This window comes from Camelina sativa, chromosome 17, assembly GCF_030686135.1.
Source record: "Camelina sativa cultivar CO46 ecotype springtype chromosome 17, ASM3068613v1".
In the NCBI taxonomy this organism is placed as follows: domain Eukaryota; kingdom Viridiplantae; phylum Streptophyta; class Magnoliopsida; order Brassicales; family Brassicaceae; genus Camelina; species Camelina sativa.
In genome coordinates, this window is record NC_141896.1 from 26,832,056 (window position 1) to 26,904,144 (window position 72,089).

At 39.5% G+C, this 72,089-nt stretch overlaps 1 protein-coding gene and 1 non-coding gene across 2 annotated transcripts; one reads left to right on the top strand and one right to left on the bottom strand.

Annotated features, from left to right (window-relative positions):
- Positions 1 to 6,602: 6,602 nt before the first annotated feature.
- On the bottom strand, positions 6,603 to 6,709 carry LOC147924334 (small nucleolar RNA R71). The gene has a single exon (XR_015587839.1). It is a non-coding gene; the product is annotated as a small nucleolar RNA R71 (small nucleolar RNA).
- Positions 6,710 to 24,736: 18,027 nt separating this feature from the next.
- Positions 24,737 to 26,907, top strand: LOC147924335 (uncharacterized). Its single transcript, XM_087494504.1, has 2 exons — positions 24,737 to 26,320; positions 26,617 to 26,907. Exons 1-2 carry the CDS (start codon positions 25,333 to 25,335, stop codon positions 26,622 to 26,624), a joined length of 996 nt encoding a protein of 331 aa, XP_087350630.1. The 5' UTR covers positions 24,737 to 25,332; the 3' UTR covers positions 26,625 to 26,907.
- Positions 26,908 to 72,089: the final 45,182 nt, after the last annotated feature.

Below are 72,089 nucleotides of genomic sequence, written 5' to 3' on the forward strand. Positions count from 1 at the left end.
TAACCGATAGAAGATTAGATGTGAAGGTAGGCATAAAGAAAGCTTTTGTGGTTTTATCAAATAGTTTCAAGTCCCCTATTCCTTTCACTGGTATTTGTTCTCCATTTGCAATTATAACATTTCCTAAAGCCGGTTTTATATTGTCAATTAGACTAGGATTACTAATCATGTGGTGAGAAGCACCCGAGTCTATGACAAGAGATTTACTAGGCTTAGAGGTAAAGAAAGAGATACCAGACTCCTTGAGTGAGGCAATGGAACGGATGAGCGCCTCAAGGTCTGATTTCCTAACCACTTCTCCATAGGCTGCGGTCATGGCTGCCTCATCTCCTTGCTTTGACGGCCCGGCTCCCTTGTCGCTAACCGCTTCCTTTGAAAGGTTTGCTTTGAACTTGGCCGGTTTGAGATGAGGGTGGAGGACCCAGCACTTGTCTTTCAGGTGACCCCGCCTCTTGCAGTGGTCGCATATCCACACCTTCCTCTCCTCTTGCTTGTACACTCCTTTATTAGCCGTAGCAAGCTCCCCCTTACCGCTAAACAAGTCAAGAGAACCTTGCTCTCTTTGGATTTGTGAACAAATGTCTTCAAAGGAGGGAAGTGTCTCTGCCCTGAGGATGTGCTTCAAGAGATCGTTGAAGGATGGGTTTAAAGTAAGAAGGAGACCAAAGATCTTGTCTTGCTCCTTTCTTTCAGTCAACACACTCGGATCGAGTGTACTCGGCCGCAACATGTCAAGCTCGGACCATAAAGCTCGAAACTTGCCAAGATGTTTAGTGAACTCCACATCATCTTGGTTAAGCTCATTTATGGCCTTCTTGACCTCAAAGACCCGAGTCAAGTTGGAGATATTGCCATAGACACCTTTAAGTGTCTCCCACAACTCCTTGGCCGTCTCGCAATATGAGTAGGCCTCAAGGATTGGTGTGTCAAGAGAGTTTTGGAGAACAGATAGGACAACTTGGTCTTCTTGGAACCACTTGGCCTTCCTCTCGCTCTCTTCTTCTACTTCCTCCTCGGAAGCGCCTTCATCTTCTCCTTTTAGGTTTTGTTTTGGAGCATAGTCACTCTCGACATGACTCCAAAGACCACGACCTCCAAGGGCAGTTCTTGTGGTTCTAGTCCACAGCAAGTAGTTTGTTCCTTTGAGAACAACCGGCATGACAATGGGTTTGGCGTTTTCCATGGTTTAACCGCTATGGACCGATGGACAAAGCTTTTACCCGGAGAATAAAGAGAAATAGGACTGAGAATCGAGTGAACAAGAATGAAGAATGGAAGAATAGAAGAGATAGGTTATCAAGAACGACAACCTGGCTCTGATACCATGTTGAAATAAGCGGAAGACTTAGAGATTTGAGAGGTTTAGAATGAAGAAGAAGAGTTGGTGGCGAATAGTATGAGAGAGAGTGATAATAGATTAGAATTAGGTAGAATATCTCAAATACAACACATGACAAGAGTTTAAATAGGGAGGCAGCTAGGGCGACCACATGACCTAAAGTAGACACAAGAGAAATCGACAATTAGGAGAGAGAGAGAGGGGGTAGGTGATCGGTGATAGCGACTTGTCCTAGTCTTCCACTCTTGTCCACTTGCGCTTTCTCCCTAACGGCTACACAAGGGATTCTCGATCCTTCTCATGGGCCGGAGGTGAGCAGGCCTCCTCACTATCCTCACACATAGATGACTCGGCCTTAGTGCTTCACTCGGCCTCATTGCTTGCACGTACGGACGGTACGGACTGTACGGACGCCATAGGCTTATTCTTGATCAATACTAAGCAATGTTTTCTTGGTGTTAGCCTGTTTTGGGACAAAATGGGTATAAGTGGCTTTTAAACTCTCCACATCATTCTCAAAGTCTTATAACTAGTCAGTTGCATTGGATTAAGACACATTTTAACCCCAGAAACACTAACATAGCTGTTTAGTGCTTCTAAGCAATTTTTTCTTGGTTTTAGCCTGTTTTAGGACAGAATGGGTATAAGTGGCTTTTAAACTCTCCACATCTATCTCAAACTCTTATAATTAGTTAGTTGCATTGGATTAAGACACATTTTAGCCCTATAAACACTAGCATTGCTGTTTACAGCTACTAAGCAATGCTTTCTTGCTGTTAGCCTGTTTTGGGACAAAATGGGTATAAGTGGCTTTTAAACTCTCCACAACTATCTAAAAGTCTTATAATTAGTTAGTTGCATTGGATTAAGACACATTTTAACCCTAGAAACACTAACAAAGCTGTTTACTGCTTCTAAGCAATGTTTTCTTGGTGTTAGCCTGTTTTGGGACAAAATGGGTATAAGTGGCTTTTAAACTCTCCACATCTATCTCAAACTCTTATAATTAGTTAGTTGCATTGGATTAAGACACATTTTAACCCCAGAAACACTAACATAGCTGTTTATAGCTTCTAAGCAATGTCTTCTTGGTTTTAGCCTGTTTTGGGACAAAATGGGTATAAGTGGCTTTTAAACACTCCACATCTATCTCAAACTCTTATAATTAGTTAGTTGCATTGGATTAAGACACATTTTAACCCCATAAACACTAACATAACTGTTTACAGCTTCTAAGCAATGTTTTCTTGGTGTTAGCCTGTTTTGGGACAAAATGGGTATCAATGGCTTTTAAACTCTCCACATCTATCTCAAAGTATTATAACTAGTCAGTTGCATTGGATTAAGACAAATTTTAACCCCTGAAACACTAACATAGCTCTTTAGTACTTCTAAGCAATGTTTTCCTTGTTTTAGCCTGTTTTGGGACAGAATGGGTATAAGTGGCTTTTAAACTCTCCACATCTATCTGAAACTCTTATAATTAGTTAGTTGCATTGGATTAAGACACATTTTAACCCCATAAACACTAACATAACAGTTTACAGCTTCTAAGCAATGTTTTTTTGGTGTTAGCCTGTTTTGGGACAAAATGGGTATAAGTGGCTTTTAAACTCTACACATCTATCTCAAAGTCTTATAACTAGTCAGTTGCATTGGATTAAGAAACATTTTAACCCCAGAAACACTAACATAGCTGTTTAGTGCTCATAAGCAATGTTTTCTTGGTTTTAGCCTGTTTTGGGACAGAATGGGTATAAGTGGCTTTTAAACTCTCCACATCTATCTCAAACTCTTATAACTAGTCAGTTGCAAAGGATTAAGACACATTTTAACCCCATAAACACTAACATAGCTGTTTGCAGCTACTAAGCAATGTTTTCTTGCTGTTAGCCTGTTTTGGGACAAAATGGGTATAAGTGGCTTTTAAACTCTCCACATCTATCTCAAAGTCTTATAATTAGTTAGTTGCATTGGATTAAGACACATTTTAACCCTAGAAACACTAACAAAGCTGTTTACTGCTTCTAAGCAATGTTTTCTTGGTTTTAGCCTGTTTTGGGACAAAATGGGTATAAGTGGCTTTTAAACTCTCCACATCTATCTCAAAGTCTTATAATTAGTTAGTTGCGTTGGCTTAAGACACATTTTAACCCCATAAACACTAACATAGCTGTTTACAGCTTCTAAGCAATGTTTTCTTGGTTTTAGCCTGTTTTGGGACAAAATGGGTATAAGTGGCTTTTAAACTCTCCACATCTATCTTAAACTCTTATAATTAGTTAGTTGCATTGGATTAAGACACATTTTAATCCCAGAAACACTAACATAGCTGTTTACAGCTTCTAAGCAATGTCTTCTTGGTTTTAGCCTGTTTTGGGACAAAATGGGTATAAGTGGCTTTTAAACTCTCCACATCTGTCTCAAACTCTTATAGTTAGTTAGTTGCATTGCATTAAGACACATTTTAACCCCATAAACACTAACATAACAGTTTACAGCTTCTAAGCAATGTTTTCTTGGTGTTAGCCTGTTTTGGGACAAAATGGGTATAAGTGGCTTTTAAACTCTCCACATCTATCTCAAAGTCTTATAACTAGTCAGTTGCATTGGATTAAGACACATTTTAACCCCAGAAACACTATCATAGCTGTTTAGTGCTTCTAAGCAATGTTTTCTTGGTTTTAGCCTGTTTTGGGACAAAATGGGTATAAGTGATGTTCATATATTTTACCTTGTTTTCCCTTAGTTTATTCACATCTTTTGCATCTTTTGCTATCCATTTTAACCATTATTGTGTAGCTTTAGCACTAATCATGCATTAGAGTTTAGTTGCATTGCATTTGCATCTTTTCATGCATAAACAGGTGATTTTGGAGCATGGAAGCAATGGAGAAGTGATGTGAAGCAATCATGAGGAGGAAACAAGGGAGTTAAGGCTGAAGAACCAAGGTCCAGAGTCCAACTCGACCGCACACTCGACCAGACACTCGACCGTGTGCTGAGGAGGACTCGACCGAGTGGAGATTGCACGAGAGAAGCCAGCTCGACCAAGCCACTCGACCGAGCACTGGTCGAATTGACCGAGCCGTTGACTACTTTGACTTTTTGTATTTTTAGGGCTTCCACCTCCTCTCCTATATAAAGCCTTGTACCTGCAGCCACCAAAAGAGTCCAGCTTTTTAGATATTCTCTAAAACCTAGTTTTTACCCTTTTGGGAATTATTCTTTTTGCACTTTTATTTTTCTTAGATCTTTTACTTGAAAAAGACTAAATTCCTCAGTATTGTTGGTTTCATAACTTTCTTAATATTGAGAATTTGAGTTTGATCCTTTCATCAATATTGAAGATCTTTGTTTCATCTTTCTAATAATGCAGGTTTCAATATTTTCTGGGTTTTTTACTTTGTGCATCATGTATTGTTGTGAGTAGCTTGCTTAGGATCTTAAGGATGGGTTAGGATGGATTGATCTTGTGGCTTGTGTGATTTGGTCAAGCTTGATTGTTGTAGATCTCTTCTAGGCTAGATGTTCTTAATGCTGATCCTATATCTGAGAGGGTAGGATCTGATCTCAAGCTTCTTAGCATCACACCAATGTTTAAGAAGCATAGATAAGGCTAGATCTAGAGCTTACCATTAGGCTTGCTAAGAGATTAGAGGTCTTGTTTGGTTTGAGATGTATTGCTTAATGCCTGCTTGTGTAGATTCTTTACTGTGTGAGAACAAGTCTAGAATTGCATAGGTTTGATTGTTTCTTGAAAATGAGAATGGGAGAAACTTGTCTTAGATTTATATGTCTAGAGGTTAGCTCAAAGTTTGCTTGAGATTTGTTGACCAAGTTAGATAACCACAATGATTAGTTCATCCCATGAATCCATCCTCAGGACCTTCTTTGTTTATTGATTTTAAAGTCTTAGTCATGTTGCTTGCTTGTTGTTTGATTCGTATTTGCATTGCTCTGTTTTTATTGTGTTGCTCTGTTTTCAGGATTTAACCAACTCGACCTCCCACTCGACCTACACTCGGTCGAGTGCTTGCTCGAGTTCATCCCCAGAACTCTTGTTTATGATTTGTGATTGTCCTGTTTCATTCCTGTCTCATTCTAGTTGCATTCATTTAGTTTTCAGTTCATTAATTGTCTTGCATTAGTTCATTAGTAGTAGTTTCTATTTATGTTCTTGCTTCATTACTGTTGCAATCATTCAGTTTCATTTGCATTTAGTTCTTAGTTCTTATAGTTTACTTTATGCATCTTTACATTTCCATCTTAGGATTGTTAGTGACAAACAATTTTTACATTTGTCTTAACTTAGATTCATATGCATATCCTAATTGTTCACAAACACTCATATAGGATTGATACCTCTTATACTGCAACAGCATAAGGGGAATTGAAACACCCATCCATCATTCCATTCACACCACCATTGCATACATTCATCATCATTCACCACCATATAAACCTTTTTTCAATTTGGCGCCGTTGCCCATTTGAGTGTGTTTTTGTGATATTTAGTGATCCATATTAGTCAAAGATTAAGTTCGTTTATACACTTGACTCTTCTGTTGCTGGGTTGAAGTTCCATTTCAGGTACCACTCGACCAGTCACTCGACCACCACTCGACCGAGCAGTGATCGAGCACTTGATCGAGCCAGAAGCCGTGTACATTTGGACACCACTCCCCAGTCGACTTGACCCCCCAGACGAGCCTGAGCTCAATTGTGAACCTGTTCGAATCTGTACACAAGGTCTAAGGGGAAAGATAATCTTCAAAGGCCTATTGACAACATACATAGGAAGCAAAAGGGTTTGGGAAATCAGAGAAGAAGGGTAGTTCAAGTTCAGCAAGAGGATTCAGTGATCATGGAGCAACAAGCTAACCATGAGCAGAGACCTAGGCACATTTGTGCTGGAGATGCACCCAACACCCACAACCAAAGGGATGGTATTGTGCCTCCAACAGTGCCAAACAACAACTTTGAGATCAAGAGGGGATTGATCTCCATGATTCAAGCTAACAAGTTCCATGGGTTGCCAATGGAGGATCCACTAGATCACCTTGATGAGTTTGATAGAATTTGTGGTCTTACAAAGATCAATGGAGTGAGTGAAGATTGATTCAAGTTGAGGCTATTCCCATTCTCACTTGGAGAAAAGGCACACCTTTAGGAGAAGACTCTTCCTACTGGAGCAATAACCACATGGGATGCTTGCAAGAAGGCTTTCTTAGCCAAATTCTTCTGCAATGCAAGGACTGCTATATTGAGGAATGAGATTTCTGGGTTTGCTCAAAGAAACAATGAAAGCTTTTGTGAAGCATGGGAGAGGTTCAAAGGATTTCAGACTCAATGTCCTCATCATGGCTTCAACAATGAGTCACTCTTGAGTACATTGTATAGAGGAGTGCTTCCCAAGATTAGGATGCTTCTTGACACAGCTTCTAATGGCAATTTCCTCAACAAGAATGTGGAAGAAGGATGGGAATTAATTGAGAATCTTGCTCAGTCAGATGGCAACTATAATGAGGACTATGACAGAACCATAAGGAGTTCCTCAACTGATCAAGAGGACAAGTACAAGAAGGACTTGAAGATGGTCAATGAGAAGCTTGACAAGATCCTTCTTAGCCAACAAAAGTCTATTCACTTCATTGGGGAAGAAGAGGTTCCAGTTCAAGAGGGGGAGACTGAGTTTGCTGAGTTATGCTACATGCAAAATCAAGGAGGATTCAAAGGCTACAACCAAGTGGGTTTCAAGAACAACAATCTCTCTTATAGGAGTACCAATGTGGCTAATCCTCAAGACCAAGTCTATCCACCTCAACAGCCTCAACAGCAACAAAACTATGTCCCCAAACAACAACATCAAGTGTTCAAGCCTCAGTTGTGTCCCCCACCAGGGTTTCAGACTAACCAAGGCCAAGAACAAGACTTAAGAGCAATGATGCAACAATTGTTGATTGGACAAACACAAGGAAAGATTGAGGAAGCCAAGCAGTTTGCTGAGTTGAACCAAAGGTTATCATCACAGTACAATGATCTGAATATGAAGTTTGAGGGTCTTAGTTCCAGAGTGAAGTATATGGAGAGTAAAATAGCCTCTACTTCAGTTCCAAAACCCAACCAACTCCCTAGAAAAGCTGTTCAAAATCCAAGGGAGTTCACAGCCAAAACCATTCAAATTCATGAGGAAGAAGTCACTGAGGATAGTGAAGTCCAAGTTTGGGGGAATACATTAGTCACTGAAACCCCAAGTGACGTTTGTGCAAAGCAACAGGAGCTCGCATACGAACTCGACCAGGAACTCGAGCAGCCACTCGACCGGGTGCATGCTCGAGTGGTCGATCGAGCTGGAGACTCCGAAGCTGTCAAGCCTGCTAAGTACATTCCTCCTGCCTACAAGCCTCCACTACCATTCCCTGGGCGTTTTAAAGCACAGAAGATCAAGGAGTTAAGGGAAATAATTGAAAAAAAGGAGATGTTGGCTAAGCAACTAGAGAAAGAAAAGGTTTTGAAGGAAGAAGCTTTGGTTGAGAAAAAGGAACAAGTGTCAGCCATTCAAGAGATCATCATAGCTTACCAAGAAGAGGAGAGAGGACCTGCCTTGGAACAGTATGAACCATATCCTCTCTATAGAAATTTTTTGCTTGATTTGTCAAAAAAGAAGGCTCAAGCTCAAGATGAGAAGGATCTTGAGAACCTTGGAGGAGTGATCATCCCACTTAAGCTTAAGGATCTAGGGCCATTCTATCGGTCTTGCACCATCAGTTACCTTCACTACAATCAATGTCTTTGTGATTTGGGAGCTTCAACAAGTGTGATGCCATACTCCATAGCTCAAAAGCTTGGGAGAACTGATTTCAAATCCACTAACCTCCATGTGTGCCTAGCTGATGGGACAAATAGAGAGGTAGTTGGAAGGTTGGAGAATGTCCCACTCAAGATAGGGAAGGCAAGGGTTCACACTGATTTTGTGGTCATATAGATGGACAAGGAGCCTGAAGATCCAATCTTACTAGGGAGGCCATTCTTAGCCACTGTTGGAGCAGTTATTGATGTTAAGGAAGGTCTTGTGACCTTGAACATTGCTGAAGATGTAGTTATAAAGTTCAACATCTACAATCCAACCAACCTTCCTACCATTGATGACCAGCCTTTTACTATCAAGGACAAAGGTGGTCAAGGAGGCTTAAATGATAAGGTAACCTCAAAGGCTGAGCTCCCACTTCAAGAGGATTCCGTGGAAAAGCTTAAGAGGTCAGTTCAAGAGCTGTCTAGTATGGTTGAGGATCTCCAAGTTAAGCTGAACAAGAGGTCTTTGAGGAAAGCAAGACCAAGGCTCAAAATCAAGAAGAAGTATGGTTTGAGTGCTAAGGGTGAGGTGATCAAGGATCAACTTCACAGTGACCAAGAGATTCCAGGGAGGATTTCATCACCTCCTTGGTATCTAGATCAAGGCTAAGAAGGAAACCAAAGTCAAGCTTAGTGACTTTAAACAAGCTCACTAGGGAGGAAGTCCCTAAGGTATCCTTTGTAAATATGCTTTAATTTCTTAGTAGTTTTGATGTGTTTTCTTTTATGTTTTTGTTGGACAGGCTTTTTGGTGAAAATATAGTTGGGTAAGGAGAGATGTGGACTTGGAGAAGGAGACTCGCAGGCCCACTCCACCAGGCCACGAGAGGTACTCGGCCGAGCTGGGTAAGATTTGAGGCCCATTCGATTCCCATTATTCTAGAATGATCGAGTGGAGGGAAGAACAAGGAGAAAAATTTTGAAATTTCAAATTTGGTCAAGGTGCTCGACCACGTGCTGGTCGAGTGTGGGGTCGAGTGGCAGCCGAAAAGGCAAGTCAAAGATTCCCAATTCAAATTTGAATGGTATGGACGCTCCACCCTTGTCTCCTTGTCCCCTTAGCTTCTTTATAAGGACCTTGCACAATCCTATACCTCTCACACTCTCTCATTTGCTCAAAACATTTAAATTCAAGCTTTAAAATCTCTTTCAAAGTTCATCTCTTGCTCAAGCTTTGTTCTTTCAAGTTTTTGGGTCACTAACCTATTAACTTTGAGCTTTGAGTCTATTCCCTTCAGTTTCTTTTGAAAATGTCTTCCAAGATAACCAAGAAGTCTCACCAAACCGCTGCAAGCTCCATGGAACGTCGTGATTCTGACCTTGAATCAAGAGGTGAAGCTGGGAGAGCCACTCGACGGACCATTCGATCGACCACTCGACCGGGTGGCGGTTCGAGCAGCCGGTCGAGCCAGGTGCCGCGTCCAAGGAGAGAGCTAGTTGAGGAAGATCCTGAGAGGACTGAAAGTGAGGAGGAAAGGGAGCCTACTCTCAATGAGTTTATGAGGAGACACAAGGCAAAAGGCAAGAGGCTAGCTGTTGAAGTTGAACTAGAGGAGAGTGATGAGTGTGAGGAAGAAAGTGAAGAAGAAGAGTTGATGGATGATGGAGAGGCTGAGTCTTGTGGGCTGTCAAAGAGTCAGCTTTATGATGCTTTCATGAGGATGGAGTTCTTAGGAACTAGGTATCCACACAAGGAGACCATGGAGAAGCTTGCTATTGATGAGGATGTGGAATATCTCTTTGAGAAGAGCAATCTCACCAAGTTTATGGGGCTTTGCATGGAGGGCTACAAAGAGGAGAGTTGTGAGTTCCTTGCCACTGTCAAGCAGCATACATATGCAAGGAAAGACCCTGAGGTTGGAGCTGGTCACATTTCCTTTACTATCAAAGGGAAGAAGCATGAGCTTTCAATGAAAAAGATAGCCAATGTGTTTGGTTTTGTGGTTGGGAGCAATAGGAGTTTGATGGTTCCAAGAGAAGAGTTGTATGCTGTGTGGGAAACCATTGGAGACAACAAGCTCTACTCATCCTCCAACTCCAAGAGCTCAAGGATAAGGAGCCCAGTCCTAAGGTACCTCCACAAGGCTCTTGCCAACACCTTCTTTGCAAGGAAGGAAACTGGGAATATCAATGAGGGAGAGCTAAAGATGATTGACTTGGCTCTTAATGGAGTGATCTTTCAAGCAAGGAATGGTACCATCATTCTTGAGAGCACAGTGGAGACTGATCTAGGAATGGTGCTCATTGACCACATGATTCAATTGAGAAGTTGGGTAGGAAAGTTGGAGAACAAAGGGTCAAGAGGAGCACTTACCATTGGAGGCATCATCACTCCAATCCTTCAAGCTGCTAAAGTTCCACTTAGAGGAGAAAGTGTCTCACCAAGATGGATTGACTCAAGTTACCTCACTTCTAATCTCATCCTAGCCAAGGAGATGCATCAAGGGAACCACATCTTCAACTTTGAGCTTCCAACACTTGGGAAAAAGCAATTCATATTGCCTAACCAAGAGCTCACCACCATTCAAGAACGAGCCAACATTGATTTTTGGCCAGCTGAGGAGCATTGGTTTGATGGAGTGGTTCAACCTAGAGTTGAGGAAGCTGGGAATGCACAAGTAGCTGATGGAGAGGAGCAGTTCTACTTTGAAGATTATGAGCCCAACCCAAGAGATAGTAGAGGAGTGAGGGAGAATGCCAAGAGGTTAACTCTTTTGCAAAAGTGGGGCAAGTGGCATGGAAAGAGGTTTGATAAGCTGAAGAAGAAGGTGACCAACATGGCTAAGTCTATCAAGGGCTTGAAGAAGGAGATTGCTGAGCTGAAGAGTGGAAACTCATCTCCTAGCCATTCAAGCCCTTTGAGGAGAAGTAGCTCAACTAGAGCACTTTCAAGGGTTGCGAATCCTGTGGAACCAGCTAGGGCTTCAATATATGAGCCAAATAAGAGGAAGAGGAGCTCAAGTACCCGAGAACAACAATTTTCGAGGCACTCGACCGGGTCACTCGACCGGGTCACTCGAGCACCCACTCGACCGAGCACCTCCAATGCACTTGGTCGAGTACGTGTCTTGATCACCCTATGGTTTCCCACTTCCAGCTGCTTATCCAGGTTATCCAAGTTACCCTCCCATCCCACCTCAGTACTACATGGATCCAGCTCTCTACCAGCAGTTTTGCCAGCAGCAAGGTCAACATTTTGACACTCGCGGTCCAGCTCGACCCCCCCACTAGGACACGTACTCGACCGAGTCGCGGTCGATCGCCATCGTCGAGCTGCCCCAAAGTCCATCTCCAAGTCACCAACAAGACCCTAACTACTCCTATGACAGCATGTAGATGGATGTGGACAACTTTTTCCACAACCCCTAAGGTACCACTATCACCTTCACTTGTAAATACCATTGCATTTGATGTTGTGTTTTGTTTTGTTTTTAATCTTGAATCCTCAATCAAATTTCTTTCACACAGAGGACTGTGTTCTTATTTCAAATTTTTATCATCATCATGTTAGCACTTGCATAAGCATCTAAGGCATAGAAAAACCATAAAAATTTGAAAAATTTTGAAAAAAATCTTCATAAAAAAAGAGTGTTCATGTAGTTTGCATTGCATATTAGGATCTTGTTTAGCATGTTTCATATAGAATTGTATAATATTTGCATTAGGGATCTATGATGAGTATTTCCTTGTTAGCTAGCTTATTCACTAGACTAGGATTAATGCCCAAGTTAATAGTACTTTGATGCTAGTTGAGTAGCTAGAAGCATAAGATTGAACCAAGCCTTAAATTATTGCATTGCATTTGGTCTACATTGAAGCATGTTGAGATTTGAAACCATTTCCTATTTATAAGAACCTAATATTGACTTATAATTATCAATGTGTGCATTGCTTTAAACTCATGGATACCATATACATACTTGGATCATCTTTCTCCTTTTTACCACTCTTGTTGATCCAAGTAGCTGATTAAATCATTAAGATCAGTTCCCCTACCCCTAAACCAAACCTTCTTTCAAGCCTTGTTTATTCTTAAGTGTGTGAGGCCTATTTTTGGGATTGAGCTTGGTAGAAAGTGTTAGGTTTGAACTGACAAGAGTAAGACCTTGTGTAGTTCTAGTTTGCATTTTTCAAACTAGATAAGACTAGGTGGTTCACTTGTTGGGTTTGGGACTTGGCTGTTATAAAAAGAAAAAGAAAGAAAAAGAGAAAGAAAAAGGGTAGAGTCTTTAAGAGGAGATTGGGTTTAAGCAAAGTCTAGTGAAAGGATGGGAAGTAAAATGTTGTTTAAGATGGTTCTAGTTAAGGAAAAGAAAATGAAGAAAAGAAAAGTTTAGCAAAATGCTTATATGTCTTAAGAATAAGAAGAAAAGAGAACCATAGCAAATAAGTAAGAATCCCCCATCCCACTAGAAAGATCAAATAAGAAAACATCTCCTAAGACTTGAAAACCAAAAGAGAAAAGGGTTAAAGAGAAAAGAAGAAGTAAAGGGTAGCACTAGGATCATTTGGGTTTAGATTGCTAGGATAAACACTTTGGGTGCCTTTGGGTAGACAAGGTTTTATTCTTGTATGTGTCTAGGTGTTCTTACCTTTAGCATTCTTCTAAAGCTCAATCCATTTTCATGAGAGTACCTTGATATTGATAAGCCCTACTCTAAAAAGAGACCATCATTGTCTCAAAAACCTTTATTACCAAGCCAAATGAGTTTAAGCATTGCATAGAATTGATTCATGTTCTTGTTTAATGAATGTTAAAGGAAATGGTTGATTTGAATGCATGTGGATGTCTTAGGCTCAAATCAATAAAGGTTGTGAAATGCTCGTCTAAAGTTTTTGATTCCAGCTCATTCAACTTGCATCATAGTACTAGTAACTTGGACATTGATTCTAGATGGTCTATTTGCAAGCTTTAGGAGCTCAGATCCCACTTTTAAACCTCACTTACCTTCTTATGTCTTGCTTATTTGCTTGAGGGCAAGCAAAGACTAAGTTTGGGGGTGTTGATGTTCATATATTTTACCCTGTTTTCCCTTAATTTATTCACATCTTTTACATCTTTTGCTATCCATTTTAACCATTATTGTGTAGCTTTAGCACTAATCATGCATTAGAGTTTAGTTGCATTGCATTTGCATCTTTTCATGCATAAACAGGTGATTTTGGAGCTTAAGGAGCATGGAAGCAATGGAGAAGAGATGTGAAGCAATCATGAGGAGGAAACAAGGGAGTTAAGGCTGAAGAACCAAGGTCCAGAGTCCAACTCGACCGCACACTCGACCAGACACTCGACCGTGTGCTGAGGAGGACTCGACCGAGTGGAGATTGCACGAGAGAAGCCAGCTCGACCAAGCCACTTGACCGAGCACAGGTCGAGTTGACCGAGCCGTTGACTACTTTGACTTTTTGTATTTTTAGGGCTTCCACCTCCTCTCCTATATAAAGCCTTGTACCTGCAGCCACCAAAAGAGTCCAGCTTTTTAGATATTCTCTAAAACCTAGTTTTTACCCTTTTGGGAATTATTCTTTTTGCACTTTTATTTTTCTTAGATCTTGTACTTGAAAAAGACTAAATTCCTCAATATTGTTGGTTTCATAACTTTCTTAATATTGAGAATTTGAGTTTGATCCTTTCATCAATATTGAAGATCTTTGTTTCATCTTTCTAATAATGCAAGTTTCAATATTTTCTGGGTTTTTGACTTTGTGCATCATGTATTGTTGTGAGTAGCTTGCTTAGGATCTTGAGGATGGGTTAGGATGGATTGATCTTGTGGCTTGTGTGATTTGGTCAAGCTTGATTGTTGTAGATCTCTTCTAGGCTAGATGTTCTTAATGCTGATCCTATATCAGAGAGGGTAGGATCTGATCTCAAGCTTCTTAGCATCACACCAATGTTTAAGAAGCATAGATAAGGCTAGATCTAGAGCTTACCATTAGGCTTGCTAAGAGATTAGAGGTCTTGTTTGGTTTGAGATGTATTGCTTAATGCCTGCTTGTGTAGATTCTTTACTGTGTGAGAACAAGTCTAGAATTGCATAGGTTTGATTGTTTCTTGACCATGAGAGTGGGAGAAACTTGTCTTAGATTTATATGTCTAGAGGTTAGCTCAAAGTTTGCTTGAGATTTGTTGACCAAGTTAGATAACCACAATGATTAGTTCATCTCATGAATCCATCCTCAGGACTCTCTTTGTTTATTGATTTTAAAGTCTTAATCATGTTGCTTGCTTGTTGTTTGATCCGTATTTGCATTGCTCTGTTTTTATTGTGTTGCTCTGTTTTCCGGATTTAACCAACTCGACCTCCCACTCGACCTACACTTGGTCGAGTGCTTGCTACAGTTCATCCCCAGAACTCTTGTTTATGATTTGTGATTGTCCTGTTTCATTCCTGTCTCATTCTAGTTGCATTCATTTAGTTTTCAGTTCATTAATTGTCTTGCATTAGTTCATTAGTAGTAGTTTCTATTTCTGTTCTTGCTTCATTACTGTTGCAATCATTCAGTTTCATTTGCATTTAGTTCTTAGTTCTTGTAGTTTACTTTCTGCATCTTTACATTTCCATCTTAGGATTGTTAGTGACAAACAATCTTTACATTTGTCTTAACTTAGATTCATATGCATATCCTATTTGTTCACAAACACTCATTTAGAATTGATACCTCTTATACTGCAACAGCATAAGGGGAATTCAAACACCCATCCATCATTCCATTCATACCACCATTGCATACATTCATCATCATTCACCACCATATAAACCTTGTTTCAATAAGTGGCTTTTAAACTCTCCACATCTATCTCAAACTCTTATAATTAGTTAGTTGCATTGGATTAAGACACATTTTAACCCCATAAATACTAACATAACTGTTTATAGCTTCTAAGCAATGTTTTCTTGGTGTTAGCCTGTTTTGGGACAAAATGAGTATAAGTGGCTTTTAAAATCTCCACATCTATCTCAAAGTCTTATAACTAGTCAGTTGCATTGGATTAAGACACATTTTAACCCCAGAAACACTAACATAGCTGTTTAGTGCTTCTAAGCAATGTTTTCTTGGTTTTAGCCTGTTTTGGGACAGAATGGGTATAAGTGGCTTTTAAACTCTCCACATCTATCTCAAACTCTTATAACTAGTCATTTGTATTGGATTAAGACACATTTTAACCCCATAAACACTAACATAGCTGTTTACAGCTACTAAGCAATATTTTCTTGCGGTTAGGCTGTTTTGGGACAAAATGGGTATAAGTGGCTTTTAAACTCACCACATCTATCTCAAAGTCTTATAATTAGTTAGTTGCATTGGATTAAGACACATTTTAACCCCATAAACACTAACATAGCTGTTTACAGCTTCTAAGCAATGTTTTCTTGGTTTTAGCCTGTTTTGGGACAAATGAGTATAAGTGGCTTTTAAAATCTCCACATCTATCTCAAAGTCTTATAATTAGTTAGTTCCATTGGATTAAGACACATTTTAACCCCATAAACACTAACATAGCTGTTTAGAGCTTCTAAGCAATGTTTTCTTGGTTTTAGCCTGTTTTGGGAAAATGAGTATAAGTGGCTTTTAAACTCTCCACATCTATCTCAAAGTCTTATAATTAGTTAGTTCCATTGGATTAAGACACATTTTAACCCCATAAACACTAACATAGCTGTTTACAGCTTCTAAGCAATGTTTTCTTGGAGTTAGCCTGTTTTGGGACAAAATGGGTATAAGTGGCTTTTAAACTCTCTACATCTATCTCAAACTCTTATAATTAGTTAGTTGCATTGGATTAAGACACATTTTAACCCCAGAAACACTAACATAGCTGTTTACAGCTTCTAAGCAATGTCTTCTTGGTTTTAACATATTTTGGGACAAAATGGGTATAAGTGGCTTCTAAACTCTCCAAATCTATCTCAAAATTTTATAATTAGTTAGTTGCATTGGATTAAGACACATTTTAACCCCATAAACACTAACATAGCTGTTTACAGCTTCTCAGCAATGTTTTCTTGGTTTTAGCCTGTTTTGGGACAAATGAGTATAAGTGGCTTTTAAATTCTCCACATCTATCTCAAAGTCTTATAATTAGTTAGTTCCATTGGATTAAGACACATTTTAACCCCATAAACACTAACATAGCTGTTTACAGCTTCTAAGCAATGTTTTCTTGGTGTTAGCCTGTTTTGGGACAAAATGGGTATAAGTGGCTTCTAAACTCTCCACATCTATCTCAAACTCTTATAATTAGTTAGTTGCATTGGATTAAGACACATTTTAACCCCAGAAACACTAACATAGCTGTTTACAGCTTCTAAGCAATGTCTTCTTGGTTTTAACCTGTTTTGCGACAAAATGGGTATAAGTGGCTTTTAAACTCTCCACATCTATCTCAAACTCTTATAATTAGTTAGTTCCATCGGATTAAAACACATTTTAACCCCATAAACACTAACATAACTGTTTACAGCTTCTAAGCAATGTTTTCTTGGTGTTAGCCTGTTTTGGGACAAAATGGGTATAAGTGGCTTTTAAACTCTCCACATCTATCTCAAAGTCTTATAACTAGTCAGTTGCATTGGATTAAGACATATTTTAACCCCAGAAACACTAACATAGCTGTTTAGTGCTTCTAAGCAATGTTTTCTTGGTTTTAGCCTGTTTTGGGACAGAATGGGTATAAGTGGCTTTCAAACTCTCTACATCTATCTCAAACTCTTATAATTAGTTAGTTGCATTGGATTAAGACACATTTTAACCCCAGAAACACTAACATAGCTGTTTACAGCTTCTAAGCAATGTCTTCTTGGTTTTAACCTGTTTTGCGACAAAATGGGTATAAGTGGCTTTTAAACTCTCCACATCTATCTCAAACTCTTATAATTAGTTAGTTGCATTGGATTAAAACACATTTTAACCCCATAAACACTAACATAACTGTTTACAGCTTCTAAGCAATGTTTTCTTGGTGTTAGCCTGTTTTGGGACAAAATGGGTATAAGTGGCTTTTAAACTCTCCACATCTATCTCAAAGTCTTATAACTAGTCAGTTGAATTGGATTAAGACATATTTTAACCCCAGAAACACTAACATAGCTGTTTAGTGCTTCTAAGCAATGTTTTCTTGGTTTTAGCCTGTTTTGGGACAGAATGGGTATAAGTGGCTTTTAAACTCTCCATATCTATCTCAAAGTCTTATAACTAGTCAGTTGCATTGGATTAAGACACATTTTAACCCCATAAACACTAACATAACTGTTTACAGCTTCTAAGCAATGTTTTCTTAGTGTTAGCCCGTTTTGGGACAAAATGGGTATAAGTGGCTTTTAAACTCTCCACATCTATCTCAAAGTCTTATAACTAGTCCGTTGCATTGGATTAAGACACATTTTAACCCCAGAAACACTAACATAGCTGTGTAGTGCTTCTAAGCAATGTTTTCTTGGTTTTAGCCTGTTTTGGGACAGAATGGGTATAAGTGGCTTTTAAACTCTCCACATCTATCTCAAACTCTTATAACTAGTCAGTGTCATTGGATTAAGACACTTTTTAACCCCATAAACACTAACATAGCTGTTTACAGCTACTAAGCAATGTTTTCTTGCTGTTAGCCTGTTTTGGGACAAAATGGGTATACATGGCTTTTAAACTCTCCACATCTATCTCAAAGTCTTATAACTAGTCAGTTGCATTGGATTAAGACACATTTTAACCCCAGAAACACTAACATAGCTGTTTAGTGCTTCTAAGCAATGTCTTCTTGGTTTTAGCCTATTTTGGGACAGAATGGGTATAATTGGCTTTTAAACTCTCCACATCTATCTCAAACTCTTATAATTAGTTAGTTGCATTGGATTAAGACACATTTTAACCCCTTTAAACACTAACAAAGCTGTTTAGTGCTTCTAAGCAATGTCTTCTTGGTTTTAGCCTCTATTGGGACAAAATGGGTATAAGTGGCTTTTAAGCTCTCCACATCTATCTCAAAGTCTTATAATTAGTTAGTTGCATTGGATTAAGACACATTTTAACCCCATAAACACTAACATAGGTGTTTACAGCTTCTAAGCAATGTTTTCTTTGTTTTAGCCTGTTTTGGGACAAATGAGTATAAGTGGCTTTTAAATTCTCCACATCTATCTCAAAGTCTTATAATTAGTTAGTTCCATTGGATTAAGACACATTTTAACCCCATAAACACTAACATAGCTGTTTACAGCTTCTAAGCAATGTTTTCTTGGTGTTAGCCTGTTTTGGGACAAAATGGGTATAAGTGGCTTTTAAACTCTCCACATCTATCTCAAACTCTTATAATTAGTTAGTTGCATTGGATTAAGACACATTTTAACCCCAGAAACACTAACATAGCTGTTTACAGCTTCTAAGCAATGTCTTCTTGGTTTTAACCTGTTTTGCGACAAAATGGGTATAAGTGGCTTTTAAACTCTCCACATCTATCTCAAACTCTTATAATTAGTTAGTTCAATCGGATTAAAACACATTTTAACCCCATAAACACTAACATAACTGTTTACAGCTTCTAAGCAATGTTTTCTTGGTGTTAGCCTGTTTTGGGACAAAATGGGTATAAGTGGCTTTTAAACTCTCCACATCTATCTCAAAGTCTTATAACTAGTCAGTTGCATTGGATTAAGACATATTTTAACCCCAGAAACACTAACATAGCTGTTTAGTGCTTCTAAGCAATGTTTTCTTGGTTTTAGCCTGTTTTGGGACAGAATGGGTATAAGTGGCTTTCAAACTCTCTACATCTATCTCAAACTCTTATAATTAGTTAGTTGCATTGGATTAAGACACATTTTAACCCCAGAAACACTAACATAGCTGTTTACAGCTTCTAAGCAATGTCTTCTTGGTTTTAACCTGTTTTGCGACAAAATGGGTATAAGTGGCTTTTAAACTCTCCACATCTATCTCAAACTCTTATAATTAGTTAGTTGCATTGGATTAAAACACATTTTAACCCCATAAACACTAACATAACTGTTTACAGCTTCTAAGCAATGTTTTCTTGGTGTTAGCCTGTTTTGGGACAAAATGGGTATAAGTGGCTTTTAAACTCTCCACATCTATCTCAAAGTCTTATAACTAGTCAGTTGCATTGGATTAAGACATATTTTAACCCCAGAAACACTAACATAGCTGTTTAGTGCTTCTAAGCAATGTTTTCTTGGTTTTAGCCTGTTTTGGGACAGAATGGGTATAAGTGGCTTTCAAACTCTCTACATCTATCTCAAACTCTTATAATTAGTTAGTTGCATTGGATTAAGACACATTTTAACCCCAGAAACACTAACATAGCTGTTTACAGCTTCTAAGCAATGTCTTCTTGGTTTTAACCTGTTTTGCGACAAAATGGGTATAAGTGGCTTTTAAACTCTCCACATCTATCTCAAACTCTTATAATTAGTTAGTTGCATTGGATTAAAACACATTTTAACCCCATAAACACTAACATAACTGTTTACAGCTTCTAAGCAATGTTTTCTTGGTGTTAGCCTGTTTTGGGACAAAATGGGTATAAGTGGCTTTTAAACTCTCCACATCTATCTCAAAGTCTTATAACTAGTCAGTTGAATTGGATTAAGACATATTTTAACCCCAGAAACACTAACATAGCTGTTTAGTGCTTCTAAGCAATGTTTTCTTGGTTTTAGCCTGTTTTGGGACAGAATGGGTATAAGTGGCTTTTAAACTCTCCATATCTATCTCAAAGTCTTATAACTAGTCAGTTGCATTGGATTAAGACACATTTTAACCCCATAAACACTAACATAACTGTTTACAGCTTCTAAGCAATGTTTTCTTAGTGTTAGCCCGTTTTGGGACAAAATGGGTATAAGTGGCTTTTAAACTCTCCACATCTATCTCAAAGTCTTATAACTAGTCCGTTGCATTGGATTAAGACACATTTTAACCCCAGAAACACTAACATAGCTGTGTAGTGCTTCTAAGCAATGTTTTCTTGGTTTTAGCCTGTTTTGGGACAGAATGGGTATAAGTGGCTTTTAAACTCTCCACATCTATCTCAAACTCTTATAACTAGTCAGTGTCATTGGATTAAGACACTTTTTAACCCCATAAACACTAACATAGCTGTTTACAGCTACTAAGCAATGTTTTCTTGCTGTTAGCCTGTTTTGGGACAAAATGGGTATACATGGCTTTTAAACTCTCCACATCTATCTCAAAGTCTTATAACTAGTCAGTTGCATTGGATTAAGACACATTTTAACCCCAGAAACACTAACATAGCTGTTTAGTGCTTCTAAGCAATGTCTTCTTGGTTTTAGCCTATTTTGGGACAGAATGGGTATAATTGGCTTTTAAACTCTCCACATCTATCTCAAACTCTTATAATTAGTTAGTTGCATTGGATTAAGACACATTTTAACCCCTTTAAACACTAACAAAGCTGTTTAGTGCTTCTAAGCAATGTCTTCTTGGTTTTAGCCTCTATTGGGACAAAATGGGTATAAGTGGCTTTTAAGCTCTCCACATCTATCTCAAAGTCTTATAATTAGTTAGTTGCATTGGATTAAGACACATTTTAACCCCATAAACACTAACATAGGTGTTTACAGCTTCTAAGCAATGTTTTCTTTGTTTTAGCCTGTTTTGGGACAAATGAGTATAAGTGGCTTTTAAATTCTCCACATCTATCTCAAAGTCTTATAATTAGTTAGTTCCATTGGATTAAGACACATTTTAACCCCATAAACACTAACATAGCTGTTTACAGCTTCTAAGCAATGTTTTCTTGGTGTTAGCCTGTTTTGGGACAAAATGGGTATAAGTGGCTTTTAAACTCTCCACATCTATCTCAAACTCTTATAATTAGTTAGTTGCATTGGATTAAGACACATTTTAACCCCAGAAACACTAACATAGCTGTTTACAGCTTCTAAGCAATGTCTTCTTGGTTTTAACCTGTTTTGCGACAAAATGGGTATAAGTGGCTTTTAAACTCTCCACATCTATCTCAAACTCTTATAATTAGTTAGTTCAATCGGATTAAAACACATTTTAACCCCATAAACACTAACATAACTGTTTACAGCTTCTAAGCAATGTTTTCTTGGTGTTAGCCTGTTTTGGGACAAAATGGGTATAAGTGGCTTTTAAACTCTCCACATCTATCTCAAAGTCTTATAACTAGTCAGTTGCATTGGATTAAGACATATTTTAACCCCAGAAACACTAACATAGCTGTTTAGTGCTTCTAAGCAATGTTTTCTTGGTTTTAGCCTGTTTTGGGACAGAATGGGTATAAGTGGCTTTCAAACTCTCTACATCTATCTCAAACTCTTATAATTAGTTAGTTGCATTGGATTAAGACACATTTTAACCCCAGAAACACTAACATAGCTGTTTACAGCTTCTAAGCAATGTCTTCTTGGTTTTAACCTGTTTTGCGACAAAATGGGTATAAGTGGCTTTTAAACTCTCCACATCTATCTCAAACTCTTATAATTAGTTAGTTGCATTGGATTAAAACACATTTTAACCCCATAAACACTAACATAACTGTTTACAGCTTCTAAGCAATGTTTTCTTGGTGTTAGCCTGTTTTGGGACAAAATGGGTATAAGTGGCTTTTAAACTCTCCACATCTATCTCAAAGTCTTATAACTAGTCAGTTGCATTGGATTAAGACATATTTTAACCCCAGAAACACTAACATAGCTGTTTAGTGCTTCTAAGCAATGTTTTCTTGGTTTTAGCCTGTTTTGGGACAGAATGGGTATAAGTGGCTTTCAAACTCTCTACATCTATCTCAAACTCTTATAATTAGTTAGTTGCATTGGATTAAGACACATTTTAACCCCAGAAACACTAACATAGCTGTTTACAGCTTCTAAGCAATGTCTTCTTGGTTTTAACCTGTTTTGCGACAAAATGGGTATAAGTGGCTTTTAAACTCTCCACATCTATCTCAAACTCTTATAATTAGTTAGTTGCATTGGATTAAAACACATTTTAACCCCATAAACACTAACATAACTGTTTACAGCTTCTAAGCAATGTTTTCTTGGTGTTAGCCTGTTTTGGGACAAAATGGGTATAAGTGGCTTTTAAACTCTCCACATCTATCTCAAAGTCTTATAACTAGTCAGTTGAATTGGATTAAGACATATTTTAACCCCAGAAACACTAACATAGCTGTTTAGTGCTTCTAAGCAATGTTTTCTTGGTTTTAGCCTGTTTTGGGACAGAATGGGTATAAGTGGCTTTTAAACTCTCCATATCTATCTCAAAGTCTTATAACTAGTCAGTTGCATTGGATTAAGACACATTTTAACCCCATAAACACTAACATAACTGTTTACAGCTTCTAAGCAATGTTTTCTTAGTGTTAGCCCGTTTTGGGACAAAATGGGTATTAGTGGCTTTTAAACTCTCCACATCTATCTCAAAGTCTTATAACTAGTCCGTTGCATTGGATTAAGACACATTTTAACCCCAGAAACACTAACGTAGCTGTGTAGTGCTTCTAAGCAATGTTTTCTTGGTTTTAGCCTGTTTTGGGACAGAATGGGTATAAGTGGCTTTTAAACTCTCCACATCTATCTCAAACTCTTATAACTAGTCAGTGTCATTGGATTAAGACACTTTTTAACCCCATAAACACTAACATAGCTGTTTACAGCTACTAAGCAATGTTTTCTTGCTGTTAGCCTGTTTTGGGACAAATAGGGTATACATGGCTTTTAAACTCTCCACATCTATCTCAAAGTCTTATAACTAGTCAGTTGCATTGGATTAAGACACATTTTAACCCCAGAAACACTAACATAGCTGTTTAGTGCTTCTAAGCAATGTCTTCTTGGTTTTAGCCTATTTTGGGACAGAATGGGTATAATTGGCTTTTAAACTCTCCACATCTATCTCAAACTCTTATAATTAGTTAGTTGCATTGGATTAAGACACATTTTAACCCCTTTAAACACTAACAAAGCTGTTTAGTGCTTCTAAGCAATGTCTTCTTGGTTTTAGCCTCTATTGGGACAAAATGGGTATAAGTGGCTTTTAAACTCTCCACATCTATCTCAAAGTCTTATAATTAGTTAGTTGCATTGGATTAAGACACATTTTAACCCCATAAACACTAACATAGGTGTTTACAGCTTCTAAGCAATGTTTTCTTTGTTTTAGCCTGTTTTGGGACAAATGAGTATAAGTGGCTTTTAAATTCTCCACATCTATCTCAAAGTCTTATAATTAGTTAGTTCCATTGGATTAAGACACATTTTAACCCCATAAACACTAACATAGCTGTTTACAGCTTCTAAGCAATGTTTTCTTGGTGTTAGCCTGTTTTGGGACAAAATGGGTATAAGTGGCTTTTAAACTCTCCACATCTATCTCAAACTCTTATAATTAGTTAGTTGCATTGGATTAAGACACATTTTAACCCCATAAACACTAACATAGCTGTTTACAGCTTCTAAGCAATGTCTTCTTGGTTTTAACCTGTTTTGCGACAAAATGGGTATAAGTGGCTTTTAAACTCTCCACATCTATCTCAAACTCTTATAATTAGTTAGTTCAATCGGATTAAAACACATTTTAACCCCATAAACACTAACATAACTGTTTACAGCTTCTAAGCAATGTTTTCTTGGTGTTAGCCTGTTTTGGGACAAAATGGGTATAAGTGGCTTTTAAACTCTCCACATCTATCTCAAAGTCTTATAACTAGTCAGTTGCATTGGATTAAGACATATTTGAACCCCAGAAACACTAACATAGCTGTTTAGTGCTTCTAAGCAATGTTTTCTTGGTTTTAGCCTGTTTTGGGACATAATGGGTATAAGTGGCTTTCAAACTCTCTACATCTATCTCAAACTCTTATAATTAGTTAGTTGCATTGGATTAAGACACATTTTAACCCCAGAAACACTAACATAGCTGTTTACAGCTTCTAAGCAATGTCTTCTTGGTTTTAACCTGTTTTGCGACAAAATGGGTATAAGTGGCTTTTAAACTCTCCACATCTATCTCAAACTCTTATAATTAGTTAGTTGCATTGGATTAAAGCACATTTTAACCCCATAAACACTAACATAACTGTTTACAGCTTCTAAGCAATGTTTTCTTGGTGTTAGCCTGTTTTGGGACAAAATGGGTATAAGTGGCTTTTAAACTCTCCACATCTATCTCAAAGTCTTATAACTAGTCAGTTGCATTGGATTAAGACATATTTTAACCCCAGAAACACTAACATAGCTGTTTAGTGCTTCTAAGCAATGTTTTCTTGGTTTTAGCCTGTTTTGGGACAGAATGGGTATAAGTGGCTTTTAAACTCTCTACATCTTTCTCAAACTCTTACAATTAGTTAGTTGCATTGGATTAAGACACAATTTAACCCCATAAACACTAACATAACTGTTTACAACTTCTAAGTAATGTTTTCTTGGTGTTAGCCCGTTTTGGGACAAAATGGGTATAAGTGGCTTTTAAACTCTCCACATCTATCTCAAAGTCTTATAACTAGTCCGTTGCATTGGATTAAGACACATTTTATGAGTTTGGCACACCACCTTGGCCACCACCGTCCGTACAACCGTACGGACGTCCGTACGATCGACAACCTATGGGCTGACCAAGCCATCTCGTATCTCATAAGCCCAATCCACTAAGGAGAGCTTCCAACGATCTCCCTTCATCGAGATCCTTCTATTATAGCCGTTAGGCAACTTGCAAGTGGGAAGTCAAAGGTTTAGTCACATGTAGGAATAAGGAGATGTCGCTATCTCCCATTAATGTGCACATAGAACCCTAGGAAAGAATATCCTCTTTGTATAGCTCTATATATGGTTTGTAAGTATGTTCTAATTGAAGCAAGAAAAGAGTTTATTCTCTTTCTCCAACACTCTCTCTCTCAATCGTTCACTCTCCTCACTCTTTACACGATTTCACTCTCTTCCATAATCTCTTGATTACTCTACTCTCAAACTTACATGGTATCAGAGCAGATTTGATTCTGTTCTTGCCTCAAATCTCCATCACTCCCTTCCGCATTCTCTTTCTTGTTCTTGAAATTTCTTGTTCTTGAATCTTCTTTCTTTAACCGTTGGACAATAGCTCTAACCAACGGTCTCTTCATCTTTTTTTTCATGGAAACTACCAAAACTCTCATTGTTCCAGTTACTCTCAAGGGAGAGAATTACTTACTGTGGGCTAGAACCACAAAGACAGCCCTATGCGGCCGAGGACTTTGGTCCCATGTTGAGACGAGCGAAGCTCCTAGTGGCGAGACCACCAAAGACGGCAAGGATCTTGTCGATGAGAAGAACAAGTGGTTTCAAGAAGATCAGGGAGTCCTAGCTATCATTCAAAACTCCCTAGATGCACCTATACTTGAAGCTTACTCTTATTGCGAGACAGCAAAAGACTTGTGGGACACTCTCAAGAATGTTTTTGGGAATGTTACAAATGTAAACCGAATTTTTGAGATTAAGAGGGCCATCAACAACCTCAACCAAGAAGACATGGAGTTCACCAAGCACTTTGGGAAGTTTAGGTCCCTTTGGGCTGAACTAGAGATGCTCCGGCCGGCGACTATAGATCCGGCCATTCTGAATGAGAGGCGTGAACAAGATAAGGTGTTCGGCCTTCTCTTGACCTTGAACCCCTCCTACAATGACCTTATCAAGCATATTCTACGGTCGGACAAGCTCCCTAGCCTTGATGATGTCTGTAACCAAATTCAAAAGGAGCATGGCTCCATGGGATTGTTTGGCGGCAAGGGAGAACTTGTGACCGCTAACAAAGCTGAGACGGCATCAGCAAACAAGGGCTACTACAAGCCGGAGGACAAGAACAACCCGCCATTTTGTGAGCATTGTAAGAAGCTTGGTCACTTCAAGAGCCGCTGCTGGATTCTACACCCTCATCTAGCACCACCGCCGGGTACCATCCGAGGTGGACGACCAAACCGCGGAGGACCACCGAGAGCTCATCAAGCAGTAGCCATGGGGGAGTCATCAATCTCTGAGCAACCTCAACAAGTGACCAGTGGAACTGCTCTTGCTGCAGCATCGTCCGAGCTGGTAAGGCGGTCCGACCTTGATGCGCTCATCAAAGCCATCAAAGAGGCCACCGGTAAGGCGTTTCTTGCCTCAAACAAAATTAAACCCCTCATAGTTGATTCTGGTGCATCCCATCACATGATTAGTGATTCTAGGCTAATTAGTGATATTAAACCTGCTAATGGTAATGTGATAATAGCAAATGGTGAGAAAGTACCAGTTAAAGGCATTGGAAACTTGAAACTATTTGATAAGGAGACTAAGGCATTTTATATGCCAAACTTTACTTCTAACTTGCTATCAGTTAAGAGAGCCACTACTGATTTAAATTGTTATGCTATATTTGGTCCTAACAATGTTCATTTTCAGGATATTGAGACAAGTAAGGTTCTTGGTCAAGGAGGATCCAAGGATGACCTCTATGTGCTTGAGGACTTGAACTTATCTTCTAATGTATCTTGTTTTAATTCGGTTATTATGAAACCTAGTGATTCTATTTTACATGCTAGGCTAGGACACCCTCACACAAGAGCTTTATCTTTAATATTTCCTAATGTTTCTTTTCAAAATGATGAGTGTGAGGCTTGTATTCTTGGTAAACATTGCAAGGCTGTTTTTCCTAAATCTATTACTATTTATGAAAAATGTTTTGATTTAATTCATTCTGATGTTTGGACATCTCCTTGCTTATCTAGAGATAATCAAAAATATTTTGTGACTTTTATTGATGAAAAATCAAAATATACTTGGATAACTTTGCTTCCCTCTAAGGATAGAGTTCTTGAGGCCTTTACTAATTTTCAAAATTATGTCACTAACCACTTTCATGCCAAGATTAAAATTTTGAGATCAGATAATGGTGGAGAGTACACAAGCCATGCCTTTAAGCAATATCTAGCCAAACATGGAATTCTTCACCAAACTAGTTGTCCTTACACACCACAACAAAATGGAGTGGCTGAGAGGAAGAATAGGCATCTGATGGAGGTAGCAAGGTCTATGATGTTTCACACAAGGGTTCCAAAGAGGTTTTGGGGAGATGCTGTGCTAGCCGCTTGTTATCTTATTAACCGCACACCAACAAAAATTCTAAAGGATGTGTCTCCATTTGAGGTATTAACTAATGACAAACCTACATTTGATCACTTACGAGTGTTTGGTTGTGTGTGCTATGTTTTGCGACCAGGTGAGCTAAGAGACAAGCTTGATGCAAAGAGTACAAAGGCTATGTTTCTTGGCTATTCTACTACACAAAAGGGGTATAAGTGCTATGAACCTACAACAAGGAGAATTCTAGTATCTCGTGATGTCAAGTTCATGGAGACACACGGTTTTTATGACGAGAAGAATTGGGATGAGCTCCGTAATCTCTCCGACTCTCCATCTGATCGGACGCGCAACCTCCGAGTAATTCTTGAGCGGCTAGGTCTTGAAAATGATAGGATCTCTACCGAGTCAGCCAGACCAACATCACCAGAACAATCTGAGCCATTCACTGAGCCTGATCCTGATATACATGCCGATGACCATACTGAGCAGCATGAGGAGTCACCCGCGGACATCACGGCCGAAACAACCGAGGAGTCGGCCGAACAGCTTGAGGAAATCATAACTCCGGGACGGGCCAACTCCGAAGCTGGGGCTGTAGTTCCTCTTAGGCGCAGCCAACGTATCAAGTATCCTCCTAGTCATTGGAAGAACACCCGTGTGTACTACAACAACATGGCCGTTGCTCATCCGATTCAGGCCGTGTGCACCTTAGCTCATTTTCCGATAGAGCATCAAGTGTTTCTTGGCCATATTGATGAGCATTGGCTCCCCAAGACCTATGATGAGGCTAAGCAGCACAAGGTATGGAGAGATGCGGTGGCCGCCGAGAATACGGCCATGGTGCAAAATCACACATGGGACGAGGCTGACTTACCCAAGGGCAAGAAGGCTGTCACATCTCGGTATATCTTCACAATCAAATATAAGAGCAATGGGGAGATAGAACGGTATAAGGCACGCCTTGTAGCCCGGGGATTCACGCAAACATATGGGGAGGACTATCTTGATACGTTTGCTCCGGTGGCCAAACTTCACACTGTTCGAGTGGTTCTCTCTCTTGCCACAAATCTTGATTGGGAGCTATGGCAAATGGATGTGAAGAACGCCTTCCTACAGGGCGAGCTCGAAGATGAAGTGTATATGCGGCCACCACCGGGCCTAGAAGACACCATTGGTCCGGGGAAGGTTCTCAAGCTCAACAAAGCCATCTATGGACTAAAGCAGTCGCCAAGGGCGTGGTACCACAAGCTGAGCACAATCCTCCTTGACAAAGGCTTTCGCAAATCCGAGGCTGATCACACACTATTTACCTCACCAAGCACCAAAGGTATAGTAGTCATCCTAGTGTATGTTGATGATATCATCATCACTGGGAGTGACTCGGTAGGTATTCAAAACACTAAAACCTTCTTGAAATCAGTCTTTGATATTAAGGACCTTGGAGAGTTGAAATATTTTCTTGGGATAGAAATATGTAGATCAAAGGAAGGTTTATTTCTATCACAAAGAAAATATGCTCTTGACTTGTTAAATGAGACAGGAAAATTAGGTTCAAAGGCAGTGGCATCACCTCTTGAAGAGAACTACAAGGCCGGAGGACAGGGGGAGCTTGAGCAGGCACCATACAAGGACGTTGGTCGCTACCGGCGCCTAGTAGGTAAGTTAATCTATTTAACTATAACACGGCCTGATATTTGCTTTGCTGTGAACCAGGTGAGCCAGCACATGAACAATCCAACTGTCCATCATTGGAACATGGTCGACCGAATCCTTAAATACATCAAGGGCTCACCGGGACAAGGCATTTGGATGGGCCGCAACAAGAACACCGAGTTGGTAGGATATTGCGACGCTGACTATGCTGGAGACCGTGGAGACCGTCGCTCCACAACTGGCTATTGCACATTCCTTGGAGGCAACCTGATCACATGGAAGAGCAAGAAACAAAAGGTCGTATCGCTTTCAAGTGCCGAATCCGAGTATAGGGCCATGCGCAAACTCACAACTGAACTAATGTGGCTCAAAGCACTCCTCAAGGATTTAGGAGTGGAAATCACAAGTCCTATCACCATGCATTGTGACAATGAAGCTGCCATTCACATAGCAACCAATTCAGTGTTTCATGAGAGGACCAAACATATTGAGGTGGACTGTCATAAGGTGCGAGAGCAAATCAAGCTTGGAGTTGTCCTACCATGTCACACCGAGAGCAAGGAACAACTCGCTGACATCCTCACCAAAGCTGCAAGTCCCCAAGTGTGCGAATATATTCACTCGAAGCTCGGCCTTATAGACCTCACTCGGCCATGAGTCTTTCACAAGGCACCTACACTCTTTTTCCCTTATGTATAGTTTTTTCCCATGAGGTTTTCTATACTAAGGTTTTTAATGAGGTGGGTGCCTAGACTGTCAAGCTTGCCTGATCATCTAAGTCAAGCTTGAGGGGGAGTATGAGTTTGGCACACCACCTTGGCCACCACCGTCCGTACAACCGTACGGACGTCCGTACGATCGACAACCTATGGGCTGACCAAGCCATCTCGTATCTCATAAGCCCAATCCACTAAGGAGAGCTTCCAACGATCTCCCTTCATCGAGATCCTTCTATTATAGCCGTTAGGCAACTTGCAAGTGGGAAGTCAAAGGTTTAGTCACATGTAGGAATAAGGAGATGTCGCTATCTCCCATTAATGTGCACATAGAACCCTAGGAAAGAATATCCTCTTTGTATAGCTCTATATATGGTTTGTAAGTATGTTCTAATTGAAGCAAGAAAAGAGTTTATTCTCTTTCTCCAACACTCTCTCTCTCAATCGTTCACTCTCCTCACTCTTTACACGATTTCACTCTCTTCCATAATCTCTTGATTACTCTACTCTCAAACTTACACATTTTAACCCCAGAAACACTAACATAGCTGTGTAGTGCTTCTAAGCAATGTTTTCTTGGTTTTAGCCTGTTTTGGGACAGAATGGGTATAAGTGGCTTTTAAACTCTCCACATCTATCTCAAACTCTTATAACTAGTCAGTGTCATTGGATTAAGACACTTTTTAACCCCATAAACACTAACATAGCTGTTTACAGCTACTAAGCAATGTTTTCTTGTTGTTAGCCTGTTTTGGGACAAAATGGGTATACGTGGCTTTTAAACTCTCCACATCTATCTCAAAGTCTTATAACTAGTCAGTTTCATTGGATTAAGACACATTTTAACCCCAGAAACACTTCATAGCTGTTTAGTGCTTCTAAGCAATGTCTTCTTGGTTTTAGCCTGTTTTGGGACATAATGGGTATAAGTGGCTTTTAAACTCTCCACATCTATCTCAAACTCTTATAATTAGTTAGTTGCATTGGATTAAGACACATTTTAACCCCTTTAAACACTAACAAAGCTGTTTAGTGCTTCTAAGCAATGTCTTCTTGGTTTTAGCCTCTATTGGGACAAAATGGGTATAAGTGGCTTTTAAACTCTCCACATCTATCTCAAAGTCTTATAATTAGTTAGTTGCATTGGATTAAGACACATTTTAACCCCATAAACACTAACATAGCTGTTTACAGCTTCTAAGCAATGTTTTCTTGGTTTTAGCCTGTTTTGGGACAAATGAGTATAAGTGACTTTTAAACTCTCCACATCTATCTCAATGTCTTATAATTAGTTAGTTCCATTGGATTAAGACACATTTTAACCCCATAAACACTAACATAGCTGTTTACAGCTTCTAAGCAATGTTTTCTTGGTATTAGCCTGTTTTGGGACAAAATGGGTATAAGTGGCTTTTAAACTCTCTACATCTATCTCAAACTCTTATAATTAGTTAGTTGCATTGGATTAAGACACATTTTAACCCCAGAAACACCAACATAGCTGTTTTCAGCTTCTAAGCAATGTCTTCTTGGTTTTAACCTGTTTTGGGACAAAATGGGAATAAGTGGCTTTTAAACTCTCCACATCTATCTTAAACTCTTATAATTAGTTAGTTGCATTAGATTAAGACACATTTTAACCCCATAAACACTAACATAACTGTTTACAGCTTCTAAGCAATGTTTTCTTGGTGTTAGCCTGTTTTGGGACAAAATGGGTATAAGTGGCTTTTAAACTCTCCACATATATCTCAAAGTCTTATAACTAGTCAGATGCATTGGATTAAGACACATTTTAACCCCAGAAACACTAACATAGCTGTTTACAGCTTCTAAGCAATGCTTTCTTGGTTTTAGCCTGTTTTGGGACAGAATGGGTATAAGTGGCTTTTAAACTCTCCACATCTATCTCAAACTCTTATAATTAGTTAGTTGCATTGGATTAAGAAACATTTTAACCCCATAAACACTAACATAACTGTTTACAGCTTCTAAACAATGTTTTCTTGGTGTTAGCCTGTTTTGGGACAAAATGGGTATAAGTGGCTTTTAAACTCTCCACATCTATCTCAAAGTCTTATAACTAGCCAGTTGCATTGGATGAAGACATATTTTAACCCCAAAAACACTAACATAGCTCTTTAGTGCTTCTAAGCAATGTTTTCTTGGTTTTAGCCTGTTTTGGGACAGAATGGGTATAAGTGGCTTTTAAACTCTCCACATCTATCTCAAAGTCTTATAATTAGTTAGTTGCATTGGATTAAGACACATTTTAACCCCATAAACACTAACATAGCTGTTTACAGCTTCTAAGCAATGTTTTCTTGGTTTTAGCCTGTTTTGGGACAAATGAGTATAAGTGGCTTTTAAACTTTCCACATCTATCTCAAAGTCTTATAATTAGTTAGTTCCATTGGATTAAGACACATTTTAACCCCAGAAACACTAACATAGCTGTTTACAGCTTCTAAGCAATGTTTTCTTGGTGTTAGCCTGTTTTGGGACAAAATGGGTATAAGTGGCTTTTAAACTCTCCACATATATCTCAAACTCTTATAATTAGTTAGTTGCATTGGATTAAAACACATTTTAACCCCATAAACACTAACATAACTGTTTACAGCTTCTAAGCAATGTTTTCTTGGTGTTAGCCTGTTTTGGGACAAAATGGGTATAAGTGGCTTTTAAACTCTCCACATCTATCTCAAAGTCTTATAACTAGCCAGTTGCATTGGATGAAGACATATTTTAACCCCAAAAACACTAACATAGCTGTTTAGTGCTTCTAAGCAATGTTTTCTTGGTTTTAGCCTGTTTTGGTACAAATGAGTATAAGTGACTTTTAAACTCTCCACATCTATCTCAATGTCTTATAATTAGTTAGTTCCATTGGATTAAGACACATTTTAACCCCATAAACACTAACATAGCTGTTTACAGCTTCTAAGCAATGTTTTCTTGGTATTAGCCTGTTTTGGGACAAAATGGGTATAAGTGGCTTTTAAACTCTCCAAATCTATCTCAAACTCTTATAATTAGTTAGTTGCATTGGATTAAGACACATTTTAACCCCAGAAACACCAACATAGCTGTTTTCAGCTTCTAAGCAATGTCTTCTTGGTTTTAACCTGTTTTGGGACAAAATGGGAATAAGTGGCTTTTAAACTCTCCACATCTATCTTAAACTCTTATAATTAGTTAGTTGCATTGGATTAAGACACATTTTAACCCCATAAACACTAACATAACTGTTTACAGCTTCTAAGCAATGTTTTCTTGGTGTTAGCCTGTTTTGGGACAAAATGGGTATAAGTGGCTTTTAAACTCTCCACATATATCTCAAAGTCTTATAACTAGTGAGTTGCATTGGATTAAGACACATTTTAACCCCAGAAACACTAACATAGCTGTTTAGTGCTTCTAACCAATGTTTTCTTGGTTTTAGCCTGTTTTGGGACAGAATGGGTATAAGTGGCTTTTAAACTCTCCACATCTATCTCAAACTCTTATAATTAGTTAGTTGCATTGGATTAAGAAACATTTTAACCCCATAAACACTAACATAACTGTTTACAGCTTCTAAACAATGTTTTCTTGGTGTTAGCCTGTTTTGGGACAAAATGGGTATAAGTGGCTTTTAAACTCTCCACATCTATCTCAAAGTCTTATAACTAGCCAGTTGCATTGGATGAAGACATATTTTAACCCCAAAAACACTAACATAGCTCTTTAGTGCTTCTAAGCAATGTTTTCTTGGTTTTAGCCTGTTTTGGGACAGAATGGGTATAAGTGGCTTTTAAACTCTCTACATCTATCTCAAACTCTTATAATTAGTTAGTTGCATTGGATTAAGACACATTTTAACCCCAGAAACACTAACATAGCTGTTTACAGCTTCTAAGCAATGTCTTCTTGGTTTTAGCCTGTTTTGGGACAAAATGGGTATAAGTGGCTTTTAAACTCTCCACATCTATCTCAAACTCTTATAATTAGTTAGTTGCATTGGATTAAGATACATTTTAACCCCATAAACACTAACATAACTGTTTACATCTAAGCAATGTTTTCTTGGTGTTAGCCTGTTTTGGGACAAAATGGGTATAAGTGGCTTTTAAACTCTCCACATCTATCTCAAAGTCTTATAACTAGTCAGTTGCATTGGATTAAGACACATTTTAACCCCAGAAACACTAACATAGCTGTTTAGTGCTTCTAAGCAATATTTTCTTGGTTTTAGCCTGTTTTGGGACAGAATGGGTATAAGTGGCTTTTAAACTCTCCACATCTATCTCAAACTCTTATAATTAGTTAGTTGCATTGGATTAAGACACATTTTAACCCCATAAACACTAACATAACTATTTACAGCTTCTAAGCAATGTTTTCTTGGTGTTAGCCTGTTTTGGGACAAAATGGGTATAAGTGGCTTTTAAACTCTCCACATCTATCTCAAACTCTTATAATTAGTTAGTTGCATTGGATTAAGAAACATTTTAACCCCATAAACACTAACATAACTGTTTACAGCTTCTAAGCAATGTTTTCTTTGTGTTAGCCTGTTTTGGGACAAAATGGGTATAAGTGGCTTTTAAACTCTCCACATCTATCTCAAAGTCTTATAACTAGTCAGTTGCATTGGATTAAGACACATTTTAACCCCAGAAACACTAACATAGCTGTTTAGTGCTTCTAAGCAATGTTTTCGTGGTTTTAGCCTGTTTTGGGACAGAATGGGTATAAGTGGCTTTTAAACTCTCCACATCTATCTCAAACTCTTATAATTAGTTAGTTGCATTGGATTAAGACACATTTTAACCCCAGAAACACTAACAAAGCTGTTTAGAGCCTCTTATTGATCAAGAATAAGCCTATGGCGTCCGTACAGTCCGTACCGTCCGTACGTGCAAGCAATGAGGCCGAGTGAAGCACTAAGGCCGAGTCATCTATGTGTGAGGATAGTGAGGAGGCCTGCTCACCTCCGGCCCATGAGAAGGATCGAGAATCCCTTGTGTAGCCGTTAGGGAGAAAGCGCAAGTGGACAAGAGTGGAAGACTAGGACAAGTCGCTATCACCGATCACCTACCCCCTCTCTCTCTCCTAATTGTCGATTTCTCTTGTTTCTACTTTAGGTCATGTGGTCGCCCTAGCTGCCTCCCTATTTAAACTCTTGTCATGTGTTGTATTTGAGATATTCTACCTAATTCTAATCTATTATCACTCTCTTTCATACTATTCGCCACCAACTCTTCTTCTTCATTCTAAACCTCTCAAATCTCTCTAAGTCTTCCGCTTATTTCAACATGGTATCAGAGCCAGGTTGTCGTTCTTGATAACCTATCTCTTCTATTCTTCCATTCTTCATTCTTATTCACTCGATTCTCAGTCCTATTTCTCTTTATTCTCCGGGTAAAAGCTTTGTCCATCGGTCCATAGCGGTTAAACCATGGAAAATGCCAAACCCATTGTCATGCCGGTTGTTCTCAAAGGAACAAACTACTTGCTGTGGACTAGAACCACAAGAACTGCCCTTGGAGGTCGTGGTCTTTGGAGTCATGTCGAGAGTGACTATGCTCCAAAACAAAACCTAAAAGGAGAAGATGAAGGCGCTTCCGAGGAGGAAGTAGAAAAAGAGAGCGAGAGGAAGGCCAAGTGGTTCCAAGAAGACCAAGTTGTCCTATCTGTTCTCCAAAACTCTCTTGACACACCAATCCTTGAGGCCTACTCATATTGCGAGACGGCCAAGGAGTTGTGGGAGACACTTAAAGGTGTCTATGGCAATATCTCCAACTTGACTCGGGTCTTTGAGGTCAAGAAGGCCATAAATGAGCTTAACCAAGATGATGTGGAGTTCACTAAACATCTTGGCAAGTTTCGAGCTTTATGGTCCGAGCTTGACATGTTGCGGCCGAGTACACTCGATCCGAGTGTGTTGACTGAAAGAAAGGAGCAAGACAAGATCTTTGGTCTCCTTCTTACTTTAAACCCATCCTTCAACGATCTCTTGAAGCACATCCTCAGGGCAGAGAAACTTCCCTCTTTTGAAGACATTTGTTCACAAATCCAAAGAGAGCAAGGTTCTCTTGACTTGTTTAGCGGTAAGGGGGAGCTTGCTACGGCTAATAAAGGAGTGTACAAGCAAGAGGAGAGGAAGGTGTGGATATGCGACCACTGCAAGAGGCGGGGTCACCTGAAAGACAAGTGCTGGGTCCTCCACCCTCATCTCAAACCGGCCAAGTTCAAAGCAAACCTTTCAAAGGAAGCGGTTAGCGACAAGGGAGCCGGGCCGTCAAAGCAAGGAGATGAGGCAGCCATGACCGCAGCCTATGGAGAAGTGGTTAGGAAATCAGACCTTGAGGCGCTCATCCGTTCCATTGCCTCACTCAAGGAGTCTGGTATCTCTTTCTTTACCTCTAAGCCTAGTAAATCCCTTGTCATAGACTCGGGTGCTTCTCACCACATGATTAGTAATCCTAGTCTAATTGACAATATAAAACCGGCTTTAGGAAATGTTATAATTGCAAATGGAGAACAAATACCAGTGAAAGGAATAGGGGACTTGAAACTATTTGATAAAACCACAAAAGCTTTCTTTATGCCTACCTTCACATCTAATCTTCTATCGGTTAAGAGAACCACTAATGATTTGAATTGTTATGCAATCTTTGGTCCTAATAGTGTTCATTTTCAGGATATTGAGACTGGAAAAGTTCTTGGAGAGGGACAAGGGAGTGGAGATCTCTATGTCCTAGAGAAAACCTCGCCAAGTTTATCTACTAAATCTTGTTTTGTTGTTAATTTGGATAGTGTGTGGCATGCTAGATTAGGCCATCCTCATTCTCGTGCCCTTGCTTTAATGTTACCAAGTGTTTCTTTTGATAGTTCAATGTGTGAGTCTTGTATTCTTGGTAAACATTGCAAATCTATTTTTCCCAAGTCTAAAACTATTTATGAGCATTGTTTTGATTTAGTGCACTCGGATGTGTGGACTTCACCATGCCTTTCTAGAGATAATAACAAATATTTTGTGACTTTTATTGATGAAAAATCTAAGTACACATGGATTACTTTGTTGCCTTCAAAGGATAGAGTGTTTGATGCTTTTATAAACTTTCAAAATTATGTTACTAATCATTTCAATGCTAAAATTAAGGTACTTAGATCAGACAATGGTGGAGAGTATACAAGTCACAAATTCAGAGAACACCTAGCAAAACACGGCATACTACACCAAACAAGTTGTCCCTATACGCCCCAACAAAATGGTGTGGCCGAGAGGAAGAACCGACATCTAATGGAGGTGGCACGGTCGATGATGTTCCATTCACACGTTACAAGGCGATATTGGGGTGATGCTGTGATGACCGCATGCTACCTGATCAATCGGACACCAACCAAAGTCCTTAATGACCTATCGCCATTTGAGGTATTGAATGGATTTAAACCATCTCTAGAGCACTTACGGGTCTTTGGGTGTGTTTCTTTTGTACTTGTGCCAGGAGAACAGCGGAGTAAGCTCGATCCCAAAAGCATAAGGTGTATGTTCATCGGCTACTCCACTACTCAAAAGGGATACAAGTGTTTTGACCCAAAGACAAGCCGGCTGTATGTATCAAGAGATGTTCGGTTCTTGGAAAATGTGGGTTATTTTGATAACAAAGACTGGAACAGCTTGAAGGATCTTTCATCATCACCAAATGATAGATCCTCCAGCCTTAAGTTTCTCCTTGACCATCTCGGAAATCCGCCTACGGCCACAGCCCTTCCTCAGCCAGAACCCAACCCGAGCTCCATTGACCATACGCTCGAGCCGGAAGGTGCTATGCCCGAGATGATATCCCCGGACCATGAGATGCCCGAGTCAAACCAGAGCATGACCGAGGCACATGAGATGCCCGAGCCAAACTCAAGCCTGACCGAGACACGACCTGATGCTGAACCGGTCATCGGAGATGTCACTCAGTCCAGCCAATCAGTGCCGCCAGCTCAACCAGCTCCACGACGAAGCACGCGTGTCCGGTCTCACCCCTCTACATGGAAAGATAAGAGGGTCTACTACAACAGTCAAGCCATCGCACATCCTATCCAAGCCGTATGTTCGCTCGAGCTGCTTCCGACCGAGCACCAAGCCTTCTTCGGCCAAGTTGATGAACACTGGGTTCCCCAAACGTACGAGGAGGCCAAAGAACATAAGGTATGGGTAGATGCTGTGGAGGATGAAGCTGGTGCAATGATCAGAAATCACACATGGGATGAGGCTGACCTCCCCAAAGGGAAGAAGGCCGTAAGTTCAAAGTGGGTATTCACTATCAAGTTCTTGAGCACGGGAGAGATTGAAAGGCATAAGGCACGGCTGGTGGCCCGAGGGTTCACTCAAACCTATGGAGATGACTACATGGCAACGTTTGCTCCCGTGGCCAAATTGCATACCGTGCGAGTAGTGCTATCGTTGGCCGTGAACCTTTCTTGGGACTTATGGCAAATGGATGTGAAGAACGCGTTCCTCCAAGGCGAGCTAGATGAAGAAGTGTACATGACTCCTCCGCCTGGTCTTGAGGACATTGTTGCTCCCGGGAAAGTCTTACGGTTACGCAAGGCCATCTATGGCCTCAAACAGTCACCACGCGCCTGGTACCATAAGCTCAGCTCCACTCTTAAGGCGAATGGCTTTAGACGATCGGAGGCTGATCACACTCTTTTCACTCTCAAGACATCACTTGGCCTGGTTGTGGTGCTGGTTTATGTCGATGACATCATCGTGACTGGCGATGACAAGGCCGGTATTGTTGCCATTAAAGACTCTCTCAAGTCTGCCTTTGACATTAAGGACCTCGGAGAGCTCAAATACTTCCTCGGCATCGAAATCTGCCGTTCCCCGGAGGGTATCTTCCTCTCACAACGCAAGTATGCTCTGGACTTGCTTGCTGAGACAGGCAAACTTGGTACGGTTCCAGCTACTACACCACTGGATGAAGATTACCAGCTCAAGCGAAAGGGGGAGAGCATTCGGGCGAAGGAAGGCAAACCATGCGAACCATTGGACGAGCCGTTCCCGGACGTCACACGCTACCGACGGCTTGTAGGTAAGTTGATCTATTTAACTATCACACGACCTGATATCTCTTATGCTGTGAATCAGGTGAGTCAGCACATGCAAGCTCCAAGCAAGTATCAATGGAGTCAAGTGGAGAGGATTTTGAGCTATCTCAAGGGCAGCCCTGGTCAAGGCATTTGGATGGGTAAAAACGGCAACACTGAGATCGTGGGTTATTGTGATGCGGACTATAATGGAGACACATTGGATAGGCGGTCAACTACTGGATATTGCACCTTTGTTGGAGGAAACCTAGTTACATGGAGGTCTAAGAAGCAAAAGGTGGTGTCATGTTCAAGTGCCGAGGCTGAGTACCGAGCTATGAGGAAGCTAACTAATGAGATGACATGGTTGAAAGGTCTACTTAAGGATCTCGGCATTGAAACAAGACAGCCGATGACAATGCATTGTGACAATGAGGCAGCGATCCACATAGCCACTAACTCAGTCTTCCATGAACGGACCAAGCACATTGAGAGCGACTGCCACAAGGTTAGGGAGAGGATCGAAGAGGGAGCGGTTCTACCATGCCACACAAGGAGTCAAGACCAGCTAGCCGACATCTTCACCAAATCTGCAAGTCCCAAGGTTTGTGATTATATTCATAGCAAACTTGGACTTGTAGACATCACACGGCCGTGATCAACTTTCCTAATCCGTGGACAGCACACTCTTTTTCCCTTGGCTTAGTTTTGTCCCATGAGGTTTTCTAAGTCAAGGTTTTTAATGAGGTGCTGCTTCACGGGTTCCAAGCTTAGCCATTTCATCAGGCTAAGCTTGAGGGGGAGTATTGATCAAGAATAAGCCTATGGCGTCCGTACAGTCCGTACCGTCCGTACGTGCAAGCAATGAGGCCGAGTGAAGCACTAAGGCCGAGTCATCTATGTGTGAGGATAGTGAGGAGGCCTGCTCACCTCCGGCCCATGAGAAGGATCGAGAATCCCTTGTGTAGCCGTTAGGGAGAAAGCGCAAGTGGACAAGAGTGGAAGACTAGGACAAGTCGCTATCACCGATCACCTACCCCCTCTCTCTCTCCTAATTGTCGATTTCTCTTGTTTCTACTTTAGGTCATGTGGTCGCCCTAGCTGCCTCCCTATTTAAACTCTTGTCATGTGTTGTATTTGAGATATTCTACCTAATTCTAATCTATTATCACTCTCTTTCATACTATTCGCCACCAACTCTTCTTCTTCATTCTAAACCTCTCAAATCTCTCTAAGTCTTCCGCTTATTTCAACACCTCTAAGCAATGTTTTCTTGGTTTTAGCCTGTTTTCGGACAAAATGGGTATAAGTGGTTTTTAAACTATACACATCTATCTCAAACTCTTATAATTAGTTAGTTGCATTGGATTAAGATACATTTAACCCCAGAAACACTAACAAAGCTGTTTAGTGCTTCTAAGCAATGTTTTCTTGGTTTTAGCCTGTTTTGGGAAAAATGGGTATAAGTGGCTTTTAAACTATCCACATCTATCTCAAACTCTTATAATTAGTTAGTTGCATTGGATTGAGACACATTTTAACCCCAGAAACACTAACTAAGCGGTTTAGTACTTCTCAGCAATATTTTCTTGCTTTTAGCCTTTTTTGGGTCAAAATGGGTATAAGTGGCTTTTAAACTCTCCAAATACATCTCAAACTCTTATAATTAGTCAGTTGCATTGGATTAAGACACATTTTAACCCCAGAAACACTAACATAGCTGTTTACAGCTTCTAAGCAATGTTTTCTTGGTTTTAGCTTGTTTTGGGACTTGGTTTTAGCTTGTTTTGGGACAAAATGGGTATAAGTGGCTTTTAAACTCTCCAAATGCATCTCAAACTCTTATAATTTGTCAGTTGCATTGGATTAAGACACATTTTAACCCCAGAAACACTAACATAGCTGTTTACAGCTTCTAAGCAATGTTTTATTGGTTTTAGCCTGTTTTGGGACAAAATGGGTATAAGTGGCTTTTAAACTATCCACATCTATCTCAATTTTTTATAATCAGTTAGTTGCATTGCATTAAGACACATTTTAACCCCAGAAACACTAACAAAGCTGTTTAGTGCTTTTAAGCAATGTTTTCTTGGTTTTAGCCTGTTTTGGGACAAAATGGTATAAGTCGCTTTTAAGCTATCCACATCTATCTCAAACTCTTATAATTAGTTATTTGCGTTAGATTAAGACACATTTTAACCCCAGAAACACTAACAAAGCTGTTTAGTGCTTCTCAGCAATATTTTCTTGGTTTTAGCCTGTTTTGGGACAAAATAGGTATAAGTGGCTTTTAAACTCTCCAAATATATCTCAAACTTTTATAATGAGTCAAATGAATTGGATTAAGACACATTTTAACCCTAGAAACACTAACATAGCTGTTTACAGCTTCTAAGCAATGTTTTCTTGGTTTTAGCCTGTTTTGGGACAAAATGGGTATAAGTGGCTTTTAAACTCTCCACATCCATCTCAAACTCTTGTAATTAGTCATTTGCATTGGATTAAGACACATTTTAACCCCAAAAACATTAGCATAGCTGTTTACAGCTTCTAAGCAATTTTTTCTTGGTTTTAGCCTGTTTTGGGACAAAATGGGTATAAGTGGCTTTTAAACTCTCCAAATACATCTCAAACTCTTATAATTAGTCACTTGCATTGGATTAAGACACATTTTAACCCCAGAACACTAACATAGCTGTGTACAGCTTCTAGACAATGTTTTCTTGGTTTTAGCCTGTTTTGGGACAAAATGTGTATAAGTGGCTTTTAAACTCTCCACATCTATCTCAAACTCTTATAATTAGTTAGTTGCATTGGATTAAGACACATTTTAACCCCAGAAACACTAACAAAGTTGTTTAGAGCCTCTAAGCAATGTTTTCTTGGTTTTAGCCTGTTTTCGGACAAAATGGGTATAAGTGGCTTTTAAACTATCCACATCTATCTCAAACTCTTATAATTAGTTAGTTGCATTGGATTAAGATACATTTTAACCCCAGAAACACTAACAAAGCTGTTTAGTGCTTCTAAGCAAAGTTTTCTTTGTTTAAGCCTATTTTGGGAAAAAATGGGTATAAGTGGCTTTTAAACTATCCACATCTATCTCAAACTCTAATAATTAGTTAGTTGCATTGGATTAAGACACATTTTAACCCCAGAAACACTAACTAAGCTGTTTAGTGCTTCTCAGCAATATTTTCTTGCTTTTAGCCTGTTTTGGGTCAAAATGGGTATAAGTGGCTTTTAAACTCTCCAAATACATCTCAAACTCTTATAATTAGTCAGTTGCATTGGATTAAGACACATTTTAACCCCAAAAATACTAACATAGCTGTTTACAACTTCTAAGCAATGTTTTCTTGGTTTTAGCTTGTTTTGGGACTTGGTTTTAGCCTGTTTTGGGACAAAATGGGTATAAGTGGCTTTTACACTCTCCAAATACATCTCAAACTCTTATAATGAGTCAAATGAATTGGATTAAGGCACATTTTAACCCTAGAAACAATAACATAGCTGTTTACAGCTTCTAGGCAATGTTTTCTTGGTTTTAGCCTGTTTTGGGACAAAATGGGTATAAGTGGCTTTTAAACTCTCCACATCCATCTCAAACTCTTATAATTAGTCATTTGCATTGGATTAAGACACATTTTAACCCCAAAAACATTAACATAGCTGTTTACAGCTTCTAAGCAATTTTTTCTTGGTTTTAGCCTGTTTTGGGACAAAATGGGTATAAGTGGCTTTTAAACTCTCCAAATACATCTCAAACTCTTATAATTAGTCACTTGCATTGGATTAAGACACATTTTAACCCCATAACACTAACATAGCTGTTTACAGCTTCTAGACAATGTTTTCTTGGTTTTAGCCTGTTTTGGGACAAAATGTGTATAAGTGGCTTTTAAACTCTCCACATCTATCTCAAACTCTTATAATTAGTTAGTTGCATTGGATTAAGACACATTTTAACCCCAGAAACACTAACAAAGTTGTTTAGAGCCTCTAAGCAATGTTTTCTTGGTTTTAGCCTGTTTTCGGACAAAATGGGTATAAGTGGCTTTTAAACTATGCACATCTATCTCAAACTCTTATAATTAGTTAGTTGCATTGGATTAAGATACATTTTAACCGCAGAAACACTAACAAAGCTGTTTAGTGCTTCTAAGCAATGTTTTTTTGTTTTTAGCCTGTTTTGGGACAAAATGGGTATAAGTGGCTTTTAAACTCTCCAAATGCATCTCAAACTCTTATAATTAGTCAGTTGCATTGGATTAAGACACATTTTAACCCCAGAAACACTAACATAGCTGTTTACAGCTTCTAAGCAATGTTTTCTTGGTTTTAGCCTGTTTTGGGACAAAATGGGTATAAGTGGCTTTTAAACTATCCACATCTATCTCAATTTCTTATAATTAGTTAGTTGCATTGGATTAAGACACATTTTAACCCCAGAAACACTAACAAAGTTGTTTAGTGCTTCTAAGCAACGTTTTCTTGGTTTTAGCCTGGTTTGGGACAAAATGGGTATAAGTGGCTTTTAAACTATCCACATCTATCTCAAACTCTTATAATTAGTTATTTGCATTAGATTAAGACACATTTTAACCCTAGAAACACTAACAAAGCTGTTTAGTGCTTCTCAGCAATATTTTCTTGGTTTTAGCCTGTTTTGGGACAAAATGGGTATAAGTGGCTTTTAAACTCTCCAAATACATCTCAAACTCTTATAATTAGTCAGTTGCATTGGATTAAGACACATTTTAACCCCACAAACACTAACATAGCTGTTTACAGCTTCTAAGCAATGTTTTCTTGGTTTTAGCCTGTTTTGGGACAAAATGGGTATAAGTGGCTTTTAAACTCTCCACATCCATCTCAAACTCTTATAATTTGTCATTTGCATTGGATTAAGACACATTTTAACCCCAAAAACATTAGCATAGCTGTTTACAGCTTCTAAGCAATTTTTTCTTGGTTTTAGCCTGTTTTGGGACAAAATGGGTATAAGTGGCTTTTAAACTCTCCAAATACATCTCAAACTCTTATAATTAGTCACTTGCATTGGATTAAGACACATTTTAACCCCAGAAACACTAACATAGCTGTTTACAGCTTCTAAGCAATGTTTTCTTGGTTTTAGCTTATTTTGGGACTTGGTTTTAGCCTGTTTTGGGACAAAATGGGTATAAGTGGCTTTTAAACTCTCCAAATACATCTCAAACTCTTATAATGAGTCAAATGAATTGGATTAAGACACATTTTAACCCTAGAAACAATAACATAGCTGTTTACAGCTTCTAGGCAATGTTTTCTTGGTTTTAGCCTGTTTTGGGACAAAATGGGTATAAGTGGCTTTTAAACTATCCACATCTATCTCAATTTTTTATAATCAGTTAGTTGCATTGCATTAAGACACATTTTAACCCCAGAAACACTAACAAAGCTGTTTAGTGCTTTTAAGCAATGTTTTCTTGGTTTTAGCCTGTTTTGGGACAAAATGGTATAAGTCGCTTTTAAACTATCCACATCTATCTCAAACTCTTATAATTAGTTATTTGCGGTAGATTAAGACACATTTTAACCCCAGAAACACTAACAAAGCTGTTTAGTGCTTCTCAGCAATATTTTCTTGGTTTTAGCCTGTTTTGGGACAAAATGGGTATAAGTGGCTTTTAAACTCGCCAAATATATCTCAAACTCTTATAATGAGTCAAATGAATTGGATTAAGACACATTTTAACCCCAGAAACACTAACAAAGTTGTTTAGAGCCTCTAAGCAATGTTTTCTTGGTTTTAGCCTGTTTTCGGACAAAATGGGTATAAGTGGCTTTTAAACTATGCACATCTATCTCAAACTCTTATAATTAGTTAGTTGCATTGGATTAAGATACATTTTAAGCCCAGAAACACTAACAAAGCTGTTTAGTGCTTCTAAGCAATGTTTTTTTGTTTTTAGCCTGTTTTGGGACAAAATGGGTATAAGTGGCTTTTAAACTCTCCAAATGCATCTCAAACTCTTATAATTAGTCAGTTGCATTGGATTAAGACACATTTTAACCCCAGAAACACTAACATAGCTGTTTACAGCTTCTAAGCAATGTTTTCTTGGTTTTAGCCTGTTTTGGGACAAAATGGGTATAAGTGGCTTTTAAACTATCCACATCTATCTCAATTTCTTATAATTAGTTAGTTGCATTGGATTAAGACACATTTTAACCCCAAAAACACTAACAAAGTTGTTTAGTGCTTCTAAGCAACGTTTTCTTGGTTTTAGCCTGGTTTGGGACAAAATGGGTATAAGTGGCTATTAAACTATCCACATCTATCTCAAACTCTTATAATTAGTTATTTGCATTAGATTAAGACACATTTTAACCCTAGAAACACTAACAAAGCTGTTTAGTGCTTCTCAGCAATATTTTCTTGGTTTTAGCCTGTTTTGGGACAAAATGGGTATAAGTGGCTTTTAAACTCTCCAAATACATCTCAAACTCTTATAATTAGTCAGTTGCATTGGATTAAGACACATTTTAACCCCACAAACACTAACATAGCTGTTTACAGCTTCTAAGCAATGTTTTCTTGGTTTTAGCCTGTTTTGGGACAAAATGGGTATAAGTGGCTTTTAAACTCTCCACATCCATCTCAAACTCTTATAATTAGTCATTTGCATTGGATTAAGACACATTTTAACCCCAAAAACATTAGCATAGCTGTTTACAGCTTCTAAGCAATTTTTTCTTGGTTTTAGCCTGTTTTGGGACAAAATGGGTATAAGTGGCTTTTAAACTCTCCAAATACATCTCAAACTCTTATAATTAGTCACTTGCATTGGATTAAGACACATTTTAACCCCAGAAACACTAACATAGCTGTTTACAGCTTCTAAGCAATGTTTTCTTGGTTTTAGCTTGTTTTGGGACTTGGTTTTAGTCTGTTTTGGGACAAAATGGGTATAAGTGGCTTTTAAACTCTCCAAATACATCTCAAACTCTTATAATGAGTCAAATGAATTGGATTAAGACACATTTTAACCCTAGAAACAATAACATAGCTGTTTACAGCTTCTAGGCAATGTTTTCTTGGTTTTAGCATGTTTTGGGACAAAATGGGTATAAGTGGCTTTTAAACTATCCACATCCATCTCAAACTCTTATAATTAGTCATTTGCATTGGATTAAGACACATTTTAACCCCAAAAACATTAGCATAGCTGTTTACAGCTTCTAAGCAATTTTTTCTTGGTTTTAGCCTGTTTTGGGACAAAATGGGTATAAGTGGCTTTTAAACTCTCCAAATACATCTCAAACTCTTATAGTTAGTCACTTGCATTGGATTAAGACACATTTTAACCCCATAACACTAACATAGCTGTTTACAGCTTCTAGACAATGTTTTCTTGGTTTTAGCCTGTTTTGGGACAAAATGTGTATAAGTGGCTTTTAAACTCTCCACATCTATCTCAAACTCTAATAATTAGTTAGTTGCATTGGATTAAGACACATATTAACCCCAGAAACACTAACAAAGTTGTTTAGAGCCTCTAGGTAATGTTTTCTTGGTTTTAGCCTGTTTTCGGACAAAATGGGTATAAGTGGCTTTTAAACTATCCACATCTATCTCAAACTCTTATAATTAGTTAGTTGCATTGGATTAAGACACATTTTAACCCCAGAAACACTAACAAAGCTGTTTAGTGCTTTTAAGCAATGTTTTCTTGGTTTTAGCCTGTTTTGGGACAAAATGGTATAAGTCGCTTTTAAACTATCCACATCTATCTCAAACTCTTATAATTAGTTATTTGCGGTAGATTAAGACACATTTTAACCCCAGAAACACTAACAAAGCTGTTTAGTGCTTCTCAGCAATATTTTCTTGGTTTTAGCCTGTTTTGGGACAAAATGGGTATAAGTGGCTTTTAAACTCGCCAAATATATCTCAAACTCTTATAATGAGTCAAATGAATTGGATTAAGACACATTTTAACCCCAGAAACACTAACAAAGTTGTTTAGAGCCTCTAAGCAATGTTTTCTTGGTTTTAGCCTGTTTTCGGACAAAATGGGTATAAGTGGCTTTTAAACTATGCACATCTATCTCAAACTCTTATAATTAGTTAGTTGCATTGGATTAAGATACATTTTAAGCCCAGAAACACTAACAAAGCTGTTTAGTGCTTCTAAGCAATGTTTTTTTGTTTTTAGCCTGTTTTGGGACAAAATGGGTATAAGTGGCTTTTAAACTCTCCAAATGCATCTCAAACTCTTATAATTAGTCAGTTGCATTGGATTAAGACACATTTTAACCCCAGAAACACTAACATAGCTGTTTACAGCTTCTAAGCAATGTTTTCTTGGTTTTAGCCTGTTTTGGGACAAAATGGGTATAAGTGGCTTTTAAACTATCCACATCTATCTCAATTTCTTATAATTAGTTAGTTGCATTGGATTAAGACACATTTTAACCCCAAAAACACTAACAAAGTTGTTTAGTGCTTCTAAGCAACGTTTTCTTGGTTTTAGCCTGGTTTGGGACAAAATGGGTATAAGTGGCTATTAAACTATCCACATCTATCTCAAACTCTTATAATTAGTTATTTGCATTAGATTAAGACACATTTTAACCCTAGAAACACTAACAAAGCTGTTTAGTGCTTCTCAGCAATATTTTCTTGGTTTTAGCCTGTTTTGGGACAAAATGGGTATAAGTGGCTTTTAAACTCTCCAAATACATCTCAAACTCTTATAATTAGTCAGTTGCATTGGATTAAGACACATTTTAACCCCACAAACACTAACATAGCTGTTTACAGCTTCTAAGCAATGTTTTCTTGGTTTTAGCCTGTTTTGGGACAAAATGGGTATAAGTGGCTTTTAAACTCTCCACATCCATCTCAAACTCTTATAATTAGTCATTTGCATTGGATTAAGACACATTTTAACCCCAAAAACATTAGCATAGCTGTTTACAGCTTCTAAGCAATTTTTTCTTGGTTTTAGCCTGTTTTGGGACAAAATGGGTATAAGTGGCTTTTAAACTCTCCAAATACATCTCAAACTCTTATAATTAGTCACTTGCATTGGATTAAGACACATTTTAACCCCAGAAACACTAACATAGCTGTTTACAGCTTCTAAGCAATGTTTTCTTGGTTTTAGCTTGTTTTGGGACTTGGTTTTAGTCTGTTTTGGGACAAAATGGGTATAAGTGGCTTTTAAACTCTCCAAATACATCTCAAACTCTTATAATGAGTCAAATGAATTGGATTAAGACACATTTTAACCCTAGAAACAATAACATAGCTGTTTACAGCTTCTAGGCAATGTTTTCTTGGTTTTAGCATGTTTTGGGACAAAATGGGTATAAGTGGCTTTTAAACTATCCACATCCATCTCAAACTCTTATAATTAGTCATTTGCATTGGATTAAGACACATTTTAACCCCAAAAACATTAGCATAGCTGTTTACAGCTTCTAAGCAATTTTTTCTTGGTTTTAGCCTGTTTTGGGACAAAATGGGTATAAGTGGCTTTTAAACTCTCCAAATACATCTCAAACTCTTATAGTTAGTCACTTGCATTGGATTAAGACACATTTTAACCCCATAACACTAACATAGCTGTTTACAGCTTCTAGACAATGTTTTCTTGGTTTTAGCCTGTTTTGGGACAAAATGTGTATAAGTGGCTTTTAAACTCTCCACATCTATCTCAAACTCTAATAATTAGTTAGTTGCATTGGATTAAGACACATATTAACCCCAGAAACACTAACAAAGTTGTTTAGAGCCTCTAGGTAATGTTTTCTTGGTTTTAGCCTGTTTTCGGACAAAATGGGTATAAGTGGCTTTTAAACTATCCACATCTATCTCAAACTCTTATAATTAGTTAGTTGCATTGGATTAAGATACATTTTAACCCCAGAAACACTAACAAAGCTGTTTAGTGCTTCTAAGCAATGTTTTTTTGTTTTTAGCCTGTTTTGGGACAAAATGGGTATAAGTGGCTTTTAAACTCTCCAAATGCATCTCAAACTCTTATAATTAGTCAGTTGCATTGGATTAAGACACATTTTAACCCCAGAAACACTAACATAGCTGTTTACAGCTCCTAAGCAATGTTTTCTTGGTTTTAGCCTGTTTTGGGACAAAATGGGTATAAGTGGCTTTTAAACTATCCACATCTATCTCAATTTCTTATAATTAGTTAGTTGCATTGGATTAAGACACATTTTAACCCCAGAATCACTAACAAAGTTGTTTAGTGCTTCTAAGCAACGTTTTCTTGGTTTTAGCCTGGTTTGGGACAAAATGGGTATAAGTGGCTTTTAAACTATCCACATCTATCTCAAACTCTTATAATTAGTTATTTGCATTAGATTAAGACACATTTTAACCCTAGAAACACTAACAAAGCTGTTTAGTGCTTCTCAGCAATATTTTCTTGGTTTTAGCCTGTTTTAGGACAAAATGGGTATAAGTGGCTTTTAAACTCTCCAAATACATCTCAAACTCTTATAATTAGTCAGTTGCATTGGATTAAGACACATTTTAACCCCACAAACACTAACATAGCTGTTTACAGCTTCTAAGCAATGTTTTCTTGGTTTTAGCCTGTTTTGGGACAAAATGGGTATAAGTGGCTTTTAAACTCTCAACATCTATCTCAAACTCTTATAATTAGTTAGTTGCATTGGATTAAGACACATTTTATCCCCAGAAACACTAAAATAGCTGTTTACAGCTTCTAAACAATGTTTTCTTGGTTTTAGCCTGTTTTGGGACAAAATGGGTATAAGTGGCTTTTAAACTCTCCAAATACATCCCAAACTCTTATAATTAGTCAGTTGCATTGGATTAAGGCACATTTTAACCCCAGAAACACTAACATAGCTGTTTACAGCTTCTAAGCAATGTTTTCTTGGTTTTAGCCTGTGTTGGGACAAAATGTGTATAAGTGGCTTTTAAACTCTCAACATCTATCTCAACTCTTATAATTCGTTAGTTGCATTGGATTAAGACACATTTTATCCCCAGAAACACTAACATAGCTGTTTACAGCTTCTAAGCAATGTTTTCTTGGTTTTAGCATGTTTTGGGACAAAATGGGTATAAGTGGCTTTTAAACTATCCACATCTATCTCAATTTCTTATAATTAGTTAGCTGCATTGGATTCAGACACATTTTAACCCCAGAAACACTAACAAAGCTGTTTACTGCTTCTAAGCAATGTTTTCTTGGTTTTAGCTTGTTTTGGGACAAAATGGGTATAAGTGGCTTTTAAACTCTCCACATCTATCTCAAACTCTTATAATTAGTTATTTGCATTGGATTAAGACACATTTTAACCCCAGAAACACTAGCAAAGCTGTTTAGTGCTTCTCAGCAATCTTTTCTTGGTTTTAGCCTGTTTTGGGACAAAATGGGTATAAGTGGCTTTTAAACTCTCCAAATTCATCTCAAACTCTTAGAATTAGTCAGTTGCATTGGATTAAGACACATTTTAACCCCAGAAACACTAACATAGCTGTTTACAGCTTCGAAGCAATGTTTTCTTGGTTTTAGTCTGTTTTGGGACAAAATGGGTATAAGTGGCTTTTAAACTCTCCACATCCATTTCAAACTCTTATAAATAGTCATTTGCATTGGATTAAGACACATTTTAACCCCAATAACACTAGCATAGCTGTTTACAGCTTCTAAGCAATTTTTTCTTGGTTTTAGCCTGTTTTGGGACAAAATGGGTATAAGTGGCTTTTAAACTCTCCAAATACATCTGAAACTCTTATAATTAGCCACTTGCATTGGATTAAGACACATTATAACTCCAGAACACTAACATAGCTGTTTACAGCTTCTAGGCAATGTTTTCTTGGTTTTAGCCTGTTTTGGGACAAAATGTGTATAAGTGGCTTTTAAACTCTCCATATCTATCTCAAACTCTTATAATTAGTTAGTTGCATTGGATTAAGACACATTTTAACCCCAGAAACACTAACATAGCTGTTTACAGCTTCTAAGCAATGTTTTCTTGGTTTTAGCCTATTTTGGGACAAAATGGGTATAAGTGGGTTTTAAACTCTCCACATCAATCTCAAACTCTTATAATTAGTCGGTTGCATTGGATTAAGACACATTTTAACCCCAGAAACACTAACATAGCTGTTTACAGCTTCTAAGCAATGTTTTCTTGGTTTTAGCTTGTTTTGGGACTTGGTTTTAGCCTATTTAGGGACAAAATGGGTATAAGTGGCTTTTAAACTCTCCAAATGCATCTCAAACTGTTATAATTAGTCAGTTGCATTGGATTAAGACACATTTTAACCCCAGAAACACTAACATAGTGTAAGTTTGAGAGTAGAGTAATCAAGAGATTATGGAAGAGAGTATGAAAGAGAGTGAAATCGTGTAAAGAGTGATGGAGAAAGAGAATAAACTCTTTTCTTGCTTCTATTAGTATGATACTTACAAACTATTTAAAGACATATATAAATAGGATATTCTCTTAGGATCCTATGCACACTAATATGAGGAGAAAGCGACATCTCCTTATTCTAACATGTGATCTCCTCTTCTCTCTTGCAACTTGCTCCAACGGCTACAAAGGAAGGATCGAGATGAATGGCGACCGTTGGAGGATCTCTTTGGTGGATTGGGCTCATGAAGACTTCTATTTGAGGATGGCCCGTTGGTTGGTCGTACGGACGTCCGTACGGTCGTACGGACAAGTGTGTGTGCCGGTTCATACTCCCCCTCAAGCTTGACTTGGGGAACTAGTCAAGCTTGACAACATAGGCACCCACCTCATTAAAAACCTTAGTATAGAAAAACCTCTTGGGAAAACTATACTTAAGGGAAAAAGAGTGTAGGCGCCAAAACAAAGCAAGTCATGGCCGAGTGAGGTTTAGGAGGCCAAGCTTAGGATGGATGTATTCACACACTTGGGGGCTCGCAGCTTTAGTCAGGACGTCTGCAAGTTGTTCTTTGCTTTCGGTATGGCAAGGTAAGACAACTCCAAGCTTGATTTGTTCTCGGACCTTATGACAATCCACTTCAATGTGCTTGGTCCGCTCATGGAACACTGAATTGGTTGCTATATGAATGGCTGCTTCGTTATCACAGTGCATGGTGATCGGCTTTGTTGATTCTATTCCAAGATCCTTGAGTAACATCTTCAGCCACATTAGCTCCGTCGTTAGCTTCCTCATAGCTCTATACTCGGATTCGGCACTTGAGAGTGAGACGACCTTTTGCTTCTTGCTCTTCCATGTGACCAGGTTCCCTCCAAGGAACGTGCAATAGCCTGTGGTTGAGCGTCGGTCCCCACGATCTCCGGCATAGTCAGCGTCGCAGTAGCCTACCAACTCGGTGCTCTTGTTGCGTCCCATCCATATGCCTTGGCCGGGTGAGCCCTTGATGTACTTGAGGATCCGTGTCAGCATGTTCCAATGGTGCACGGTGGGGTTCTTCATATGCTGGCTTACCTGGTTCACGGCAAAGCAAATGTCAGGCCGTGTGATAGTTAAATAAATGAGCTTACCGACTAGCCGCCGGTAGAGGCTAACGTCCTCGAATGGAGCGGTGTCAAGCTCCCCCTGTCCTCCATCCTTGTAATTCTCTTCTAGGGGCGTTGTTACTGCCTTAGCTCCTAGTTTTCCTGTTTCACTCAATAAGTCTAGTGCATACTTTCTTTGAGATAACAATAACCCTTCATTTGATCTATAAACTTCTATCCCAAGAAAGTATTTCAACTCTCCAAGATCTTTAATATCAAAAACTGATTTCAAGAATGTTTTAGAGTCTTGAATACCTACCGAGTCACTTCCAGTGATGATGATATCATCAACATACACTAGAATGACTACTATACCTTTGGCGCTTGGTAAGGTGAACAAGGTGTGGTCAGCTTCGGATTTGCGAAAGCCTTTGTCAAGAAGTGTGGTGCTAAGCTTGTGATACCAAGCCCTTGGTGACTGCTTCAAGCCATAGATAGCTTTGTTGAGTTTCAAGACCTTTCCCGGACCAATAGTATCCTCCAAACCCGGTGGTGGTCGCATATACACTTCATCCTCCAGTTCTCCTTGCAAGAAGGCGTTCTTCACGTCCATTTGCCAAAGTTCCCAGTCGAGGTTGGTGGCGAGAGAGAGTACAACTCGAACCGTGTGAAGCTTAGCCACCGGAGCAAACGTATCAAGATAGTCCTCCCCATACGTTTGCGTGAAACCTCGTGCGACTAGGCGGGCTTTGTGGCGTTCAATCTCCCCATTGCTCTTATATTTGATTGTGAAGATATACCGAGAGGTGACAGCCTTCTTGCCCTTGGGTAAGTCAGCCTCGTCCCATGTATGATTTTGCACCATGGCCGTATTCTCGGCATCCACTGCATCTCTCCATACTTTGTGCTGCTTAGCCTCATCATAGGTCTTGGGGATCCAATCCTCATCAATATGGCCAAGAAACACTTGATGCTCTATCGGAAAATGAGCCAAGGTGCACACGGCCTGAATCGGATGAGCAACGGCCATGTTGTTGTAGTACACACGGGTGTTCTTCCAATGACTAGGAGGATACTTGATACGTTGGCTGCGCCGAAGAGGAACTATAGCCCCAGCTTCGGAGTTGGCTCGTCCTGGAGTAATGATCTCCTCAAGCTGTTCAGCCGTCCCCTCGGTTGTTTCGGCCGTGTTGTCCGCGAGTGACTCGGGTGCTTCCTCATGCTGCTCAGTATGGTCATCGGCATGTGTAGCAGGCTCAGGCTCAGTAGATGGCTCAGGTTGTTCTGGTGATGCTGGTCTGGCTGACTCAGTAGTGATCCGATCGTTTTCAAGACCTAGTCGCTCAAGGATTACTCGGAGGTTGCGCGTCCGATCAGATGGTGAATCAGAGAGGTTACGGAGCTCATCCCAATTCTTCTCATCGTAAAAGCCTTGTGTCTCCATGAACTTGACATCACGAGATACTAGAACCCTCCTTGTTGTAGGGTCATAGCACTTATACCCCTTTTGTGTGGTAGAGTAGCCAAGAAACATAGCCTTTGTACTCTTTGCATCAAGCTTGTCTCTTAGCTCACCTGGTCGCAACACATAGCACACACAACCAAACACTCGTAAGTGATCAAATGTAGGTTTGTCATTCGTTAATACCTCAAATGGAGACACATCCTTTAGGATCTTTGTTGGTGTGCGGTTAATAAGATAACAAGCGGCTAGCACAGCATCTCCCCAAAACCTCTTTGGAACCCTTGTGTGAAACATCATAGACCTTGCTACTTCCATGAGATGCCTATTCTTTCTCTCAGCCACTCCATTTTGTTGTGGTGTGTAAGGACAGCTAGTTTGATGAAGAATTCCATGTTTGGCTAGATATTGTTTAAAGGCATGGCTTGTGTACTCTCCACCATTATCTGATCTCAAAATTTTAATCTTGGCATGAAAGTGGTTAGTGACATAATTTTGAAAATTAGTAAAGGCCTCAAGGACTCTATCCTTAGAGGGAAGCAAAGTTATCCAAGTATATTTTGATTTTTCATCAATAAAAGTCACAAAATACTTTTGATTATCTCTAGATAAGCAAGGAGATGTCCAAACATCAGAATGAATTAAATCAAAACATTTTTCATAAATAGTAATAGATTTAGGGAAAACAGCCTTGCAATGTTTACCAAGAATACAAGCCTCACACTCATCATTTTGAAAAGAAACATTAGGAAATATTAAGGATAAAGCTCTTGTGTGAGGGTGTCCTAGCCTAGCATGTAAAATAGAATCACTAGGTTTCATAATAACCGAATTAAAACAAGATGCATTAGAAGATAAGTTCAAGTCCTCAAGCACATAGAGGTCATCCTTGGATCCTCCTTGACCAAGAACCTTACTTGTCTCAATATCCTGAAAATGAACATTGTTAGGACCAAATATAGCATAACAATTTAAATCAGTAGTGGCTCTCTTAACTGATAGCAAGTTAGAAGTAAAGTTTGGCATATAAAATGCCTTAGTCTCCTTATCAAATAGTTTCAAGTTTCCTATGCCTTTAACTGGTACTTTCTCACCATTTGCTATTATTACATTACCATTAGCAGGTTTAATATCACTAATTAGCCTAGAATCACTAATCATGTGATGGGATGCACCAGAATCAACTATGAGGGGTTTAATTTTGTTTGAGGCAAGAAACGCCTTACCGGTGGCCTCTTTGATGGCTTTGATGAGCGCATCAAGGTCGGACCGCCTTACCAGCTCGGACGATGCTGCAGCAAGAGCAGTTCCACTGGTCACTTGTTGAGGCTGCTCAGAGATTGACTCCCCCATGGCTACTGCTTGATGAGCTCTCGGTGGTCCTCCGCGGTTTGGTCGTCCACCTCGGATGGTACCCGGCGGTGGTGCTAGATGAGGGTGTAGAATCCAGCAGCGGCTCTTGAAGTGACCAAGCTTCTTACAATGCTCACAAAATGGCGGGTTGTTCTTGTCCTCCGGCTTGTAGTAGCCCTTGTTTGCTGATGCCGTCTCAGCTTTGTTAGCGGTCACAAGTTCTCCCTTGCCGCCAAACAATCCCATGGAGCCATGCTCCTTTTGAATTTGGTTACAGACATCATCAAGGCTAGGGAGCTTGTCCGACCGTAGAATATGCTTGATAAGGTCATTGTAGGAGGGGTTCAAGGTCAAGAGAAGGCCGAACACCTTATCTTGTTCACGCCTCTCATTCAGAATGGCCGGATCTATAGTCGCCGGCCGGAGCATCTCTAGTTCAGCCCAAAGGGACCTAAACTTCCCAAAGTGCTTGGTGAACTCCATGTCTTCTTGGTTGAGGTTGTTGATGGCCCTCTTAATCTCAAAAATTCGGTTTACATTTGTAACATTCCCAAAAACATTCTTGAGAGTGTCCCACAAGTCTTTTGCTGTCTCGCAATAAGAGTAAGCTTCAAGTATAGGTGCATCTAGGGAGTTTTGAATGATAGCTAGGACTCCCTGATCTTCTTGAAACCACTTGTTCTTCTCATCGACAAGATCCTTGCCGTCTTTGGTGGTCTCGCCACTAGGAGCTTCGCTTGTCTCAACATGGGACCAAAGTCCTCGGCCGCATAGGGCTGTCTTTGTGGTTCTAGCCCACAGTAAGTAATTCTCTCCCTTGAGAGTAACTGGAACAATGAGAGTTTTGGTAGTTTCCATGGAAAAGGATGAAGAGACCGTTGGTTAAAGCTATTGTCCAACGGTTAAAGAAAGAAGATTCAAGAACAAGAAATTTCAAGAACAAGAAAGAGAATGCGGAAGGGAGTGATGGAGATTTGAGGCAAGAACAGAATCAAATCTGCTCTGATACCATGTAAGTTTGAGAGTAGAGTAATCAAGAGATTATGGAAGAGAGTATGAAAGAGAGTGAAATCGTGTAAAGAGTGATGGAGAAAGAGAATAAACTCTTTTCTTGCTTCTATTAGTATGATACTTACAAACTATTTAAAGACATATATAAATAGGATATTCTCTTAGGATCCTATGCACACTAATATGAGGAGAAAGCGACATCTCCTTATTCTAACATGTGATCTCCTCTTCTCTCTTGCAACTTGCTCCAACGGCTACAAAGGAAGGATCGAGATGAATGGCGACCGTTGGAGGATCTCTTTGGTGGATTGGGCTCATGAAGACTTCTATTTGAGGATGGCCCGTTGGTTGGTCGTACGGACGTCCGTACGGTCGTACGGACAAGTGTGTGTGCCGGTTCATACATAGCTGTTTACAGCTTCTAAGCAATGTTTTCTTGGTTTTAGCCTGTTTTGGGACAAAATGGGTATAAGTGGCTTTTAAACTATCCACATCTATCTCAATTTCTTATAATTAGTTAGTTGCATTGGATTAAGACACATTTTAACCCCAGAAACACTAACAAAGTTGTTTAGTGCTTCTAAGCAATGTTTTCTTGGTTTTAGCCTGGTTTGGGACAAAATGGGTATAAGTGGCTTTTAAACTATCCACATCTATCCACTCTTATAATTAGATATTTGCATTAGATTTAGACACATTTTAACCCCAGAAACACTAACAAAGCTGTTTAGTGCTTCTCAGCAATATTTTCTTGGTTTTAGCCTGTTTTGGGACAAAATGGGTATAAGTGGCTTTTAAACTCTCCAAATACATCTCAAACTCTTATAATTAGTCAGTTGCATTGGATTAAGACACATTTTAACCCCAGAAACACTAACATAGCTGTTTACAGCTTCTAAGCAATGTTTTCTTAGTTTTAGCCTGTTTTGGGACAAAATGGGTATAAGTGGCTTTTAAACTCTCCAAATACATCTCAAACTCTTATAATTAGTCACTTGCATTGGATTAAGACACATTTTAACCCCAGAACACTAACATAGCTGTTTACAGCTTCTAGGCAATGTTTTCTTGGTTTTAGCCTGTTTTGGGACAAAATGTGTATAAGTGGCTTTTAAACTCTCCACATCTATCTCAAAATCTTATAATTAGTTAGTTGCATTGGATTAAGACACATTTTATCCCCAGAAACACTAACATAGCTGTTTACAGCTTCTAAACAATGTTTGCTTGGTTTTAGCCTGTTTTGGGACAAAATGGGTATAAGTGGCTTTTAAACTCTCCAAATACATCTCAAACTCTTATAATTAGTCAGTTGCATTGGAATAAGACACATTTTAACCCCAGAAACACTAACATAGCTGTCTACAGCTTCTAAGCAATGTTTTCTTGGTTTTAGCCTGTTTTGGGACAAAATGGGTATAAGTGGCTTTTAAACTATCCACATCTATCTCAATTTCTTATAATTAGTTAGCTGCATTTGATTAAGACACATTTTAACCCCAGAAACACTAACAAAGCTGTTTAGTGCTTCTAAGCAATGTTTTCTTGGTTTTAGCTTGTTTTGGGACAAACTGGGTATAAGTGGCTTTTAAACTCTCCACATCCATCTCAAACTCTTATAATTAGTCAGTTGCATTGGATTAAGACACATTTTAACCCCTGAAACACTAATATAGCTGTTTACAGCGTCTAAGCAATTTTTTCTTGGTTTTAGCCTGTTTTGGGACAAAATGGGTGTAAGTGGTTTTTAAACTCTCCAAATACATCTCAAACTCTTATAATTAGTCAGTTGCATTGGATTAAGACACATTTTAACACCAGAAACACTAACATAGCTGTTTACAGCTTCTAAGCAATGCTTTCTTGGTTTTAGCCTGTTTTGGGACAAAATGGTTATAAGTCGCTTTTAAACTCTCCACATCTATCTCAAACTCTTATAATTAGTTAGTTGCATTAGATTAAGACACATTTTAGCCCCATAAAAACTAACAAAGCTGTTTGGTGCTTCTAAGCAATTTTTCTTGGTTTTAGGCTGTTTTGGGACAAAATGGGTATAAGTGGCTTTTAAACTCTCCAAATCCATCTCAAACTCTTATAATTAGTCAGTACCATTGGATTAAGACACATTTTAACCCCATAAACACTAAAATAGCTGTTTACAGCTTCTAAGCAATGTTTTCTTGGTTTTAGCCTGTTTTGGGACAAAATGTGTGTAAGTGGCTTTTAAACTCTCAACATCTATCTCAAACTCTTATAATTAGTTAGTTGCATTGGATTAAGACACATTTTATCCCCAGAAACACTAACATAGCTGTTTACAGCTTCTAAACAATGTTTTCTTGGTATTAGCCTGTTTTGGGACAAAATGGGTATAAGTGGCTTTTAAACTCTCCAAATACATCTCAAACTCTTATAATTAGTCAGTTGTATTGGATTAAGGCACATTTTAACCCCAGAAACACTAACATAGCTGTTTACAGCTTCTAAGTAATGTTTTCTTGGTTTTAGCTTGTTTTGGGACAAAATGGGTATAAGTGGCTTTTAAACTCTCCACATCCATCTCAAACTCTTATAAATAGTCATTTGCATTGGATTAAGACACATTTTAACCCCAGTAACACTAGCATAGCTGTTTACAGCTTCTAAGCAATTTTTTCTTGGTTTTAGCCTGTTTTGGGACAAAATGGGTATAAGTGGCTTTTAAACTCTCCATATACATCTCAAACTCTTATAATTAGCCACTTGCATTGGATTAAGACACATTTTAACTCCAGAACACTAACATAGCTGTTTACAGCTTCTAGGCAATGTTTTCTTGGTTTTAGCCTGTTTTGGGACAAAATGTGTATAAGTGGCTTTTAAACTCTCCACATCTATCTCAAAATCTTATAATTAGTTAGTTGCATTGGATTAAGACACATTTTATCCCCAGAAACACTAACATAGCTGTTTACAGCTTCTAAACAATGTTTGCTTGGTTTTAGCCTGTTTTGGGACAAAATGGGTATAAGTGGCTTTTAAACTCTCCAAATACATCTCAAACTCTTATAATTAGTCAGTTGCATTGGAATAAGACACATTTTAACCCCAGAAACACTAACATAGCTGTTTACAGCTTCTAAGCAATGTTTTCTTGGTTTTAGCCTGTTTTAGGACAAAATGGGTATAAGTGGCTTTTAAACTATCCACATCTATCTCAATTTCTTATAATTAGTTAGCTGCATTTGATTAAGACACATTTTAACCCCAGAAACACTAACAAAGCTGTTTAGTGCTTCTAAGCAATGTTTTCTTGGTTTTAGCCTGTTTTGGGACAAACTGGGTATAAGTGGCTTTTAAACTCTCCACATCCATCTCAAACTCTTATAATTAGTCAGTTGCATTGGATTAAGACACATTTTAACCCCTGAAACACTAATATAGCTGTTTACAGCTTCTAAGCAATTTTTTCTTGGTTTTAGCCTGTTTTGGGACAAAATGGGTATAAGTGGCTTTTAAACTCTCCAAATACATCTCAAACTCTTATAATTAGTCAGTTGCATTGGATTAAGACACATTTTAACACCAGAAACACTAACATAGCTGTTTACAGCTTCTAAGCAATGCTTTCTTGGTTTTAGCCTGTTTTGGGACAAAATGGTTATAAGTCGCTTTTAAACTCTCCACATCTATCTCAAACTCTTATAATTAGTTAGTTGCATTATATTAAGACACATTTTAGCCCCAGAAACACTAACAAAGCTGTTTGGTGCTTCTAAGCAATTTTTCTTGGTTTTAGGCTGTTTTGGGACAAAATGGGTATAAGTGGCTTTTAAACTCTCCAAATCCATCTCAAACTCTTATAATTAGTCAGTACCATTGGATTAAGACACATTTTAAGCCCAGAAACACTAAAATAGCTGTTTACAGCTTCTAAGCAACGTTTTCTTGGTTTTAGCCTGTTTTGGGACAAAATGGGTATAAGTGGGTTTTAAACTATCCACATCTATCTCAATTTCTTATAATTAGTTAGTTGCATTGGATTAAGACACATTTTAACCCCAGAAACACTAACATAGCTGTTTACAGCTTCTAAGCAATGTTTTCTTGGTTTTAGCCTGTTTTGGGACAAAATGGGTATAAGTGGCTTTTAAACTATCCACATCTATCTCAATTTCTTATAATTAGTTAGCTGCATTTGATTAAGATACATTTTAACCCCAGAAACACTAACAAAGCTGTTTAGTGCTTCTAAGCAATGTTTTCTTGGTTTTAGCTTGTTTTGGGACAAACTGGGTATAAGTGGCTTTTAAACTCTCCACATCCATCTCAAACTCTTATAATTAGTCAGTTGCATTGGATTAAGACACATTTTAACCCCTGAAACACTAATATAGCTGTTTACAGCTTCTAAGCAATTTTTTCTTGGTTTTAGCCTGTTTTGGGACAAAATGGGTGTAAGTGGTTTTTAAACTCTCCAAATACATCTCCAACTCTTATAATTAGTCAGTTGCATTGGATTAAGACACATTTTAACACTAGAAACACTAACATAGCTGTTTACAGCTTCTAAGCAATGCTTTCTTGGTTTTAGCCTGTTTTGGGACAAAATGGTTATAAGTCGCTTTTAAACTCTCCACATCTATCTCAAACTCTTATAATTAGCTAGTTGCATTAGATTAAGACACATTTTAGCCCCAGAAACACTAACAAAGCTGTTTGGTGCTTCTAAGCAATTTTTCTTGGTTTTAGGCTGTTTTGGGACAAAATGGGTATAAGTGGCTTTTAAACTCTCCAAATCCATCTCAAACTCTTATAATTAGTCAGTACCATTGGATTAAGATACATTTTAACCCCATAAACACTAAAATAGCTGTTTACAGCTTCTAAGCAATGTTTTCTTGGTTTTAGCCTGTTTTGGGACAAAATGTGTATAAGTGGCTTTTAAACTCTCAACATCTATCTCAAACTCTTATAATTAGTTAGTTGCATTGGATTAAGACACATTTTATCCCCAGAAACACTAACATAGCTGTTTACAGCTTCTAAACAATGTTTTCTTGGTATTAGCCTGTTTTGGGACAAAATGGGTATAAGTGGCTTTTAAACTCTCCAAATACATCTCAAACTCTTATAATTAGTCAGTTGCATTGGATTAAGGCACATTTTAACCCCAGAAACACTAACATAGCTGTTTAAAGCTTCTAAGCAATGTTTTCTTGGTTTTAGCCTGTTTTGGGACAAAATGGGTATAAGTGGCTTTTAAACTCTCCACATCCATCTCAAACTCTTATAAATAGTCATTTGCATTGGATTAAGACACATTTTAACCCCAGTAACACTAGCATAGCTGTTTACAGCTTCTAAGCAATTTTTTCTTGGTTTTAGCCGGTTTTGGGACAAAATGGGTATCAGTGGCTTTTAAACTCTCCAAATACATCTCAAACTCTTATAATTAGCCACTTGCATTGGATTAAGACACATTTTAACTCCAGAACACTAACATAGCTGTTTACAGCTTCTAGGCAATGTTTTCTTGGTTTTAGCCTGTTTTGGGACAAAATGTGTATAAGTGGCTTTTAAACTCTCCACATCTATCTCAAAATCTTATAATTAGTTAGTTGCATTGGATTAAGACACATTTTATCCCCAGAAACACTAACATAGCTGTTTACAGCTTCTAAACAATGTTTGCTTGGTTTTAGCCTGTTTTGGGACAAAATGGGTATAAGTGGCTTTTAAACTCTCCAAATACATCTCAAACTCTTATAATTAGTCAGTTGCATTGGAATAAGACACATTTTAACCCCAGAAACACTAACATAGCTGTTTACAGCTTCTAAGCAATGTTTTCTTGGTTTTAGCCTGTTTTAGGACAAAATGGGTATAAGTGGCTTTTAAACTATCCACATCTATCTCAATTTCTTATAATTAGTTAGCTGCATTTGATTAAGACACATTTTAACCCCAGAAACACTAACAAAGCTGTTTAGTGCTTCTAAGCAATGTTTTCTTGGTTTTAGCCTGTTTTGGGACAAACTGGGTATAAGTGGCTTTTAAACTCTCGACATCCATCTCAAACTCTTATAATTAGTCAGTTGCATTGGATTAAGACACATTTTAACCCCTGAAACACTAATATAGCTGTTTACAGCTTCTAAGCAATTTTTTCTTGGTTTTAGCCTGTTTTGGGACAAAATGGGTATAAGTGGCTTTTAAACTCTCCAAATACATCTCAAACTCTTATAATTAGTCAGTTGCATTGGATTAAGACACATTTTAACACCAGAAACACTAACATAGCTGTTTACAGCTTCTAAGCAATGCTTTCTTGGTTTTAGCCTGTTTTGGGACAAAATGGTTATAAGTCGCTTTTAAACTCTCCACATCTATCTCAAACTCTTATAATTAGTTAGTTGCATTAGATTAAGACACATTTTAGCCCCAGAAACACTAACAAAGCTGTTTGGTGCTTCTAAGCAATTTTTCTTGGTTTTAGGCTGTTTTGGGACAAAATGGGTATAAGTGGCTTTTAAACTCTCCAAATCCATCTCAAACTCTTATAATTAGTCAGTATCATTGGATTAAGACACATTTTAACCCCAGAAACACTAAAATAGCTGTCTACAGCTTCTAAGCAACGTTTTCTTGGTTTTAGCCTGTTTTGGGACAAAATGGGTATAAGTGGGTTTTAAACTATCCACATCTATCTCAATTTCTTATAATTAGTTAGTTGCATTGGATTAAGACACATTTTAACCCCAGAAACACTAACATAGCTGTTTACAGCTTCTGAGCAATGCTTTCTTGGTTTTAGCCTGTTTTGGGACAAAATGGTTATAAGTCGCTTTTAAACTCTTCACATCTATCTCAAACTCTTATAATTAGTTAGTTGCATTAGATTAAGACACATTTTAGCCCCAGAAACACTAACAAAGCTGTTTGGTGCTTCTAAGCAATTTTTCTTGGTTTTAGGCTGTTTTGGGACAAAATGGGTATAAGTGGCTTTTAAACTCTCCAAATCCATCTCAAACTCTTATAATTAGTCAGTACCATTGGATTAAGACACATTTTATATTGATCAAGAATAAGCCTATGGCGTCCGTACAGTCCGTACCGTCCGTACGTGCAAGCAATGAGGCCGAGTGAAGCACTAAGGCCGAGTCATCTATGTGTGAGGATAGTGAGGAGGCCTGCTCACCTCCGGCCCATGAGAAGGATCGAGAATCCCTTGTGTAGCCGTTAGGGAGAAAGCGCAAGTGGACAAGAGTGGAAGACTAGGACAAGTCGCTATCACCGATCACCTACCCCCTCTCTCTCTCTCCTAATTGTCGATTTCTCTTGTGTCTACTTTAGGTCATGTGGTCGCCCTAGCTGCCTCCCTATTTAAACTCTTGTCATGTGTTGTATTTGAGATATTCTACCTAATTCTAATCTATTATCACTCTCTCTCATACTATTCGCCACCAACTCTTCTTCTTCATTCTAAACCTCTCAAATCTCTAAGTCTTCCGCTTATTTCAACATGGTATCAGAGCCAGGTTGTCGTTCTTGATAACCTATCTCTTCTATTCTTCCATTCTTCATTCTTGTTCACTCGATTCTCAGTCCTATTTCTCTTTATTCTCCGGGTAAAAGCTTTGTCCATCGGTCCATAGCGGTTAAACCATGGAAAACGCCAAACCCATTGTCATGCCGGTTGTTCTCAAAGGAACAAACTACTTGCTGTGGACTAGAACCACAAGAACTGCCCTTGGAGGTCGTGGTCTTTGGAGTCATGTCGAGAGTGACTATGCTCCAAAACAAAACCTAAAAGGAGAAGATGAAGGCGCTTCCGAGGAGGAAGTAGAAGAAGAGAGCGAGAGGAAGGCCAAGTGGTTCCAAGAAGACCAAGTTGTCCTATCTGTTCTCCAAAACTCTCTTGACACACCAATCCTTGAGGCCTACTCATATTGCGAGACGGCCAAGGAGTTGTGGGAGACACTTAAAGGTGTCTATGGCAATATCTCCAACTTGACTCGGGTCTTTGAGGTCAAGAAGGCCATAAATGAGCTTAACCAAGATGATGTGGAGTTCACTAAACATCTTGGCAAGTTTCGAGCTTTATGGTCCGAGCTTGACATGTTGCGGCCGAGTACACTCGATCCGAGTGTGTTGACTGAAAGAAAGGAGCAAGACAAGATCTTTGGTCTCCTTCTTACTTTAAACCCATCCTTCAACGATCTCTTGAAGCACATCCTCAGGGCAGAGACACTTCCCTCCTTTGAAGACATTTGTTCACAAATCCAAAGAGAGCAAGGTTCTCTTGACTTGTTTAGCGGTAAGGGGGAGCTTGCTACGGCTAATAAAGGAGTGTACAAGCAAGAGGAGAGGAAGGTGTGGATATGCGACCACTGCAAGAGGCGGGGTCACCTGAAAGACAAGTGCTGGGTCCTCCACCCTCATCTCAAACCGGCCAAGTTCAAAGCAAACCTTTCAAAGGAAGCGGTTAGCGACAAGGGAGCCGGGCCGTCAAAGCAAGGAGATGAGGCAGCCATGACCGCAGCCTATGGAGAAGTGGTTAGGAAATCAGACCTTGAGGCGCTCATCCGTTCCATTGCCTCACTCAAGGAGTCTGGTATCTCTTTCTTTACCTCTAAGCCTAGTAAATCTCTTGTCATAGACTCGGGTGCTTCTCACCACATGATTAGTAATCCTAGTCTAATTGACAATATAAAACCGGCTTTAGGAAATGTTATAATTGCAAATGGAGAACAAATACCAGTGAAAGGAATAGGGGACTTGAAACTATTTGATAAAACCACAAAAGCTTTCTTTATGCCTACCTTCACATCTAATCTTCTATCGGTTAAGAGAACCACTAATGATTTGAATTGTTATGCAATCTTTGGTCCTAATAGTGTTCATTTTCAGGATATTGAGACTGGAAAAGTTCTTGGAGAGGGACAAGGGAGTGGAGATCTCTATGTCCTAGAGAAAACCTCGCCAAGTTTATCTACTAAATCTTGTTTTGTTGTTAATTTGGATAGTGTGTGGCATGCTAGATTAGGCCATCCTCATTCTCGTGCCCTTGCTTTAATGTTACCAAGTGTTTCTTTTGATAGTTCAATGTGTGAGTCTTGTATTCTTGGTAAACATTGCAAATCTATTTTTCCCAAGTCTAAAACTATTTATGAGCATTGTTTTGATTTAGTGCACTCGGATGTGTGGACTTCACCATGCCTTTCTAGAGATAATAACAAATATTTTGTGACTTTTATTGATGAAAAATCTAAGTACACATGGATTACTTTGTTGCCTTCAAAGGATAGAGTGTTTGATGCTTTTATAAACTTTCAAAATTATGTTACTAATCATTTCAATGCTAAAATTAAGGTACTTAGATCAGACAATGGTGGAGAGTATACAAGTCACAAATTCAGAGAACACCTAGCAAAACACGGCATACTACACCAAACAAGTTGTCCCTATACGCCCCAACAAAATGGTGTAGCCGAGAGGAAGAACCGACATCTAATGGAGGTGGCACGGTCGATGATGTTCCATTCACACGTTACAAGGCGATATTGGGGTGATGCTGTGATGACCGCATGCTACCTGATCAATCGGACACCAACCAAAGTCCTTAATGACCTATCGCCATTTGAGGTATTGAATGGATTTAAACCATCTCTAGAGCACTTACGGGTCTTTGGGTGTGTTTCTTTTGTACTTGTGCCAGGAGAACAGCGGAGTAAGCTCGATCCCAAAAGCATAAGGTGTATGTTCATCGGCTACTCCACTACTCAAAAGGGATACAAGTGTTTTGACCCAAAGACAAGCCGGCTGTATGTATCAAGAGATGTTCGGTTCTTGGAAAATGTGGGTTATTTTGATAACAAAGACTGGAACAGCTTGAAGGATCTTTCATCATCACCAAATGATAGATCCTCCAGCCTTAAGTTTCTCCTTGACCATCTCGGAAATCCGCCTACGGCCACAGCCCTTCCTCAGCCAGAACCCAACCCAAGCTCCATTGACCATACGCTCGAGCCGGAAGGTGCTATGCCCGAGATGATATCCCCGGACCATGAGATGCCCGAGTCAAACCAGAGCATGACCGAGGCACATGAGATGCCCGAGCCAAACTCAAGCCTGACCGAGACACGACCTGATGCCGAACCGGTCATCGAAGATGTCACTCAGTCCAGCCAATCAGTGCCGCCAGCTCAACCAGCTCCACGACGAAGCACGCGTGTCCGGTCTCACCCCTCTACATGGAAAGATAAGAGGGTCTACTACAACAGTCAAGCCGTCGCACATCCTATCCAAGCCGTATGTTCGCTCGAGCTGCTTCCGACCGAGCACCAAGCCTTCTTCGGCCAAGTTGATGAACACTGGGTTCCCCAAACGTACGAGGAGGCCAAAGAACATAAGGTATGGGTAGATGCTGTGGAGGATGAAGCTGGTGCAATGATCAGAAATCACACATGGGATGAGGCTGACCTCCCCAAAGGGAAGAAGGCCGTAAGTTCAAAGTGGGTATTCACCATCAAGTTCTTGAGCACGGGAGAGATTGAGAGGCATAAGGCACGGCTGGTGGCCCGAGGGTTCACTCAAACCTATGGAGATGACTACATGGCAACGTTTGCTCCCGTGGCCAAATTGCATACCGTGCGAGTAGTGCTATCGTTGGCCGTGAACCTTTCTTGGGACTTATGGCAAATGGATGTGAAGAACGCGTTCCTCCAAGGCGAGCTAGATGAAGAAGTGTACATGACTCCTCCGCCTGGTCTTGAGGACATTGTTGCTCCCGGGAAAGTCTTACGGTTACGCAAGGCCATCTATGGCCTCAAACAGTCACCACGCGCCTGGTACCATAAGCTCAGCTCCACTCTTAAGGCGAATGGCTTTAGACGATCGGAGGCTGATCATACTCTTTTCACTCTCAAGACATCACTTGGCCTGGTTGTGGTGCTGGTTTATGTCGATGACATCATCGTGACTGGCGATGACAAGGCCGGTATTGTTGCCATTAAAGACTCTCTCAAGTCTGCCTTTGACATTAAGGACCTCGGAGAGCTCAAATACTTCCTCGGCATCGAAATCTGCCGTTCCCCGGAGGGTATCTTCCTCTCACAACGCAAATATGCTCTGGACTTGCTTGCTGAGACAGGCAAACTTGGTACGGTTCCAGCTACTACACCACTGGATGAAGATTACCAGCTCAAGCGAAAGGGGGAGAGCATTCGGGCGAAGGAAGGCAAACCATGCGAACCATTGGACGAGCCGTTCCCGGACGTCACACGCTACCGACGGCTTGTAGGTAAGTTGATCTATTTAACTATCACACGACCTGATATCTCTTATGCTGTGAATCAGGTGAGTCAGCACATGCAAGCTCCAAGCAAGTATCAATGGAGTCAAGTGGAGAGGATCTTGAGCTATCTCAAGGGCAGCCCTGGTCAAGGCATTTGGATGGGTAAAAACGGCAACACTGAGATCGTGGGTTATTGTGATGCGGACTATAATGGAGACACATTGGATAGGCGGTCAACTACTGGATATTGCACCTTTGTTGGAGGAAACCTAGTTACATGGAGGTCTAAGAAGCAAAAGGTGGTGTCATGTTCAAGTGCCGAGGCTGAGTACCGAGCTATGAGGAAGCTAACTAATGAGATGACATGGTTGAAAGGTCTACTTAAGGATCTCGGCATTGAAACAAGACAGCCGATGACAATGCATTGTGACAATGAGGCAGCGATCCACATAGCCACTAACTCAGTCTTCCATGAACGGACCAAGCACATTGAGAGCGACTGCCACAAGGTTAGGGAGAGGATCGAAGAGGGAGCGGTTCTACCATGCCACACAAGGAGTCAAGACCAGCTAGCCGACATCTTCACCAAATCTGCAAGTCCCAAGGTTTGTGATTATATTCATAGCAAACTTGGACTTGTAGACATCACACGGCCGTGATCAACTTTCCTAATCCGTGGACAGCACACTCTTTTTCCCTTGGCTTAGTTTTGTCCCATGAGGTTTTCTAAGTCAAGGTTTTTAATGAGGTGCTGCTTCACGGGTTCCAAGCTTAGCCATTTCATCAGGCTAAGCTTGAGGGGGAGTATTGATCAAGAATAAGCCTATGGCGTCCGTACAGTCCGTACCGTCCGTACGTGCAAGCAATGAGGCCGAGTGAAGCACTAAGGCCGAGTCATCTATGTGTGAGGATAGTGAGGAGGCCTGCTCACCTCCGGCCCATGAGAAGGATCGAGAATCCCTTGTGTAGCCGTTAGGGAGAAAGCGCAAGTGGACAAGAGTGGAAGACTAGGACAAGTCGCTATCACCGATCACCTACCCCCTCTCTCTCTCTCCTAATTGTCGATTTCTCTTGTGTCTACTTTAGGTCATGTGGTCGCCCTAGCTGCCTCCCTATTTAAACTCTTGTCATGTGTTGTATTTGAGATATTCTACCTAATTCTAATCTATTATCACTCTCTCTCATACTATTCGCCACCAACTCTTCTTCTTCATTCTAAACCTCTCAAATCTCTAAGTCTTCCGCTTATTTCAACATTTTAACCCCAGAAACACTAAAATAGCTGTTTACAGCTTCTAAGCAACGTTTTCTTGGTTTTAGCCTGTTTTGGGACAAAATGGGTATAAGTGGGTTTTAAACTCTCCACATCAATCTCAAACTCTTATAATTAGTCAGTTGCATTGGATTAAGACACATTTTAACCCCAGAAACACTAACGTAGCTGTTTACAACTTCTAAGCAATGTTTTCTTGGTTTTAGCCTATTTTGGGACAAAATGTAAGTTTGAGAGTAGAGTAATCAAGAGATTATGGAAGAGAGTATGAAAGAGAGTGAAATCGTGTAAAGAGTGATGGAGAAAGAGAATAAACTCTTTTCTTGCTTCTATTAGTATGATACTTACAAACTATTTAAAGACATATATAAATAGGATATTCTCTTAGGATCCTATGCACACTAATATGAGGAGAAAGCGACATCTCCTTATTCTAACATGTGATCTCCTCTTCTCTCTTGCAACTTGCTCCAACGGCTACAAAGGAAGGATCGAGATGAATGGCGACCGTTGGAGGATCTCTTTGGTGGATTGGGCTCATGAAGACTTCTATTTGAGGATGGCCCGTTGGTTGGTCGTACGGACGTCCGTACGGTCGTACGGACAAGTGTGTGTGCCGGTTCATACTCCCCCTCAAGCTTGACTTGGGGAACTAGTCAAGCTTGACAACATAGGCACCCACCTCATTAAAAACCTTAGTATAGAAAAACCTCTTGGGAAAACTATACTTAAGGGAAAAAGAGTGTAGGCGCCAAAACAAAGCAAGTCATGGCCGAGTGAGGTTTAGGAGGCCAAGCTTAGGATGGATGTATTCACACACTTGGGGGCTCGCAGCTTTAGTCAGGACGTCTGCAAGTTGTTCTTTGCTTTCGGTATGGCAAGGTAAGACAACTCCAAGCTTGATTTGTTCTCGGACCTTATGACAATCCACTTCAATGTGCTTGGTCCGCTCATGGAACACTGAATTGGTTGCTATATGAATGGCTGCTTCGTTATCACAGTGCATGGTGATCGGCTTTGTTGATTCTATTCCAAGATCCTTGAGTAACATCTTCAGCCACATTAGCTCCGTCGTTAGCTTCCTCATAGCTCTATACTCGGATTCGGCACTTGAGAGTGAGACGACCTTTTGCTTCTTGCTCTTCCATGTGACCAGGTTCCCTCCAAGGAACGTGCAATAGCCTGTGGTTGAGCGTCGGTCCCCACGATCTCCGGCATAGTCAGCGTCGCAGTAGCCTACCAACTCGGTGCTCTTGTTGCGTCCCATCCATATGCCTTGGCCGGGTGAGCCCTTGATGTACTTGAGGATCCGTGTCAGCATGTTCCAATGGTGCACGGTGGGGTTCTTCATATGCTGGCTTACCTGGTTCACGGCAAAGCAAATGTCAGGCCGTGTGATAGTTAAATAAATGAGCTTACCGACTAGCCGCCGGTAGAGGCTAACGTCCTCGAATGGAGCGGTGTCAAGCTCCCCCTGTCCTCCATCCTTGTAATTCTCTTCTAGGGGCGTTGTTACTGCCTTAGCTCCTAGTTTTCCTGTTTCACTCAATAAGTCTAGTGCATACTTTCTTTGAGATAACAATAACCCTTCATTTGATCTATAAACTTCTATCCCAAGAAAGTATTTCAACTCTCCAAGATCTTTAATATCAAAAACTGATTTCAAGAATGTTTTAGAGTCTTGAATACCTACCGAGTCACTTCCAGTGATGATGATATCATCAACATACACTAGAATGACTACTATACCTTTGGCGCTTGGTAAGGTGAACAAGGTGTGGTCAGCTTCGGATTTGCGAAAGCCTTTGTCAAGAAGTGTGGTGCTAAGCTTGTGATACCAAGCCCTTGGTGACTGCTTCAAGCCATAGATAGCTTTGTTGAGTTTCAAGACCTTTCCCGGACCAATAGTATCCTCCAAACCCGGTGGTGGTCGCATATACACTTCATCCTCCAGTTCTCCTTGCAAGAAGGCGTTCTTCACGTCCATTTGCCAAAGTTCCCAGTCGAGGTTGGTGGCGAGAGAGAGTACAACTCGAACCGTGTGAAGCTTAGCCACCGGAGCAAACGTATCAAGATAGTCCTCCCCATACGTTTGCGTGAAACCTCGTGCGACTAGGCGGGCTTTGTGGCGTTCAATCTCCCCATTGCTCTTATATTTGATTGTGAAGATATACCGAGAGGTGACAGCCTTCTTGCCCTTGGGTAAGTCAGCCTCGTCCCATGTATGATTTTGCACCATGGCCGTATTCTCGGCATCCACTGCATCTCTCCATACTTTGTGCTGCTTAGCCTCATCATAGGTCTTGGGGATCCAATCCTCATCAATATGGCCAAGAAACACTTGATGCTCTATCGGAAAATGAGCCAAGGTGCACACGGCCTGAATCGGATGAGCAACGGCCATGTTGTTGTAGTACACACGGGTGTTCTTCCAATGACTAGGAGGATACTTGATACGTTGGCTGCGCCGAAGAGGAACTATAGCCCCAGCTTCGGAGTTGGCTCGTCCTGGAGTAATGATCTCCTCAAGCTGTTCAGCCGTCCCCTCGGTTGTTTCGGCCGTGTTGTCCGCGAGTGACTCGGGTGCTTCCTCATGCTGCTCAGTATGGTCATCGGCATGTGTAGCAGGCTCAGGCTCAGTAGATGGCTCAGGTTGTTCTGGTGATGCTGGTCTGGCTGACTCAGTAGTGATCCGATCGTTTTCAAGACCTAGTCGCTCAAGGATTACTCGGAGGTTGCGCGTCCGATCAGATGGTGAATCAGAGAGGTTACGGAGCTCATCCCAATTCTTCTCATCGTAAAAGCCTTGTGTCTCCATGAACTTGACATCACGAGATACTAGAACCCTCCTTGTTGTAGGGTCATAGCACTTATACCCCTTTTGTGTGGTAGAGTAGCCAAGAAACATAGCCTTTGTACTCTTTGCATCAAGCTTGTCTCTTAGCTCACCTGGTCGCAACACATAGCACACACAACCAAACACTCGTAAGTGATCAAATGTAGGTTTGTCATTCGTTAATACCTCAAATGGAGACACATCCTTTAGGATCTTTGTTGGTGTGCGGTTAATAAGATAACAAGCGGCTAGCACAGCATCTCCCCAAAACCTCTTTGGAACCCTTGTGTGAAACATCATAGACCTTGCTACTTCCATGAGATGCCTATTCTTTCTCTCAGCCACTCCATTTTGTTGTGGTGTGTAAGGACAGCTAGTTTGATGAAGAATTCCATGTTTGGCTAGATATTGTTTAAAGGCATGGCTTGTGTACTCTCCACCATTATCTGATCTCAAAATTTTAATCTTGGCATGAAAGTGGTTAGTGACATAATTTTGAAAATTAGTAAAGGCCTCAAGGACTCTATCCTTAGAGGGAAGCAAAGTTATCCAAGTATATTTTGATTTTTCATCAATAAAAGTCACAAAATACTTTTGATTATCTCTAGATAAGCAAGGAGATGTCCAAACATCAGAATGAA

What these genes read in the sequence shown, in the direction of transcription:
- LOC147924335 (XM_087494504.1), top strand. Translation starts at nt 25,333, where the DNA reads ATGGAAACTACCAAAACTCTCATTGTTCCAGTTACTCTCAAGGGAGAG.